This window comes from Miscanthus floridulus, chromosome 9, assembly GCF_019320115.1.
Source record: "Miscanthus floridulus cultivar M001 chromosome 9, ASM1932011v1, whole genome shotgun sequence".
NCBI lineage: Eukaryota > Viridiplantae > Streptophyta > Magnoliopsida > Poales > Poaceae > Miscanthus > Miscanthus floridulus.
The window spans coordinates 95,113,305-95,185,393 of NC_089588.1; the positions used below are offsets into that span (position 1 = coordinate 95,113,305).

Consider the following 72,089-nt stretch of genomic DNA (forward strand, 5'->3'; position numbering starts at 1 on the left):
TTTTAGAATTGATTTTGAATAATTGAAATCTATTTATGGACATCCCACAAATTGGAAAAATAATTCCAATTTTCAACAGCTCCAAACCTGTTTCATAAATCTCCACTATCAACTCTCTATATCTGAAGGCTTGATAATGTTACTGGGATTGTTCGAATCTGTATAATCATCTTGCTTACATCAGCCAAAGTAATAGATCTGTTTGCTTTCTTCCAAGTGGAGTCGCTAAAAAGAGTGTTGACACTAAATACTAGTCGACAAAGTACATTGCTCGAAGTCATGGACCACAGTCGGCGTAGAATGATATACACAGTGCAATCTCGCAAACGTCCACCACAAAGAACGCTGCTACTGGTCACCGGGAAGAAGATATCGTCGTCGATCATCGGTAAGTAGCCATTGCAGATCAGATCAGTCCCCTGTAGACGCTCACCGAAAACCAGATCACCTGGCACACCAGAGCAGGTGTCATAGATGCGGGCACAGTTCTGGAGGCCTACTCTTCCAATCCTCTGTGAGCGCAGCAGACTGGAATGACAAAACTTTGGAGCAACCTCGGTAGAGAGAAGAGGTGCGGTGTTATGTGTCTCATATGTGCAGCGCTAGCTAAGACAGAGTCCTTATGCTGCGGAGAGAACGCGGAGCGTCAGGGAATGAATTGACGACCATCGATCAGCCCGAGCGGCTAAACAAAGCCCAGCCCGTACCACATCATGCCATGGAGCCATGTGGCCTGAGCCCGTACACATCACGATCATGCCACGACTCGGCTCGGCGGCAGTGGAGGCGGCGTGCGTGTAGCATACCCTTAGCCAATAGGAACACACAAAGTCTACCTATTTAAGTTGAGTCAACTATAATCAAAATCTCATTTGGGACTAAAACTTTATTGCACCATAGAGCATTAATTATGGGCCTAGGATTTATTTCAACTAAATAAAATATGGGCCAGGCCGACATTAAATCCAACAGAGAGAAGTGCAGACCAGTAGGGTGCTTGGAAGAGCTTGAGGCAGAAGAAAAGCGTATAAATTTTAGTAAACTGACAGTTGATCATTAGATAGATGGATCCCTACATCAGTTGTGGTCCTCTTGTATAAATATAGGAGGTTGGTCTTATCCCGGCAGGAAATAACCTATTCCATATGCAATTTTCTAGTTTTCCATGAGATCGGAGGAGTTTCCAAAAAGAAAATCTTGAGACGACCTCGAACTGCCAAAACCCCCTAAATCCGGTTCAAAAAGCAGCTAGGGCCTTTTGCCCTAAATTTATCAAAATCAAAGGCATTTTATTTTTCAGTCCACCTTCGACTGTCCTGTTCATATTTTCACTGTCAACAACTGCTTTACTTTATGCTACTATTCAGAGGTATTGGGTTCTCTACTCACATTACTAATCATGTTATTTTCACTAAAACTTGACGACTAAAATTGCTTATTACAGTAAACTGTTGTCAGCTTTTTACCTTGTTATTCCGCCCTATGTGATCGAAATAGAGCCTTAGGCCAGTCGCAGTGGGAGTTTCATCTAAGTTTCATCCGCATTTAATAAGGTCCCACGTAGGCATCGAGAAGAATGAGTTTCATGAGGATGAAACTCTCCTGGCACAGTTACCAACTCGCAATGAGTCATGAAATTAAATGTTTATGAAACTACAAAATGAAACTATACATTGAGAGTGCATGTTTCATTCAAGTTTCATTGCATTATATTTGATGTGGCATTCTTGGAAACAACGCTACAAAACTCCCACTGAGATTGGTCTTAGACATCGCACACTTAGATTCCTCAACAAAACAATACAAAAGGCACATCCTACGATAGATTCCTTGTAATAAACAAGAACGGACCATGAGTTCTGGATCTGAGTTAGTCTTTACTTGAAATTCTGTTATTGTAAACATTGGGTCTTGAGAGAAGCTGAGATTCGCCCATGTCACCTTTTCTAAAAATAAATTAGGGGAACGTTTTAGTTGGCACACCCGTAAGCTACTGCAGTTTTTGTGCCGACCGTTTAAGTTTGAGGGATCGCGATCCACAAAGCCACGGTTGGGGTATGGTTTTTTGGAGCAACCAAGCGAAATCTAATTTTTAGATGCTGTAAAAAAAATCGTTTTCATGAGCTCCAAAATTTTTTTTGGGTTCCTCGTATTTGAATATATCTCTGTGAATTTAATTTTTCCTAATTTTTTGGAGTTTTAAAATATTTTTTAGGGATTTAGAATGATTTAAGCAATTTCTGGAATTTATTATTAACTGAAATATATTTATGGACATTTTGAAAACTGACCGAGGCCGATTGTTACTAAATGTTATCTATTTGCCCCCCAATTTCACAAAATCAAATGCATTTGATTTTTCAGTCCAACTTCGACTCTCCTGAATGTACTTTGACGGTCAACAACTGCTTTACTTTATGCTTTAGTTCAAGCAACTAATTGGAGGTTTTGGGTTCTCTACAGGCATCAGTAATCTGGCTCTTTTTTATTAAAACTTGACAACTAAAACTTCTTATTGCAGTAAACTGTTGTCAGCTTTTACCTTGTAATTAAGCCTTGCATTTCATTTATTTTATGCAGCTGTTGAGTATGGCATATGCTGACCCTTGCTAATCCCAAACAAACAATAATGCTCAGAAAGACAAGCTTGGAAGGAGCAGCAAGAAGAACTTCCTGGAGTGCTTGGCATACGCATTCTACCATTGACCTTCCTTTGGAGATGGGGATGCTGCCGTGTTGCTTCTTATTACGTTGTTATACGTTTCCATTATGCTTTATGACTTTGAGTCTTTAATAGACTATTTCCAATATATACCAATAATGATGTCGCTATATGCAAGGGTGGAGAGGGTGGGGCAGGCAGGGGCCTTGCCCCCCTAAGGTTGCATAGCCTCTACTAATACTAGTCATTAGTTCTACTATTCGAGAGATTATAGGTAGAAATTATTCTCAACATAGATAATAAAATTTTAATTAGAAATAAAATACATATCCCTATTGTGTTTTTCTCAAGTTATATCTCCCGATTATATAGTTGTATGTGGCTACATAAAATAAATATGAAGTGAATAATTGGCTTTATGAACAGTGCCCTTTTTTTATCTTCAATTTAGACGAATAGCACTTGTCCGAGATAATAAAAGATGGAGATTAAAGATGATTTACAGTACCAGATTTTTTTATCTTCAATGTACCTGATTTTTTTTACTGTCTTTTGAGTTGTCTCTTATGACTATAGAAAAAAATGTGAATTGTCTCTTATGAGTTGTCCTTTTAATAGTATTTCATTGTATAAGATTATTGTCTAAAATCATCTGAAAACTCAACACCAGAATTATAGCAACTCCCAAATTTTTTCCGACTCTTGGCGGACTGGCCTTCCCTATATCTGAATCTTGGCTCAGCCCACGGAATTGATAGTGGCGCGCATGTAATATGCATATGATGGTATTGTTTTGAAAACCATTTGTGACACTGTAAACTGGGACGGAGTGAATAATCTCTTGTAAGACACTTGGTCTGATTAAGACAATTAAAAACCTCGATCAAGTTGTGCAAGTGGCCAAGAAATGTCAATTGATCGTAAGTTCTTGTGTGGTTCACATATTGGATAGCATCTTGATGTGCAGTCAGCCCTAGGAAATATGTAAATTAACGTATGGCAATGTCTTGGATCCAATCTCCATTATTTATAGATTGAATTATGTGTATGGCTAGCACATCTTGATGCAAGTGAAGTCTTCCTCGGCAAAGCCTTGTCCTTGATTATCAATACATCGGCCATGGGAGCATGTGTCTACTGGCGCATCTCAACGCAAGTGAAGTATTCCTCGGCAAAGCCTAGTCATTGGTTGTTATCAGTATATCCGCCAAGTGGGCATGTGCCTGGCACATCTTTGAGGCAAGTCAAGTCTTCCTCGGCAAAGCCTATTCCTTAATTCATTATCAACATATGGGACATGCTGGCATGAGCAGCAGTACAGGCATGCTGTTTATGGGCGGCATTATTTCTTAGGGGATGTTATTTGATGCTTAAGGCTAATTGTTAGCCATTAAAAATTAGTTCGAATTGATCGTAACAAGCGGAGTAAGATATAGGTGTGCTAATTGGCCGACCATCTGACTTGTTGTTCGCTATTTATATTAGCTAGTTAAAATAAATGAAAGGAGCTAATTGATCGATAAAAGAAAATGAGGCTTTTACCATGAGTCATACCATGGGTTTGGGTTACGACACAGGAAGCCGGTGTGGCAATACGACACCGAATAACCAGCAGCAGCAGCTATAGAGCTTGCGATCTAGTGAGTGAGTGCCTTTGGTGGGTGGTCCGAGGAGGAGGAGCTGCTAGAGCTCGCTCCACTGGATTCGAGTGAGTAAGAGGTCAACGTCGTCCCATCCTTGGATTCCTCGCTCGGAAATGGTTAAACCAGGTTAATTAATTTTTATTACTAGCTAGTGTATACCTATCAATGCCGTCCGTTTGGTTCTTTTTGCTCACCAGTATGTAATGTATGGTGTGATAGTAGTGTGTGCTTTATTATCTATTAATTAATAAATCTGTCTCGATATATTGATCAGTGATCTCGGTTAAGCCCGAGTGGTCGAGAATCCAGAATGGAAACACAGCGCCGCTAGAAGGGAGCCAAGAGACGATGGTTCTGACTGTCACTACGGACAAACAACTTGAAGAGGGCGAGAGGGCGTTTATGGACCAGGTGCTTGTCGTGGATACCAGCGGGAGCATGGGCTGGGAGGGCAAGCTTGACAAGGTGAAGCAAACCTTGAAGGGGATCATCAAAGGAGAGTGGCAACCCAAGGTGGGGACGACCCACACAGCAACAAATGAGTGGCTCCGCACCGATGACCGCCTCTGCATCATCACCTTCGACACCAAGGCCCAAGTCGTGTTCAAGATGAACCGTATGAGTGAGGATAAGAGGAATGAAGCGCTGGACAGAGTCAGCGACATGCGAGCAAGCGGCGACACGAATATGAAAGAGGGCCTCGAGGTGGCCCTCAAAGAGATAAAAGAACGTACCGACCGCAACGATTACGCCCCCGCTATCATTCTCCTGTCCGACGGCTTCGAAAACACTGGTGGATCAGCTAGAGAGGTCGACATCACACGTGTCCGCGTCGATACGATTGGTTTTGGCACTAAGCATGATAGAAAGGTAACGCTGCTGCATTATATATTAGTTATCATTATCTATTATTCTACGTGGATCCTAATCTGTCTTAGTTGCATAATTAAGCAATTGTTAATTAATTATTATATATTCACATGCAGATCCTCGAAGACATCTCACAAAAAAGTGACGAAGGTGGGTACAGTAATTCTTGGGACCACAACAAACTCATGCAGGCGATGTCCTCGCTGCTGGATTTCAGCAAGCACATCGTCGCCAGGAACCTGGAGGTGACAGTGGAGCTGCCGCGGGGCGTGAGGGTGTCTGTGGACTCGGGTACCAACCGCCAAGAGACGTATCAACGTGACATTCAAAAACACTACAAGAGCTCTCTGCAGGGGGGGAGGACATACTATTTCTTGGTAGCCTTCTACCTCCCTCCAGCACAGAGAGAGGGCATCATGGAGACCGTCATGACATACCACTGGAAATGCAGGTATGTGTACTACGCTACTACTATATATCGCTATATAGTATGCATGTTTGTTTGAAGACTACTTGCTTTATTTATTTATCTTTTCCATGTATATATGGCGGTGTAGTATCTAATGTTATTATTGCTAAACAGGGGACCGCATTAGTTCTCACCAGATGCGCTAGAAAAAAAGAATCCCATAAATTATCACGGTAATTTGGTAGACTCTAAACACCATCTCCAATAATAACCATTGGCTCTATTTTTTCTCTTATATACAAAGTTACCCGTCACCATCATTACAAAAAGAACAAATAAAGAGTAACCCCCACTAAATTTGCATCAAAAATAACCATGCACCACTGCCAATATGAAAATTATTTTAAAAATAACCTTCTATATTTGTATCATAATTACCTATTTTTGCCATTATGAAAGACAGTTCAAAGTAACCCCCCTAAATTTGCATCTAAATTACCCACACCTATCATTGTCAAATATAATTAAAAAATAACCCCTTGAATTCAGATCTAAACTGGCATTATGAAATATAATGTAAATGATCCCAAAATTTGCATTCAATTAACTATATATGCAATTATGAAATATAATATAAAGTAATATCTTATATATAATTTTTGTCTATATTGTATTCACATCGCTCGTTAAAAAAAACAAATAAAAGTATCTGTCAAATCCACATAAAAATATAAAAACCAATTTCATATGCATAACCACGTACATTATATATATTTCTAAACTTCACACTAAACTGTTTTGACATATCCATATTGATAATGTAACCATACCTACACATATAGTTCCTGATAATAAATATTCAAACATCTTGAGAAGTGGGGGGAGGTTAGTGCATATGAAATTAAAAGGTGGTTATATCTTCAAGGTCTTTGAGATTTCTTTAGAGTAAATAATCATCATAAGACTTCAATATTGATGTCGTCCCCTTCAGGGTAGCCTGGCTGCCCCATCCTAAATAATCTCATTTTAAGCTCTACCATCGATCTCAATTGAGGGACGTGGTGTGGGATTTGAAAAGACTATTTATGCCATTTAACATAGTAACCATTACCTTTCAGCACGGGCAAGTTCTCATGTCTCCTAAAATTATGTGGCCCGTGCGAGAGCACCGGGTTGATGGAACAGTAATAAACTAAACCGAATACGTCTGCTTCCACTGTACTATGAACTAATTTATTCACCAATATACTAGTGTACTGTGCACCGGCAAACTGTAGTAATAATGTGCTATACATGTACTACTGCGTGTAGGCGCTTGATTCGAGGTAAGGCCGACGAGGCTAGCCAACCGGGCGGTGTTCCAATTATAATAAAGCGCACCACCCAGGGAGCAGGTCTTCGCAACCACGCATTAGTTGTGAATGATGTGGTGCCGAAGGTGGTACGCACCGAGGAGACCCGCCGCAATCACCTCGCAATGATAAAAGAGGTGAGAAAGCATGCAGATGCGGGGAATTTCTATAAGGCTCGAGACACGTTGGCAGTCGGCATGGGCAAGCTGGATGACCTCCAGGACTTGACCAACTCCGATATCTCCATAAAAGCCATCAATTTCATGTACGCTGAGGGGGAGGAACTCTTCAGAGTGCTGGAGTCAGAGCACACGTACAATAACGGTGGTGGCCAGTCCTACGTGGCGGCGTGCATCTCATCACATGAACTCCAGCGCTACGTGGCAAGGGGCGACGAGGGCTGCCAGGTCAGGCTCTTCACCACGAAGCGCATGAGGCGCTACCTCGACGACGCCATCCAGTTGGACAGTAACATGGCCGCCTGAGCTGGCCATTCATTCCAGCTATTATCAGGAGTGTACCGCTTATTTTATTATTGTACTTTTATTACTTGCAGTGTCGTCCGTCCACTTGTGTGCACCTGGCTACCTCCAGGACTCCCATTTCATCTAATTTCCTCGTATCTACTAGTAACTACTCTTTTATATATTTATTTACAGTTATATTTATGTAAGTCGTCAAACCGTGTGGATGCACGGGCCAATAAATTGTATGGTCATTTTCTTGATTAATAATAATAATTCAGTCCTGCTGTGTCACCGTCACGCACATGTGTTTACCATTTCATCGTGTCGACTAGTAACAATTATATGTATAATAATAACAGTTATCATTATTGTGGGGGGTTTCACTATGCCTCCGCACCCTCGACGTGGAGCTGGGGTGGAGGCCGACGGTGTCCCATAGGGAACAGGGAGGAAGAAGGGAAGATGGTGCGGCGGCTTAATGAATCCAGGAGTAAATGGCCATCAACTCATTATCTCTGTAATTGCGCCCGGCTGGTATTTCTAGCCCATAGCGGGGAGTGTAGCGAAATTACATCCACATCGGCGTTACTAGGGAACTTTCCCAAAACAATCAATGGCAACATGGACATTTGACGTCCTGTCCTCAACCACCCGCCTGACGTCGTTAGGGCTTCCGTCTCGGGGGAACACTTTCAAACGGCCTCCTAAGGTGTTAACATCTGTGCACGGCCCTGAAGCAGCGAGGGTGTCCACAGAGGTGACCCTTGACATGTTACGTTCGCTGATAGTCTTCTGCCCTGCAAAACAAACTCTGCAATACCTTTTTAGGGAAAACTCAGGGACGGCGTCGGCGAGGGTGGTTGTAGGACCAGCCTTGCCGGGGTCATATCGTTGGCAAGAGTGCAAGTGAGGCCATGTTACTGAGGTTAGGATCGGGGACTACGGGCACCTCTATCGATAATGGTGCTTCAGTCGAGCAAACTTTGCCGATGCGGCCTCATGACAGAAGTTTTGTGACACCGAGCCCCCGTGAAGGTTCGGGTCGAGGGTACGAAGGAAGGAGGGGGTGTCATAGAGAGGGTGTCCCCCCAACAGTAGCCCATCGAGGCTTTGTGCCAGCTCGATGGAACGAGACAGCGAAACGATGAAACAAGCGAGGATTGAACACGACCATCTTGGAGCTACGGAGCCTTGGGTCCGTGGAGCTGGGTTTGAGTGGTGACGAGTTTAGTAGCTATGGCCGATGGGTGGCGTGTGGGAGCAAAAAAAATGGGATACGTGTCCTCGAAGCATGCGCGCACACGGCGCGCATGAAAAATTGGATGGCATGTGGGCGCACTCTATAAATATAGGGTTGGTGAAGACTCCTTCTCAACTAGCTTGCTATGAATGCTGAAGTATTGCTACCATTTTTGCTAGAGCAGGGGTTTCTGCCTGAGCATGGCTTTTGTTTGTGAGCAGTGATTTCTTCTAGGGGAGAGGGTCCATTCTGCTTTGCTCGGACTTACTTGCTGGTGAGTTGGATCGCCCTGCGAGAGGGTTTGATGTTGCCGCTCAGTTGCTGGGGGTGGTTTATTGTGTTTGTGACATGAATTTCGTTTATATTGTCTGGTAGGGGACTCCTGCACACCTGCTACATGGATGGCTCTAGGCCTGCGTGGAGGCCTCCTCCGTCTATGTACGGGCAAGATCCTAGCGTGTGATGTAAGACACAAGAAGGCGGACTCGAAAAAGCTAGTTGGGAAATTGTTGGCCATCCGTTACAAGACGAAGGATGGTGCCCGACGCTGCCAAAGAAGTGAAGCTTAGGATTCCAAACCCTAGAGCACCCATGAACTTGTACTCTCAAGGCCCCCTGTTATATAAGCTGCGCCAAGGGCTCCTGTAGAAGGGATGGAATAGTGAAACATTCAACTGTGATCGAACCCACCGAAACCTTGATCCAACCTCCAGCCTTTGATCGGATCCCCGCCGGAGTGATCAAAGGCATGGAGAACAGTAGCATATCGCTCCCCCTTTCATCTCCCTCTCTCTTTGTTGTAAAAACTCGATTGAGCATTCCTAACACGAAGAACACCACTGCTAGAGCATTAAATATGGGCCTAGGTTTTATTTCAACTAAATAAAATATGGGCCAGGCCCACATTAAATCCAACAGAGACAAGTGCAGACCAGTAGGGTGTTTGGAAGAGCTTGAGGCAGAAGAAAAGCGTATAAATTTTAGTAGACTGACATTTGATCATTAGATAGATGGATCCCTACATCAGTTGTGGTCCTCTTGTATAAATATAGGAGGTTGGTCTTATCCTAGCAGGAAATAACCTATTCCATATGCAATTTCCTAGTTTCCCACGAGATCAGAGGAGTTTCCAACAAGAAAATCTCAAGACGACCTCGAACTGCCAAAACCCCCTAAATCCGGTTCAAAAAGAAGCTAGGGCCTTTTGCCCTAAATTTATCAAAATCAAAGGCATTTTATTTTTCAGTCCACCTTTGACTGTCCTGTTCATGTTTTCACTGTCAACAACTGCTTTACTTTATGCTTTAATTTATGCAACTATTCGGAGGTGTTGGGTTCTCTACTCACATTAGTAATCATGTTATTTTAACTAAAACTTGATGACTAATATTGCTTATTACAGTAAACTGTTGTCAGCTTTTACCTTGTTATTCAGCCTTGCATTTCATGTATTTCTTGCTGAATATGCCATATGCGCGCCCTTGATATTCCCAAACAAACAATGCTGCTTACGAACACAAGCATGGAAGGAGTAGCACGAAGTATTTTCTACAGTGCTTCACATAGGTGTTGTACCCTCGATATTCTTGTGGACTTTGGGACGCTGTTGAGTCGTTTCTGTTATTAGGTTATACATTTCCATTATGCTTTTTGTCTTTAATATTTTGTAATTCACTGTTCCTGGGATACCAAAAATGATGTCACTATATGTGTAAAATTGATAGTGTCGCACATCACTACTGGAAACATGAATTGCCCTATGGGTGACGAATTGTTCTGTGCATTTTTGGAACAGCCAAGCGAAATCTAATTTTTAGATGCTGTAAAAAAATCGTTTTGATGAGCTCCAAATTTTTTTTGGGTTCCTCGTATTTGAATATATCTCTGTGAATTTAATTTTTCCTAATTTTTTGGAGTTTCAAGATATTTTTTAGGGATTTAGAATGATTTAAGCAATTTCTGGAATTTATTATTAACTGAAATATATTTATGGACATTATGAAAACTGACCGAGGCCGACATTTACTAAATGTTATCTATTTGCCCCCATTTTCACAAAATCAAATGCATTTGATTTTTCAGTCCAACTTCGACTCTCCTGATTGTACTTTGACTGTCAACAACTGCTTTACTTTATGCTTTAGTTCAAGCAACTAATGGGAGGTTTTGGGTTCTCTACAGGCATCAGTAATCTGGCTCTTTTTTATTAAAACATGACAACTAAAACTTCTTATTGCAGTAAACCGTTGTCAGATTTTATCTTGTAATTAAGCTTTGCGTTTCATTTATTTTATGCAGCTGTTGAGTATGGCATATGCTGACCCTTGCTAAGCCCAAACAAACAATAATGCTCAGAAAGACAAGCTTGGAAGGAGCAGCAAGAAGAACTTCCAGGGGTGCCTGGCATACGCATTCTACCATTGACCTTCCTTTGGAGATGGGGATGCTGCCATGTTGCTTCTTATTACATTGTTATACGTTTCCATTATGCTTTATGACTTTGAGTCTTTAATAGACTATTTCCAATATATACCAATAATGATGTCGCTATATGCAAGGGTGGAGAGGGTGGGGCGGGCTGGGGCCTTGCCCCCCTAAGGTTGCATAGCCTCTACTAATACTAGTCATTAGTTCTAATATTCGAGAGATTATAGGTAGACATTATCCTCAACATAGATAATAAAAGTTTAATTAGAAATAAAATACATATCCCTATTGTGTTTTTCTCAAGTTATATCTCCAGATTATATAATTGTATGTGGCTACATAAATAAATATGAAGTGAATCATTGGCTTTATGAACAGTATCCTTTTTTTAGCTTCAATTTAGACGAATAGCACTTGTCCAAGATAATAAAAGATGGAGATTAAAGATGATTTACAGTACCTGATTTTTTTATCTTCAATGTACCTAATCTTTTTTTTTACTGTCGATCAGACAATAGGTAATTTGGTCCTTGTAACTGTAGAAAAAATGTGAATTGTCTGTTATGAGTTGTCCTTTTAATTGTATTTGATTGTATAAGATTATTGTCTAAAATCATCTGAAAACTCAACACCAGAATTATAGCAACTCCCAATTTTTTTCCGACTCTTGGCGGACTGGCCTTCCCTATATCCGAATCTTGGCTCCGCCCATGGCTATACGTGTGGGGAATTGATAGTGGCGCGCATGTAATATGCATATGATGGTATTGTTTTGAAAACCATTTGTGACACTGTAAACTGGCACGGAGTGAATAATCTCTTGTAAGACACTTGGTCTGATTAAGACACTTAAAAACCTCGATCAAGTTGTGCAAGTGGCCAAGAAATGTCAATTGATCGTAAGTTCTTGTGTGTTTCAAATATTGGATAGCATCATAATGTGCAGTCAGCCCTAGGAAATATGTAAATTAAGGTATGGCAATGTCTTGGATCCAATCTCCATTATTTATAGATTTAATTAAGTGTATGCCCAGCACATCTTGATGCAAGTGAAGTCTTCCTCGGCAAAGCCTTGTCCTTGATTATCAATACATCGGGCATGGGAGCATGTGTCTGCTGGCGCATCTCAACGCAAGTGAAGTATTCCTCGGCAAAGCCTAGTCATTGGTTGTTATCAGTATATCCACCAAGTGGGCATGTGCCTGGCACATCTTTGAGGCAAGTCAAGTCTTCCTCGGCAAAGCCTATTCCTTAATTCATTATCAACATATGGGCCATGTTGGCATGAGCAGCAGTACAGGCATGCTGTTTATGGGCGGCATTATTTCTTAGGGGATGTTATTTGATGCTTAAGGCTAATTGTTACCCATTAAAAATTAGTTCGAATTGATCCAAACAAGCCGAGAAAGATATAGGTGTGCTAATTAGCCGACTATCTGACTTGTGGTTCGCTATTTATATTAGCTAGTTAAAATAAATAAAAGGAGCTAATTGATCGATAAAAGAAAATGAGGCTTTTACCATGAATCGTACCATTAATTAATTATCTATATATGAACACCTCACGTTGTTGCCAAACAGACTAAGTCCGCTAGATGATTTTAGGCAACTGAGTTTTAATTTTTTTTTTTGGAGAAACTGGGTATTAATTAGGCAGCTTCAATTAGCTCTAACCGTTAGCCCTACGTCATCTAAGGAGACACTTAGACGTCACATGCATGATGGTAGCCACATGGGTTAGATTGGCCGGCCGGTCAGCAAAACACACCCTCCAAAAAAAATGTCACAACCTCTACGAAACAGTGGGTCCTTATAATAAACAAAAGCTGCTAGGCAGCATGCATGTATCCATGCTGCTGTGCATGTCAGTATGTGTATATATATATAGGAGTGGATGGGTTTGGTTTACGACACAGGAAGCCGGTGTGGCAATACGACACCGAACAACCAGCAGCAGCAGCTATAGAGCTTGCGATCGAGAGAGTGAGTGCCTTTGGTGGGTGGTCGGAGGAGTAGGAGCTGCTAGAGCTCGCTCCACTGGATTCGAGTGAGTAAGAGGTCAACGTCGTCCCATCCTTGGATTCCTCGCTCGGAAATGGTTAAACCAGGTTAATTAATTTTTATTACTAGCTAGTGTATACCTATCAATGCCGTCCGTTTGGTTCTTTTTGCTCACCAGTATGTAATGTATGGTGTGATAGTAGTGTGTGCTTCATTATCTATTAATTATTAAATCTGTCTCGATATATTGATCAGTGATCTCGGTTAAGCCCGAGTGGTCGAGAATCCAGAATGGAAACACAGCGGCGCTAAATTTGCATCTAAATTACCCACGCCTGTCATTGTCAAATATAATTAAAAAATAACCCCTTGAATTCAGATCTAAACTGGCATTATGAAATATAATGTAAATGATCCCAAAATTTGCATTCAATTAACTATATATGCAATTATGAAATATAATATAAAGTAATATCTTATATATAATTTCTGTCTAAATTGTATTCACATCGCTCGTTAGAAAAACAAATAAAAGTATCAGTCAAATCCACATAAAAATATAAAAACCAATTCATATGCATAACCACGTACATTATATATATTTCTAAACTTGACACTAAACTGTTTTGACATATCCACATTGATAATGTAACCATACCTACACATACAGTTCCTGATAATAAAAATTCAAACATCTTGAGAAGTGGGGGGAGGTTAGTGCATATCAAATTAAATGGTGGTTATATCTTCAAGGTCTTTGAGATTTCTTTAGAGTAAATAATCATCATAAGACTTCAATATTGATGTCGTCCCCTTCAGGGTAGCCTGGCTGCCCCATCCTAAATCTCACTTTAAGCTCTACCATCGATCTTAATTGCGCGACGTGGTGTGGGATTTGAAAAGACTATTCATGCCATTTAACATAGTAACAATTACCTGTCAGCACAGGCAAGTTCTCATGTCTCCTAAGATTATGTGGCCCGTGCGAGAGCACAGGGTTGATGGAACAGTTATACTATGAACTAATTTATTCACCAATATACTAGTGCACTGTGCACCGGCAAACTGTAGTAATAATGTGCTGTACATGTACTACTGCGTGCTGGCGCTTGATTCGAGGTAAGGCCGACGAGGCTAGCCAATAGGGCGGTGTTCCAATTATAATTAAAGCGCACCACCCAGGGAGCAGGTCTTCGCAACCGCGCGTTAGTTGTGAACGATGTGGTGCCGAAGGTGGTACGCACCGAGGAGACCGGCCACAATCACCTCGCAATGACAAAGCGGTGAGAAAGCATGCAGATGCGGGGAATTTCTATAAGGCTCGAGACACGTTGGCAGTCGGCATGGGCAAGCTGGATGACCTCCAGGACTTGACCAACTCCAATATCTCCATAAAAGCCATCAATTTCATGTACGCTGAGGGGAGGAACTCTTCAGAGTGCTGGAGTCAGAGCACACGTACAATAACGGTGGTGGCCAGTCCTACGTGGCGGCGTGCATCTCATCACATGAACTCCAGCGCTACGTGGCAAGGGGCGACGAGGGCTGCCAGGTCAGGCTCATCACCACGAAGCGCATGAGGCGCTACCTCGACGACGCCATCGAGTTGGACAATAACATGGCCGCCTGAGCAGGCCATTCATTCCATAATCAGGAGTGTACCGCTTATTTTATTATTATACTTTTATTACTTGCAGTGTCGTCCGTCCACTCGTGTGCACCTGGCAAACTCCAGGACGTACTCCCATTACCATCTAATTTCCTCGCATCTACTAGTAACTACTCTTTTATATATTTATTTACTGTTATATTTATGTAAGTCGTCAAACCTCGTGGATGCACGGGCCAATAATTTGTATGCTCAGTTTCTTGATTAATAATAATAATTCAGTCCTGCTGCGTCACCGTCACGCACATGTGTTTACCATATATTTCGTCGTGTCGACTAGTAACAATTATATGTATAATAATAACAGTTGTCATTATTGTGGGGGTTTTCACTATGCCTCCGCACCCTCGACGCGGAGTTGGCAAGGGAGGAGCCGACGGTGTCCCACAGGATAGAGGGAGGAAGAAGGGAAGATGGTGTGGCGGATTAATGAATCCAGGAGTAAATGGCCATCAACTCATTATCTCTGTAATCGCGCCCGTCTAGTACTGGGGAACATTCCCAGAACAATCAATGGCAACATGGACATTTCACGTCCTGTCCACTTGTAGAGAACAGAGCTTTACTCCCGGTGGGGAACCCCCTCTAGTCCAAGTTCCCCACCCGGGAGCAAGCATCCGGGACTAAAGTGGGTCCTTTAGTCCCGGGTCAGGAACCGGGACTAAAGGAGGACCTTCAGTCCCGGTGGGTAACACCAACCGGGACTAAAGGTGCCTCCTGACATGCCACGATGGCCGGCACCTTTAGTCCCGGTTGGTAATATGAACCGGGACTAAAGTTTTTTTTTCCTTTTTTCTTTTATTTCATTTTTTTGTTTTCTTTTCAAAATAGGTTTTCGAAGTCGTATTGTACGCTGCTAATTATACATTTATACGCGCGTATAGTATGTTTGGGTTCAAGCACAATGAACGTATTAAATCACACAATTCAAGCATAGAAATATATATATATATATATATATATATGCATGCATGCATCGTATATATATTTACATGCATGCATGCACATGTGTATTTTACATTATATTATTTCATGTGCATATATTACAAAAAGATTGCATTACAGTTGTTGTGATATAACAAGTTTCCTCTCATCCTCTATCTTGGCTTCTATGGCAGTGTTAGGTCGAAATAGAACTTGCCCTTAGAATCGATGACCTGCTCATTAAAAAATCCGGCTATAGACTCTTGAATTGCTTTGATTTGGTCTTGCCGTATGACCTTTTCCTCCAACCATCGAGTCTACAGGTTTGAATTAAAGGAAAATAAATTAATATATGTACATATATATATATAAAGACATAGTAACACAATCAATAATAATAATTAAATAAATATATAGTGTATTTTTAACGTACTTTGAGTCTCTCTGTAGGAGTTCTTTGGTAGACCACCTTGATAAACTTGCAAACATAGTAACCACAGTAGTTGTTCCCCTCTTCCTGCCTCAGACACCACTTTACGAGAAAAAGATTTGTCATCCAATCTGGTGATCTGGTGAAAGCTATATGTTTAATTAATAAAGATGATGCGATTTAGGGGACTTACTTTCAAAGGGATTACATTCAGTGGCGCTTTGCATTTTTCCATGTGTTGTTTCTCAATAAAGGTTTTCCAAACACTGCCCAATAAAAAAATTGTCACGTCATCAGATATAGTTAATCATCATGTTTGTGTGTATATATAGTTGCTAGAGATACTGAAATTACCTTTGGATAATATCTATCATATCTTGGTAGTCTTGTTGTGGTTTTCTCATCGAGTCATAGATTATCAAGTGACTTTTCACCAAATCGATGTCCATCAATATCTAGTGATTGCTGCATGTGTTTATAGGATATAACGCATAACACTCATTAATTAACTAGAATCAACATATGAGCCATTAAGGATGATCGACATTATTAACACTCACTTGAAGTTGTAGGGAAAGAGTATATCCTTCTTGTGGCGTTGGTTCACTAAGAAGTTCATGAGGTTACTCTCTGACTCAGACTTCCAATTAGTCTTTGGAGTAACTGGGTCTTTGAATACTATATGGGGATCAACAAAACCAATTTCATTGCATCCTTTCTTTCTGAGCTCTGTCATTGTAAATCTGCATATACATAGTACTTGTTAGGATAATTTATATGCATATACACACATATGATGAGTTTAATAATAGTTCGAAAGAATTATTACTTACAGGCAATAGCAGCTAATGATAACTTTGTCTGGAGAGGTCAGGTGGCATAGTTGATGAAATTGTGCAAAGTCAACATACATAACATCGTTGCCACAGAACCAATGTTCGTCTCTAATTCTGACACCAACGCAGAAGTCTCCACCGGTAGACGCCTGCATGTACTACTTGTTTAGCAGGTACATTTGCGTCCCTAGATCAGATAAGGCTTGAGGGTTGTATAGACTCTGGCCTAGTACAAATTTTTTCTTCCAAATATCAACCTCCGCCTTACTTTCAATGTTTCCATCACCAAACATCTGGTAAAGGTCGAGACCAGTCTCATCAATAAATTCACCAAGGTGATCCAAATCGACATCCGGAGGTATGTTTGCCTGATGCATTAATCCTAAATTCGAACCATATTCATTACCAACAACTAGCGGGGGGACTGATTGGTGCGCTTGTTGTCCGAGTTGGGCAACTCCTTTCCCTGTCCGCTTCTTTTTCTGTGCCGCCTCAATTGACTTGGTGAGAGTGCGGTCATAGTCCGATAACGTTGATTTGGACGGCTTACGAGATTCCCGCTGTTGTTGCTGGTAAGAAGCCACCCATTTTCTTAGAATATCTGGAGCTACAAAGAATTACGGTTTCTCCAGGTTTCTACTTGCTTCTTGATTCTTTTTAAGTTTGTCATAGAATCTAGACATATCTTTTTTATATGCATCAGTTCCTTCTTCCTTCTCTTCAGATATTATTTTGGGAATAGCCCTTGGTTTCACGGTGGCTTTCTTTGCCGGCAGGGACTGGTTCTTCGTTTGCGGGGCTGGCCTCTTGCTAGGCTTCTTGGTAGGCGGGGGCGGGGGAGGCGTTGGAGACCTCCTTGGAGGTGTTGGCAGCGGCGTTGGAGACCTCCTTGGAGGCGGCGGCTGCGGCATTGGAGACCTCCTTGGAGATGGTGTGGATGCAGCCTCGCCTTCCAACACAATGTCATCGTACAAAGCACTATGATGATCTGGCGATTGAACATTTGGATTTAGGTTGGGGGAGGATCTGCTACAAAAAAAGGAATGACATATTATTATGAGCAGATTGTTAATTATTTAAGCCAATACAAATTAATGATGTAGTGTTTTCATCCGCACGTACCTATGGTGAGGTAGTTCAGGAGGAGGTGGAGCCGACATCCCGAGAATGATGATATAGCGCTTGCGCCATAGAATGAATGTCTTCTCTGCTTCTCCTAGAGTCTTCTCGCCATCACCTCCAGGAATGTCAAGAGGCAAATCACTAAAACCTTTTTCAGCTTTATCTACCGAGATGGTAGCATATCCTTCTTGGATTATATTCCCATGAATCCTTGGTGTCTTGGTTTGGTCGATAGGATTAACAAGACCGATAGCCACCTTGATTGTGGAATTCCCCTTCGGAATGTGTAGCTCACACGATGTACAAGGTTCAGTGACGTCATCCACAGGGAAGCGCAGTCCTGTGTCCCCTTGATTTGGTATCTCTGTGGAAACGTAGCTGCTTTTCAACTGAATAGATTGGCTAATGTTGATTCCTGACTCTGATGCCTGCTTGCTTGCACTCACTACTATTTGCACTTGCCTTCTGATTTCCTCCTGCATTCTCGCTTCAAGGTTTTTTTCCCGCTCCTGTGCTTCACGCACCGCTTCCTCCAACCTCTGGAGCCGCTGTGCCTCTTCTTCCTTCTTTCTCTGGCGGCTTCTGTACGAAGGTCTATCCTGAGGGAATCCATGCTCCCACGAGACACTTCCTTTGCCTCTAGTTCGGCCACCATGTTTAATAGTCCCGATGGCGTATGTCAGCTCATCCTTCTCTCTGTTAGGCCTGAACGCACCACTAGCACTAGCTCTCTAAGCATAAAACAATCTTTCTGCTGCTTCTTGCAGTCTTGTGCCATAAACGCACTTCCCTGTCTCCTAGTCCAGTGTTCCCCATGAGCGAAAAACCAATTCTTTGCACGTTCTCCCCACTCGAGTGATTCTGGTTTGATACCCTTGGCAAGAAGGTCTGCTTCCATTTTGTTCCACTTCTTAATGGCAGTCGAGTAGCCACCTGATCCCAAGTTATGGTGGTATGTCTTCTGTTGGGCATTACGTTGGTTCTTTATCACCCGACTCACACCCTCTTCCGAAGTCTTGTACTGTACAAACTCATCCCAATAGGGCCTCTACTTTGAGATCGGGCCTGGGACAGTAAAATCTGGTGCTATGTTCTTCTTGACATACGTCGTGTATAGGTGTTTCTTCCAAGTCTGAAACTGGCGCCGTGAGGTCATCGGCGCGTGGGGTGGTGTGGGGACCGCGGACGCGCGCGAGGCCTTGGCGACGATCGACGTCGGGCGGGGTGGCGGCGCGGCGTCCTCGGTGTGGCGGGCCGAGTGGCGTGGGCATAGGGGGAGAGGAATCGGCGAAGAACGCAAGGAAGAAGATGACAGTGGTATATATATGCCATATCCCTTTACTCCCGGTGCCATCACCCCACCGGGAGTAAAGGTCCTTTACTCCTGGTGCGTGTTACCAACCGGGAGTACGCACCGGGAGTAAAGGACCAGGAGTAAAGGTTTTTTTGGCGGGCCACGAAACTGCAGGCCACCTTTACTCCCGGGTGGGCTTCCAATCCGGGAGTAAAGGTGTGCTGCAGTTTCGTTTCCCGCGTGTTTTAAGCAATAGTCTTGTTAAATACAATAGAAATGCAATAGTTTTTGTTAAATACATAGTAAATTGAATAAAAGGCATAAAATTATTTTGTTAAAAATATGGATTTTCTTTTTCTTTATTGCACATAGGAAAAATCTATAACCTAACTTTTTTATTTTTTGTTACAATTATAAAACATAATGTAACTAATATTTATTATTTCGTTAATGCAAAAATGTAGTGTTTACTTAAAATTATTAAAACTATTGGTTTTGGACACGAAATTTGTTTTCACATCAATATCCTAATTTACCTTTTTGAGAGAGAAATCCCACCAAATCAAACATTGATTTAATTTGAAACATGACATAATAAACATCTGAATTTACAATTATTACATAATATCTCAAACTACAATTATTACATAATATCTCAAACACACACTACATTAAATCACTATATCATCAAGTGGGCACAGACATTAAATCACTATATCATCAAGTGGGCACAGCAGTGAACTTCTTCTTTACGTATGTCCCTTGGTTATGATCGCGTCGTAACCATGGAGTGTCCTCATCATTTACCAAGATGCTAGGGTCTTTGTTCACTTTGAATGGCGGAATTCGGTCATCCTTTTCATAATCTTCTGACATGTCCGACTTATCCTCAATTCCCACAATGACTCTTTTCCCTAAAAGAACTATGTGGCGCTTTGGCTCTTTGGTTGAGTCATTATCGTTTTTCCCTCTTTTTGGTTTGGTAGACATATCATTGACATAGAACACCTGATTCATATCCTTGGCAAGGACGAATGGTTCGTCTTTGTACCCAATATTACTAAGGTCTACTGTTGTCATTCCATACTCGTTGTCTACTGTTACCCCGCCTCCGGTCACCTTGACCCATTGGCACTTGAACAATGGGATCTTCAAAGTAGGTGCATATTCTAGTTCCCATATTTTATCTATGCATCCATAATATGTCTACTTATTCCCATTCGGGTCTGTGGCATCTATGCTGACACCACTGTTTTGGTTGGTACTCCTTTTATCTTGGGCTACTATGTAGAATATGTTCCCATTTATCTTATACCCTTTGTATGTGATGATATGCCATGATGGTTGCATAGCCAATAAATACAGTTGCTCATGGATGCTCTCATCACCTTGACATTTTTTTCGCAACCAACCGCCGAAAGATTCCATGTGCTTACGCATAATCCAAGCTTCAGTGTTCCCTGGAAACTCGGATCGTAAGAGATCCTTGTGTGTCTCAATATACGGATCTACCAAAGAGGAGTTCTGTAGAACTGTGTAGTGCGCTTTATTGAAATAATCATCATCCGTACCAATATATGTTTTCCTCCCTAGTGTCCCCTTTCCGCTTAGTCTCCCCTCATGTCTCGATTCAGGAACACCAATCGAGTCAAGGTCGGGAATAAAGTCAACATAGAACTCAATGACCTCTTCTGTTCCATAGCCCTTGGCGATGCTTCCTTCTAGGCGAGCACGGTTGTGAACATATTTCTTCAGGACTCCCATGAATCTCTCTAAGGGGAATATGTTGTGTAGGAACACAGGACCGAGAATGAAAATCTCCTTGACTAGGTGAACTAGGAGGTGTGTCATGATATCAAAGAAGGAAGGAGGGAACACCAACTCAAAGCTGACGAGACATTAAACCACATCATTCTGTAGTTTAGCTAGATCAGTTGGATCAATTGCCTTCTGAGAAATTGCATTGAGAAATGCACATAGCTTCACGGTGGCTAGACGTACATTTGGAGGTAGAATTCCTCTTAATGCAACTCGAAGTAATTGCGTCATGAGAACGTGATAGTCATGGGACTTTAAGTTACAGAATTTCTTCTCTGGCACATTTATAATACCCTTTATATTCGAGGAGAATCTAGATGGTACCTTGATGTTGTTTAAGCATTCAAACATGATTTCCTTCTCCTCTTTGCTTAGAGTGTAGCTAGCAGGACGTAAGTAATGGTGTCCATCATCTGTCTTCTCTGGATGCAGGTTGTCTCTTTCTGTCAAACAACGCAGGTCCTGTCGTGCTTCAAATGTGTCCTTAGGCTTTCCATACACACCCATGAAGCCTAGCAGTTCACACAAAGATTCTTTGTCAGGTGCATCACGTCGATCGAGCTGCAGACCTCTAGGACTTGCCAATAGGGTAGGTCCCAAAATATGGACTTCTTCCACATGGGTGCGTGACCGTTAGCGTCGTTCGGAACAGGTTGGCTTCCATGTCCTTTTCCAAAGACGACTTTCACATCATTGACCATATCGAGTACATCCTCACCGGTTCGGTTGCGAGGCTTGGTCAGGTGGTCTGCCTTCCCTTTAAAATGCTTGCCTTTCTTTCTTACGGGGTGATTTGCAGGAAGAAATCGACGATGTCCAAGGTACACGACCTTTCGACATTTTTTCAAGAATACACCTATAATATCACCGAAGTAGTGTGTGCATGCATTATATCCCTTGTTTGACTGTCCTGAAAGATTACTTAGAGCAGGCCAATCATTGATTGTTATGAACAACAATGCTCGCAGATCAAAGTGTTCCTGTTTGTACTCATCCCACACACATACACCTTCTTTATTCCACAAAATGAGAAGTTCGTCAATAAGTGGTCTCAGGTACACATCGATGTCATTGCCAGGTTGCTTCGGGCCTTGGATGAGCACAGGCATCATAATGAACTTCCGCTTCATGCATAACCAAGGAGGAATGTTGTAGATACTTAGAGAAACAGGCCAAGTGCTATGACTACTATTCTGCTCTCTAAAAGGATTGATACCATCTGTACTTAAAGCAAACCTTAAGTTTCTTGTGTCATTTGCAAACTCTGGGAATTCTCTGTCGATTGCTCTCCACTGGGAGCCATCAGCAGGGTGTCTCAACATATTGTCTACCTTACGGTCTTCTTTGTGCCATCGCAACAATTTTGCATGTTCTTTGTTTCTGAACAGACGTTTCAAGCATGGTATTATAGGAGCATACCACATAACCTTGGCAGGGATTTTCTTCCACGGACATTCGCCCTCAACATCACTAGGGTCATCTCGCCTGATCTTATACCGTGATGCATGGCATACCGGGCATGCATCCAATTTCTCGTACTCTTTGCCACGGTATAGGATGCAGTCATTAGGACATGCATGTATCTTCTCGATTTTTAGCCCCATAGGATAGACAACTTGTTTTGCTTCGTAGGTAGTGGCGGGCAATTCATTATCCTTCGGAAGCATCTTCTTTTGGATTTTTAGTAACTCTCCAAATCCCTTGTCAGATACACCATTCTTTGCCTTCCATTGCAGCAATTCTAGTGTGGTTCCCAACTTTTTCTGCCCTGCATCACAAGTTGGGTACAACAATTCCTTGTGATCTTCTAGCATCCGCTCGAACTTGATCTTCTCCTTTTCACTTTCACTTTCTCTTTGTGCGTCACGAATGACCCGAGAAAGATCATCAGCTGGCTCATCTTCTGCGGCTACCACTTCTTCAGCTTCTCCCATTGCAGTATCATTGAAGCACGCACCATCGGGAATAATATAATTGTCGTCCCATTGTTCTTCTTCTTCACCTTCTTCTATTACAACACCAGTTTCTCCGTGCTTCGTCCAACAAATATAGTTTGGCATGAAACCCGACTTGAACAAGTATGAATGAAGAGTCCTTGAGCAAGGATATTCCACCATATTCTTACATATGGCACATGGGCAGCACATGAAACCGTCGCGTTTGTTTGCCACGGCACGTAACAAAGAATGCACGCCGTCAATGAACTCTTGGGAGCAGCGATCAGCATTATACATCCAATGCCGGCTCATCTGCATTACATGACATAAATACCATATTAAAACCTAGATCATAATTAATTATTTATACAACATGCGTGCCAACACAAAAGATACAAATTTATGAAAGCATCGCTACAATGTAGACAATCCCAACTACCACTAAAAGAACTAAAGCTAAAATACATTACAGGAGCACAAAGATTTTGCGACCAATCTCAACTAAAACAGACAGATCCCCCGATTGTGCAACATCTTTGGGCTTCTTCGGCTGGATCACTGCCTCATTAGCCGTCGTATTTGTCTGTTGTGCAAGATATTTTTGCACGAGTTCAACATACTCTTCCTCCCAGTAGAAGCCTGAACATCGTCCACTGCCATCCCACTGAAATTAAAACAAAAAATTAGAACTTTAATCACAACCATCATGAAAATTGGTATAGACTAACCATAATCATTAAATACGATAAAATAACTCACATTGCGATCCGGACACTTGTAGAAGATATGATCCTTGTTGGGACCCTCCTTCTTCACTCGGTACTCCATCACAATCTTCGTCTCATCATGACACTTGCCACATGGAATGAGAGGGAGGCCCGGCCTAAGTCGCTTTGGAAACCCATGAGAGGCCGAGGACCCAGAAGCAGTTGCCATCTACTCTATATACTCATTTTTTAATACACTATAAATTTCTCCTTTTATAAACAAATAAAATTAAGAAACTATAAAATTATCTATATCTCTATACTCATTTTTTAATACATTATAGCTCAAAAACATGTTTTAATAAATAACCATCCGTGCTAGTTGACCTTGCTTACGTGATCATCTCGGCGAGCATTTCTCCACCGGACGGCACCGTACTTGGTCAAGGAAGAGCTCCGATTCTACGAGGAAGGAAACATGGTCTTCCACGACCGTTGTCGCTCTCCCTCGTAGAATCAAAGCTCCTCCTAGATATCCGTTACCGCTCGGCAGAGAACATGCTCGCCGACCTGAACACGGTCCGCAAGTTCAACTAGTATGGATTTTCTATAATTTTCTAACTATTTTCTAAGTTTTTATTTATATATATACTATGTTTGGGTACGGTGATTGACAGACTACTGCGACGATATCGGGACATGTGAACAAATAATCATCCGTACTAGTTGAACTTGCTTACGTGATCATCTCGACGAGCATTTCTCCACCGGACAGCACCGTACTTGGCCACGGAAGAGCTCCGATTCTACAAGGAAGGGAACACGGTCATCCACGACCGTTGCCGCTCTCCCTCGTAGAATCAAAGCTCCTCCTTGTCGTCCGTTACCGCTCGGCAGAGAACATGCTCGCCGAGCTGAACACGGTCCGCAAGTTCAACTAGTATGGATTTTCTATAATTTTCTAACTATTTTCTATGTTTATATTTATATATACTACGTTTGGGTACGGTGATTGATAGACTACTGCGACGATATTGGGACATGTGAATAAATAACCATCCGTACTAGTTGAGCTTGCTTACGTGATCATCGCGGCGAGCATTTCTCCACCGGACGGCACCGTACTTGGTCAAGGAAGAGCTCCGATTCTACGAGGAAGGGAACACGGTCTTCCACGACCATTGCCGCTCTCCCTCGTAGAATCAAACTCCTCCTTGACATCCGTTACCGCTCGGCAGAGAACATGCTCGCCGAGATGAACACGGTCCGCATGTTCAACTAGTACGGATTTTCTATAATTTTCTAACTATTTTCTAAGTTTATATTTATATATATACTACGTTTGGGTACGGTGATTGACAGATTACTGCGACGATATCGGGACATGTGAATAAATAATCATCCGTACTAGTTGAACTTGCTTACGTGATCATCTCGACGAGCATTTCTCCACCGGACGGCACCGTACTTGGCCACGGAAGAGCTCCGATTCTACGAGGAAGGGAACACGGTCTTCCACGACCGTTGCCGCTCTCCCGCGTAGAATCAAAGCTCCTCCTTGACGTCCGTTACCGCTCTGTAGATAACATGCTCGCTGAGATGAACACGGTCCGTAAATTCAACTAGTACGGATTTTCTATAATTTTCTAACTATTTTCTAAGTTTATATTTATATATACTTTAACCTTCTTTCATGTAAATATGCAAGCTTGAAGTGATTTTGAGCTCAAATTGCTTACAAATGAAAAAAACCACAATAAAGAACCATATATATATAGTGAACAAAATGAGATAAGACAATGGTGAAAACGAGAGTATGAGATTGGTAACCTTTACAACTGAAGAATCGACGGAGGAATCGAAGAAATCGACGGAGGAATCAAAGAATGGATGGAGGAACAATGGAGGGAGGGAGGAAGCAAGAACACTAGTGCAGTGAGCTTCAAAATGTGCTAAGCTCGGGCTCGGGGAGGAAGAAGGAGACGACCGGGATATAAAGGGGGGACCTTTAGTCCCGGTTGGTGGCAACAACCGGGACTAAAGGTAACTTTCCAACCCCAGGCGCAGCCACGGCCCGGGAGTAGACCTTTACTCCCGGTTGGAGCCACCAACCAGGAGTAAAAGTATACCTTTAGTCCCGGTTGGTGGCTCCAACCGGGACTAAAGGTCCCAGCCACCTCTGTCTGGCGCAGTAGCCGTTGGGCAAGGACCTTTAGTCCCAGTTGGAGCCACCAACCGAGACTAAAGGTATCTCTAGTCCCGGGCACAAAAAATTCCGGGACTAGAGCCCGTTTTGGCCGAGGATCAAAGGTCTGTTCTCTACTAGTGGTCCTCAACCACCCGCCTAACGTCGTTAGGGCTTCCGTCTCGGGGGAACACTTTCAAACGGCCTCCTAAGGTGTTAACGTCCGGGCACGGCCCTAGAGCAGCGAGGGTGTGCACAGAGGTGATCCTTGACTTGTTACCTTCGCTGATAGTCTTCTGCCCTACAAAACAAACTCTGCAATACCTTTTTAGGGAAAACTCAGGGACGGCGTCGGCGAGGGTGCCTATAGGAACAGCCTTGCCGGGGTCATATCATTGGCAAGAGTGCAAGTGAGGCCACATTACTGAGGTTAGGATGGGGGACTACGGGCACCTCTATCGGCAAAGGTGGTTCAGTCGAGCAAACTTTGCCGACGCGGCCTCATGATAGGAGTTTTGTGACACCGAGTCCCCGCGAAGGTTCGGGTCGAGGGTACGAAGGAAGGAGGATCACATGCACTCAGTAGAGTGAGGCGCAGGATCTGGATTTTGAGTTCTGGAGTTTAGAAGCATAATCCATGTGAAGGGCACCAGCCAAGCTGTGCATGTGGGGAGAAGTAGCAGAAGGCAGGAGTCACAACGAGTCGATGTTGGAAGTCAACGGCGGACGATATGGGACGTGCAGTTGTCTGCGATTTATGCATGAACTGAGTTGTAGGAACACTTACATGCAGTAAATATCTACTACAAAATTGATATTTCCACAACATTCGTCCGTATAAAATTTTAAAATACATTGATCTGCACATACTAGACTACCGCAGAATGATCAGAGAAATTGGATTTTCAGGGGTTACTAAATAAGAAAATTTATCAAATGAAACGAAATTCAGAGCTATGAATAATCATCTTTGGCTACAAGAGCCAAACCCTCCCTCCTTCTATCACTGTTATAATACACACAATGCAGAGCACAAACACCTTAGAATTCCAAATAAACATTTGGTTCCAAGTATTAAAGCCATATTCAAAGTTTCTAGTGTCCTAGATGCCTGCACAAACTGCATCAAATTTGTAAAAAATGAATCATAAATGCAGATTAAGCTCCTGGAAAGGGAGAACAGGAATCAGGCACAACAAATTAGGACAAAAACCTAAATCCAATCACCACTTGCACTAGCAACGGACTAACGGAGCAACATCATAATAATCGAAAGAACATGAGGGTGGAGAGGCACCTTAAGTGTGAGAGGAGCTCACAGAAAATGATTTATGCAATTTTTAGAATTGATTTTGAATAATTGAAATCTATTTATGGACGTCCCACAAATTGGAAAAATAATTCCAATTTTCAACAGCTCCAAACCCGTTTCATAAATCTCCACTATCAACTCTCTATATCTGAAGGCTTGATAATGTTACTGGGATTGTTCGAATCTGTATAATCATCTTGCTTACATCAGCCAAAGTAATAGATCTGTTTGCTTTCTTCCAAGTGGAGTCGCTAAAAAGAGTGTTGACACTAAATACTAGTCGACAAAGTACATTGCTCGAAGTCATGGACCACAGTCGGCGTAGAATGATATACACAGTGCAGTCTCGCAAACGTCCACCACAAAGAACGCTGCTACTGGTCACCGGGAAGAAGATATCGTCGTCGATCATCGGTAAGTAGCCATAGCAGATCAGATCAGTCCCCTGTAGACGCTCCCCGAAAACCAGATCACCCGGCGCACCAGAGCAGGTGTCATAGATGCGGGCACAGTTCTGGAGGCCTACTCTTCCAATCCTCTGTGAGCGCAGCAGACTGGAATGACAAAACTTTGGAGCAACCTCAGCAGAGAGAAGAGGTGCGGTGTTATGTGTCTCATATGTGCAGCGCTAGCTAAGACAGAGTCCTTATGCTGTGGAGAGAACGCGGAGCGTCAGGGAATGAATTGACGACCATCGATCAGCCCGAGCGGCTAAACAAAGCCCAGCCCGTACCACATCATGCCATGGAGCCATGTGGCCTGAGCCCGTACACATCACGATCATGCCACGACTCGGCTCGGCGGCAGTGGAGGCGGCGCGCGTGTAGCATAGCCTTAGCCAATAGGAACACACGAAGTCTACCTATTTAAGTTGAGTCAACTATAATCAAAATCTCATTTGGGACTAAAACTTTATTGCACCATAGAGCATTAATTATGGGCCTAGGATTTATTTCAACTAAATAAAATATGGGTCAGGCCGACATTAAATCCAACAGAGAGAAGTGCCGACCAGTAGGGTGCTTGGAAGAGCTTGAGGCAGAAGAAAAGCGTATAAATTTTAGTAAACTGACAGTTGATCATTAGATAGATGGATCCCTACATCAGTTGTGGTCCTCTTGTATAAATATAGGAGGTTGGTCTTATCCCGGCAGGAAATAACCTATTCCATATGCAATTTTCTATTTTTCCATGAGATCGGAGGAGTTTCCAAAAAGAAAATCTCGAGACGACCTCGAACTGCCAAAACCCCCTAAATCCGGTTCAAAAAGCAGCTAGGGCCTTTTGCCCTAAATTTATCAAAATCAAAGGCATTTTATTTTTCAGTCCACCTTCGACTGTCCTGTTCATATTTTCATTGTCAACAACTGCTTTACTTTATGCAACTATTCAGAGGTATTGGGTTCTCTACTCACATTAGTAATCATGTTATTTTCACTAAAACTTGACGACTAAAATTGCTTATTACAGTAAACTGTTGTCAGCTTTTTACCTTGTTATGCAGCCTTGCATTTCATTTATTTCTTGCTGAATATGGCATATGCGCACCCTTGATATTCCCAAACAAACAATGTAATATGCATATGATGGTTTTGTTTTTAAAACCATTTCTTACAATGTAAAATGGAACAAATCAAGTAATTTCTTGTAAGACACTTCGTCTGATAAGACACTTACAACCTCAATCAAGTTGTGCAAGTGGCTAACAAATGGCAATTAATTGTAAGTTGTTGTGGTTGACATATTGGATACCACCTCCATGCGCAATGAGCCCAAAAAAAATGTGTAAATTAACGTATGCCAAGGTTTTGGATCCAATCTCCATTATTTATAAATTAAATTATGTATGCCTGGCACATCAAGATACAAGTCAAGTCTTCCTTGACGAGTCTAGTCCTTTATTACCAAAATATGGGCCCTGTGGGCATGTGCAGGCTTCTTTATTGGCAGCATTATTTCTCAGGACATGTTATTTGATGCTTATGTCTATTGTTAGCCATTAAACATTACTCCTAAGTGATCCAAATAAGTGGACTAATAGGTGTGCTAACTAGCCGACCACCTGACTTGTTGTTCAGAATTTATATTAGCTAGTTAAAAAGAAACAAACGGAGCTAATGGATCGATATAAAAGACCAAACTGCCTCACTTACCTACATCTTCTATGGCTCGTGAGCACAGAAAAATGAGGCTTTTACCATGAATCCTACCATTAATTATTATATTAACACACACGTAGTGAAACAGACTAGCTAATTTTAGCCAACTTTAATAACTTTAACCATCCGCCCTATGTGATCGAAATAGAGCCTTAGGCCAGTCTCAGTGGGAGTTTCATCTAAGTTTCATCCGCATTTAATAAGGTCCCACGTAGGCATCGAGAAGAATGAGTTTCATGAGGATGAAACTCTCCTGGCACAGTTACCAACTCGCAATGAGTCATGAAATTAAATGTTTATGAAACTACAAAATGAAACTATACATTGAGAGTGCATGTTTCATTCAAGTTTCATTGCATTATATTTGATGTGGCATTCTTGGAAACAACGCTACAAAACTCCCACTGAGATTGGTCTTAGACATCGCACACTTAGATTCCTCAACAAAACAATACAAAAGGCACATCCTACGATAGATTCCTTGTAATAAACAAGAACGGACCATGAGTTCTGGATCTGAGTTAGTCTTTACTTGAAATTCTGTTATTGTAAACATTGGGTCTTGAGAGAAGCTGAGATTCGCCCATGTCACCTTTTCTAAAAATAAATTAGGGGAACGTTTTAGTTGGCACACCCGTAAGTACTGCAGTTTTTGTGCCGACCGTTTAAGTTTGAGGGATCGCGATCCACAAAGCCACGATTGGGGTATGGTTTTTTGGAGCAACCAAGCGAAATCTAATTTTTAGATGCTGTAAAAAAAATCGTTTTCATGAGCTCCAAAATTTTTTTTGGGTTCCTCGTATTTGAATATATCTGTGTGAATTTAATTTTTCCTAATTTTTTGGAGTTTTAAAATATTTTTTAGGGATTTAGAATGATTTAAGCAATTTCTGGAATTTATTATTAACTGAAAAATATTTATGGACATTTTGAAAACTGACCGAGGCCGATTGTTACTAAATGTTATCTATTTGCCCCCCAATTTCACAAAATCAAATGCATTTGATTTTTCAGTCCAACTTCGACTCTCCTGAATGTACTTTGACGGTCAACAACTGCTTTACTTTATGCTTTAGTTCAAGCAACTAATGGGAGGTTTTGGGTTCTCTACAGGCATCAGTAATCTGGCTCTTTTTATTAAAACTTGACAACTAAAACTTCTTATTGCAGTAAACCGTTGTCAGCTTTTACCTTGTAATTAAGCCTTGCATTTCATTTATTTTATGCAGCTGTTGAGTATGGCATATGCTGACCCTTGCTAATCCCAAACAAACAATAATGCTCAGAAAGACAAGCTTGGAAGGAGCAGCAAGAAGAACTTCCTGGAGTGCTTGGCATACCCATTCTACCATTGACCTTCCTTTGGAGATGGGGATGCTGCCATGTTGCTTCTTATTACGTTGTTATACGTTTCCATTATGCTTTATGACTTTGAGTCTTTAATAGACTATTTCCAATATATACCAATAATGATGTCGCTATATGCAAGGGTGGAGAGGGTGGGGCAGGCAGGGGCCTTGCCCCCCTAAGGTTGCATAGCCTCTACTAATACTAGTCATTAGTTCTACTATTCGAGAGATTATAGGTAGAAATTATTCTCAACATAGATAATAAAAGTTTAATTAGAAATAAAATACATATCCCTATTGTGTTTTTCTCAAGTTATATCTCCCGATTATATAGTTGTATGTGGCTACATAAAATAAATATGAAGTGAATAATTGGCTTTATGAACAGTGCCCTTTTTTTATCTTCAATTTAGACGAATAGCACTTGTCCGAGATAATAAAAGATGGAGATTAAAGATGATTTACAGTACCAGATTTTTTTATCTGCAATGTACCTGATTTTTTTACTGTCTTTTGAGTTGTCTCTTATGACTATAGAAAAAAATGTGAATTGTCTCTTATGAGTTGTCCTTTTAATAGTATTTCATTGTATAAGATTATTGTCTAAAATCATCTGAAAACTCAACACCAGAATTATAGCAACTCCCAAATTTTTTCCGACTCTTGGCGGACTGGCCTTCCCTATATCCGAATCTTGGCTCAGCCCATGGAATTGATAGTGGCGCGCATGTAATATGCATATGATGGTATTGTTTTGAAAACCATTTGTGACACTGTAAACTGGGACGGAGTGAATAATCTCTTGTAAGACACTTGGTCTGATTAAGACAATTAAAAACCTCGATCAAGTTGTGCAAGTGGCCAAGAAATGTCAATTGATCGTAAGTTCTTGTGTGGTTCACATATTGGATAGCATCTTGATGTGCAGTCAGCCCTAGGAAATATGTAAATTAACGTATGGCAATGTCTTGGATCCAATCTCCATTATTTATAGATTGAATTATGTGTATGGCTAGCACATCTTGATGCAAGTGAAGTCTTCCTCGGCAAAGCCTTGTCCTTGATTATCAATACATCGGCCATGGGAGCATGTGTCTGCTGGCGCATCTCAACGCAAGTGAAGTATTCCTCGGCAAAGCCTAGTCATTGGTTGTTATCAGTATATCCGCCAAGTGGGCATGTGCCTGGCACATCTTTGAGGCAAGTCAAGTCTTCCTCGGCAAAGCCTATTCCTTAATTCATTATCAACATATGGGCCATGCTGGCATGAGCAGCAGTACAGGCATGCTGTTTATGGGCGGCATTATTTCTTAGGGGATGTTATTTGATGCTTAAGGCTAATTGTTAGCCATTAAAAATTAGTTCGAATTGATCGTAGCAAGCGGAGTAAGATATAGGTGTGCTAATTGGCCGACCATCTGACTTGATGTTCGCTATTTATATTAGCTAGTTAAAATAAATGAAAGGAGCTAATTGATTGATAAAAGAAAATGAGGCTTTTACCATGAGTCGTACCATTAATTAATTATCTATATATGAACACCTCACGTTGTTGCCAAACAGACTAAGTCCGCTAGATGATTTTAGGCAACTGAGTTTTAATTTTTTTTTTGGGAGAAACTGAGTATAAATTAGGCAGCTTGAATTAGCTCTAACCGTTAGCCCTACGTCATCTAAGGAGACACTTAGACGTCACATGCATGATGGTAGCCACATGGGTTAGATTGGCCGGCCGGTCAGCAAAACACACCCGCCCCCCCCCCCCCCCCCCCCCCCCCCAAAAAAAAAAGTCACAACCTCTACGAAACAGTGGGCCCTTATAATAAACAAAAGCAGCTAGGCAGCATGCATGTATCCGTGCTGCTGTGCATGTCAGTATGTGTATATATATATAGGAGTGGATGGGTTTGGGTTACGACACAGGAAGCCGGTGTGGCAATACGACACCGAATAACCAGCAGCAGCAGCTATAGAGCTTGCGATCGAGTGAGTGAGTGCCTTTGGTGGGTGGTCCGAGGAGGAGGAGCTGCTAGAGCTCGCTCCACTGGATTCGTGTGAGTAAGAGGTCAACGTCGTCCCATCCTTGGATTCCTCGCTCGGAAATGGTTAAACCAGGTTAATTAATTTTTATTACTAGCTAGTGTATACCTATCAATGCCGTCCGTTTGGTTCTTTTTGCTCACCAGTATGTAATGTATGGTGTGATAGTAGTGTGTGCTTTATTATCTATTAATTAATAAATCTGTCTCGATATATTGGTCAGTGATCTCGGTTAAGCCCGAGTGGTCGAGAATCCAGAATGGAAACACTGCGCCGCTAGAAGGGAGCCAAGAGACGATGGTTCTGACTGTCACTACGGACAAACAACTTGAAGAGGGCGAGAGGGCGTTTATGGACCTGGTGCTTGTCGTGGATACCAGCGGGAGCATGGGCTGGGAGGGCAAGCTTGACAAGGTGAAGCAAACCTTGAAGGGGATCATCAAAGGAGAGTGGCAACCCAAGGTGGGGACGACCCACACAGCAACAAATGAGTGGCTCCGCACCGATGACCGCCTCTGCATCATCACCTTCGACACCAAGGCCCAAGTCGTGTTCAAGATGAACCGTATGAGTGAGGATAAGAGGAATGAAGCGCTGGACAGAGTCAGCGACATGCGAGCAAGCGGCGACACGAATATGAAAGAGGGCCTCGAGGTGGCCCTCAAAGAGATAAAAGAACGTACCGACCGCAACGATTACGCCCCTGCTATCATTCTCCTGTCCGACGGCTTCGAAAACACTGGTGGATCAGCTAGAGAGGTCGACATCACACGTGTCCGCGTCGATACGATTGGTTTTGGCACTAAGCATGATAGAAAGGTAACGCTGCTGCATTATATATTAGTTATCATTATCTATTATTCTACGTGGATCCTAATCTGTCTTAGTTGCATAATTAAGCAATTGTTAATTAATTATTATATATTCACATGCAGATCCTCGAAGACATCTCACAAAAAAGTGACGAAGGTGGGTACAGTAATTCTTGGGACCACAACAAACTCATGCAGGCGATGTCCTCGCTGCTGGATTTCAGCAAGCACATCGTCGCCAGGAACCTGGAGGTGACAGTGGAGCTGCCGCGGGGCGTGAGGGTGTCTGTGGACTCGGGTACCAACCGCCAAGAGACGTATCAACGTGACATTCAAAAACACTACAAGAGCTCTCTGCAGGGGGGGAGGACATACTATTTCTTGGTAGCCTTCTACCTCCCTCCAGCACAGAGAGAGGGCATCATGGAGACCGTCATGACATACCACTGGAAATGCAGGTATGTGTACTACGCTACTACTATATATCGTTATATAGTATGCATGTTTGTTTGAAGACTACTTGCTTTATTTATTTATCTTTTCCATGTATATATGGCGGTGTAGTATCTAATGTTATTATTGCTAAACAGGGGACCGCATTAGTTCTCACCAGATGCGCTAGAAAAAAAGAATCCCATAAATTATCACGGTAATTTGGTAGACTCTAAACACCATCTCCAATAATAACCATTGGCTCTATTTTTTCTCTTATATACAAAGTTACCCGTCACCATCATTACAAAAAGAACAAATAAAGAGTAACCCCCACTAAATTTGCATAAAAAATAACCATGCACCACTGCCAATATGAAAATTATTTTAAAAATAACCTTCTATATTTGTATCATAATTACCTATTTTTGCCATTATGAAAGACAGTTCAAAGTAACCCCCTAAATTTGCATCTAAATTACCCACGCCTATCATTGTCAAATATAATTAAAAAATAACCCCTTGAATTCAGATCTAAACTGGCATTATGAAATATAATGTAAATGATCCCAAAATTTGCATTCAATTAACTATATATGTAATTATGAAATATAATATAAAGTAATATCTTATATATAATTTTTGTCTATATTGTATTCACATCGCTCGTTAAAAAAAACAAATAAAAGTATTTGTCAAATCCACATAAAAATATAAAAACCAATTCCATATGCATAACCACGTACATTATATATATTTCTAAACTTCACACTAAACTGTTTTGACATATCCATATTGATAATGTAACCATACCTACACATATAGTTCCTGATAATAAAAATTCAAACATCTTGAGAAGTGGGAGGAGGTTAGTGCATATGAAATTAAAAGGTGGTTATATCTTCAAGGTCTTTGAGATTTCTTTAGAGTAAATAATCATCATAAGACTTCAATATTGATGTCGTCCCCTTCAGGGTAGCCTGGCTGCCCCATCCTAAATAATCTCACTTTAAGCTCTACCATCGATCTCAATTGAGGGACGTGGTGTGGGATTTGAAAAGACTATTTATGCCATTTAACATAGTAACCATTACCTTTCAGCACGGGCAAGTTCTCATGTCTCCTAAGATTATGTGGCCCGTGCGAGAGCACCGGGTTGATGGAACAGTAATAAACTAAACCGAATACGTCTGCTTCCACTGTACTATGAACTAATTTATTCACCAATATACCAGTGTACTGTGCACCGGCAAACTGTAGTAATAATGTGCTGTACATGTACTACTGCGTGCAGGCGCTTGATTCGAGGTAAGGCCGACGAGGCTAGCCAACCGGCCGGTGTTCCAATTATAATAAAGCGCACCACCCAGGGAGTAGGTCTTCGCAACCGCGCGTTAGTTGTGAATGATGTGGTGCCGAAGGTGGTACGCACCGAGGAGACCCGCCGCAATCACCTCGCAATGATAAAAGAGGTGAGAAAGCATGCAGATGCGGGGAATTTCTATAAGGCTCGAGACACGTTGGCAGTCGGCATGGGCAAGCTGGATGGCCTCCAGGACTTGACCAACTCCGATATCTCCATAAAAGCCATCAATTTCATGTACGCTGAGGGGGAGGAACTCTTCAGAGTGCTGGAGTCAGAGCACACGTACAATAACGGTGGTGGCCAGTCCTACGTGGCGGCGTGCATCTCATCACATGAACTCCAGCGCTACGTGGCAAGGGGCGACGAGGGCTGCCAGGTCAGGCTCTTCACCACGAAGCGCATGAGGCGCTACCTCGACGACGCCATCCAGTTGGACAATAACATGGCCGCCTGAGCTGGCCATTCATTCCAGCTATTATCAGGAGTGTACCGCTTATTTTATTATTGTACTTTTATTACTTGCAGTGTCGTCCGTCCACTTGTGTGCACCTGGCTACCTCCAGGACTCCCATTACCATCTAATTTCCTCGTATCTACTAGTAACTACTCTTTTATATATTTATTTACAGTTATATTTATGTAAGTCGTCAAACCGTGTGGATGCACGGGCCAATAAATTGTATGGTCATTTTCTTGATTAATAATAATAATTCAGTCCTGCTGTGTCACCGTCACGCACATGTGTTTACCATTTCATCGTGTCGACTAGTAACAATTATACGTATAATAATAACAGTTATCATTATTGTGGGGGGTTTCACTATGCCTCCCCACCCTCGATGTGGAGCTGGCAAGGGTGGAGGCCGACGGTGTCCCACAGGGAACAGGGAGGAAGAAGGGAAGATGGTGCGGCGGCTTAATGAATCCAGGAGTAAATGGCCATCAACTCATTATCTCTGTAATTGCGCCCGGCTGGTATTTCTAGCCCATAGCGGGGAGTGTTGCAAAATTACATCCACATCGGCATTACTAGGGAACATTCCTAGAACAATCAATGGCAACATGGACATTTGACGTCCTGTCCTCAACCACCCGCCTGACGTCATTAGGGCTTCCGTCTCGGGGGAACACTTTCAAACGGCCTCCTAAGGTGTTAACGTCTGTGCACGGCCTTGAAGCAGCGAGGGTGTCCATAGAGGTGACCCTTGACATGTTACGTTCGCTGATAGTCTTCTGCCCTGCAAAACAAACTCTGCAATACCTTTTTAGGGAAAACTCAGGGACGGCGTCGGCGAGGGTGGTTGTAGGACCAGCCTTGCCGGGGTCATATCGTTGGCAAGAGTGCAAGTGAGGCCATGTTACTGAGGTTACACTACTAGAGAACAGACTTTAGAATGATGTCCCAATTTAGCATTAGCCTCGGCATTTTTTGCCCCCGGGACTAAAGGACCCTTTAGTCCCGGTTGGTAATACCAACCGGGACTAAAGGTCCCTGCCCAACGGTCGTCCGCGGGGCAGGGATCTTTAGTCCCGGCTGGTATTACCAACCAGGACTAAAGGTTTACCTTTAGTCCCGGTTGGTAATATCAGCCGGGACTAAAGCTTTTAGTCCCGGTTTGGGTGATGCCCCGGGAATAAAGATTAATCTTTAGTCCCGGTTTGGACCCCTAACCGGGACTAATTATCCCGGCCTATAATTCTGCTCAATTCTTCCTCCCCGAGCCCGAGCCATTCCATTATTCAAACTCACTGCCTCTGTTCTTCAGCTTGCTGTTGTTCTTGCACTCTCCCCCTCCATTGGTGTTGCTCTTCGATTTTGGAGGTAACAAACTTAATCCTCTTATGTTTTATCAGTAGCTTATCTCATTTTGCGATGTAGATGCATGTGTAACTTTATATGTTGGACTTTATTATGATTTTATATGTCATTTTTAGCTCAAAATCACACGATGATTTGCATATATGTTTGGATAAACAAAAGTTAAATTAGTTCATGAAAATCACACCTCGCTCGTCCTCGCTGGAGCACGCGCCATCCTCGTCCCCGGTGGCTTACGTGATCTTAGAATTAATTTTTCCATGAAATGAAAAACTTAGAAAATTGTTAGAAAATTGTAGAAAATCCGTACTAGTTGAACTTGCGGACCGTGTTCATCTCGGCGACCATATTCTCTGCCGAGCGGTAACGGACATCAAGGAGGAGCTTTGATTCTACGAGGGAGAGCGGCAACGGTCGTGGAAGACCGTGTTCCCTTTCTCGTAGAATCGGAGCTCTTCCTTGGCCATGTACGGTGCCGTCCGGTGGAGAAATGCTCGCCGAGATGATCACGTAAGCAAGGTCAACTAGTACGGATGGTTATTTATTGAAACATGTTTTTGAGCTATAATTTGATGGATATTTGATAACTTCAGACCTACAAATGTCATCTACAAATGTTACTATCCTCGGCAACCTAAACGCCCACGAGCTCGCCGATATCGAGCAGGTCACTTAGAATTATTTTTTCCATGAAATGAAATACTTAGAAATCATGCCTTTTATTTTTTAGAATTAAATTTTCCATGAAATGAAAAACTTAGAAAATGGTTAGAAAAATGTAGAAAATCCGTACTAGTTGAACTTGCGGATTGTGTTCAGGTCGGCGAGCATGTTCTCTGCCGAGCGGTAACGGACGTCAAGGAGGAGCTTTGATTCTATGAGGGAGAGCGGCAACGGTCGTGGAAGACCGTGTTCCCTTTCTCGTAGAATCGGAGCTCTTCCTTGGCCAAGTACGGTGCCGTCCGGTGGAGAAATGCTCGCCAAGTTGATCACGTAAGCAAGGTCAACTAGTACGGATGGTTATTTATTGAAACATGTGAAATCCGTACTAGTTTTGTTTAAATATATCATTTTAGAAAATATGAAATTTACACTAGTTTGCAAAAATAAGTATAGAAAGTAGATGACAACTGTTACCGGATCCTCGGCCTCTCGTTCGGTTGCGAAACGACTAAGGCCAGAACTCCCTCTCATTATCTGCGACAAGTGTAAGCAGAAGATTGTGATGGAGTACCGAGTCAAGAGACAGGGACCCAACAAGGGTCGTGTTTTCTACAAGTGCCCGGATCACGATGTGAGTTTCTTACGCATTTTATAATTATGGCTAATTGACCTGTTTTTCTTGAATATTTTTGACTAAATATTTTTTGGCTTTAATTTCAGTGGGAGGGCAATGGATGCGATGGTTGGTACTGGGAGGAAGATTATGCTACATACGTGCAGAATTTGGGTGCGCTTGAGGTAGCGGCTGCTGCTGATGAGGCAGTGAGCCAGCAGGAGAAGCTTATTGATATTCAACAGAAGAATGATTTGTCTGTTTTAGTTGCGTACGATCACAAAATAATTATGTTACTGAAGTGCATTGTAGTTTTAGTTTGTTTAGTGATAGTTGGGATTGCTTACGTTGTAGCCAGGCTTAGTTAATTAATCAACCGTGTGTGTGTCATTTATGTTGTGTAATAAAATACTTAATTATGTTCAAGGTTTTCATAATTTGTCGTGTAATACAGATTATGTCACGCCATTGGATGTACAATATCGATCGCCGCTCCCAAGACTTTATAGAGGGCTTGCACTATTTCTTAGGTGTGGCCAAGGCAAATAAGCGGGATGGTTTCATATGCTGTCCATGTGCCCTATGTAAGAATTTAAAGGAATATTCAAGCTCAATGAGTCTTCATTCACATTTGCTTAAGTCAGGTTTCATGTCAAACTATATATGTTGGACTAAGCATGGAGAAAGCGGGGTCATGATGGAAGAAGGTGAAGGAGAAGATTTAGACATTGATGACATTATTGCTCAGTATGGTGCCTTTGATGATACTACAATGGGGGGAGATGAAGAAGAGGTAGCGGTAGAAGATGATCTCGGTGATGCTCTTGGCGATGCCATTCGTGATGCACAACAAGAATGGGAAAGTGAAAAAGAGAAAGTTAAGTTGGAGCGCATGCTTGAGGATCATAGGAAGTTGCTATACCCGACGGCCGAAGAGGGGCAAAAAAAGCTGGGTACAACACTGGAATTGCTACAGTGGAAGGCAAAGAATGGTGTATCCGATAAGGCATTTGGGAATTTATTAAACCTTATAAAGAAGATGCTTCCGAAGCCAAATGAATTGCCCACCACTATGTACGAAGCAAAAAAGGTTGTATGCCCTTTGGGATTAAAAATCTAGAAGATACATGCATGTCCTAATGACTATATCCTCTACCATGGCAATGAATACGAGAATTTGGATGAATGCCCGGTATGTAAAGCATCGCGGTATAAGATCAGGCGTGATGATCCCGGTGACATCGAGGGTGAACAACGTCCTAGAAAGAAAATCCCTGCCAAGGTTATGTGGTATGCTCCTATAATACCACGCTTAAAATGTTTGTTCAGAAATAAAGACCACGCAAAGTTGTTGCGGTGGTATAAAGAAGACCGTAAGGTAGACAATATGCTGAGACACCCAGCTGATGGGTCCCAGTGGAGAGCGATAGACAGAGAATTTTCAGAGTTTGCAAATGAGGCTAGAAACTTAAGGTTCGCCTTAAGTACAGATGGTATGAATCCTTTTGGACAGCAGAGCACTAGTCATAGCACTTGGCCAGTTACTCTATGTATCTACAACCTTCCTCCATGGTTATGCATGAAGCGGAAGTTCATTATGATGCCGATCCTCATCCAAGGTCCGAGGCAACCTGGCAACGATATTGATGTATATCTGAAGCCATTAGTTGAAGAACTTCTAGTTTTATGGATCAAACCAGGTGTACGTGTCTGGGATGAGTACAAACAAGAACACTTTGACCTACGAGCAATGTTGTTCGTAACCATCAATGATTGGCCTGCTTTAAGTAATCTTTCAGGTCAGACAAACAAAGGATATAATGCATGCACACATTGTTTTGATGACCTTGACAGTATATATTTGAAAAGATGTCAAAAGGTCGTGTACCTTGGCCATCGTCGATTCCTTCCTTTGAATCACCAAGTAAGAAAGAAAAGGAAGCATTTTAAAGGTAAGCCAGACCACCGGAAGAAGCCTCATAACCGAACCGGGGAAGATGTACTCGCAATGGTCAAGGATGTGAAAGTAGTATTTGGAAAGGGACAAGGCAGTGAATCTGTTCCCAAAGATGCTAATGGACATGCACCCATATGGAAGAAGAAGAAGAAGTCCATCTTTTGGGAGCTACCCTATTGGCAAGTCCTAGAGGTCCGCAACGCAATCGACGTGATGCACCTGACAAAGAATCTTTGTGTGAACCTGTTAGGATTCATGGGTGTGTATGGGAAGCCAAAGGATTCACTTGAAGCACGCCAGGACTTGCAGTGCATGAAAGAACGAGACAACCTTCATCCAGAGAAGACAGGTGATGGACGTCATTACTTAAGTCCTGCTAGCTACACGCTTAGCAAAGAAGAGAGGGACATCATGTTCGAATGTCTAAGCAGCATCAAGGTCCCATCGGGATTCTCCTCCAATATAAAGGGTATAATAAATGTGCCAGATAAAAAATTCCTAAACTTAAAGTCCCACGACTGCCACGTGCTTATGACGCAATTGCTTCCAGTTGCTTTAAGAGGAATTCTACCTCCACATGTACGTCTAGCCACCGTGAAGCTATGTGCATTTCTCAATGCAATTTCTCAGAAGGCAATCAATCCAGTGGAACTAGCTACTCTACAGAATGATGTGGTTCAATGTCTTGTCAGCTTTGAGTTGGTGTTCCCTCCATCCTTCTTTAATATCATGACACACATCCTAGTTCATTTGGTGAAGGAGATTAGTATTCTTGGACCTGTGTTCTTACATAACATGTTCCCCTTCGAGAGGTTTATGGGAGTCTTGAAGAAATATGTGAAAGTCCGTTCTAAGCCTGAAGGAAGCATCGCCCAGGGCTATGGAACAGAGGAGGTCATTGAGTTCTGTGTTGACTTTATTCCTGACATTGCCCCGATTGGCGTTCCCGAATCACGACATGAGGGGAGACTCAGTGGTAAAGGAACTTTAGGGAAGAAAACATATATCAGCATGGAAGACGATTATTTCAATAAAGCACACTACATAGTTCTTCAGAACTCGTCATTGGTGCATCCGTACATCGAGATACATAAGGAGTTCTTACGATCCAAGTTTCCAGGGAAGACTGAAGCTTGGATTAGGCATCAGCACATGGAAAGTTTCAGTGGTTGGTTGTGAAAAGAATGTCAAGGCGATGACAATATTGATGAGCAACTGTATTTGTTGGCTAGGCAGCCATCGTGGCATATCCTCACGTACCAAGGGTACGAGATAAATGGGAATACATTTTACACAGTTGCCCAAGATAAAAGGAGCACCAATCAAAATAGTGGTGTTCGCATAGATGGCACAGATCCAAATGGGAATATACAAACATATTATGGCCGCATAGAAGAGATATGGGAACTAGACTACGCACCTAATTTTAAAGTCCCTTTGTTCCGGTGCCAATGGGTGAAGCTGACCAGAGGAGGGGTAACAGTCGACAAAGAGTATGGAATGACAACAGTGGACCTCAACAATATTGGATACAAAGAGAAACCATTCGTCCTTGCTGCCGATGTGAGTCAGGTGTTCTATGTGAAAGACATGTCTACAAAATCAAAGAGAGGAAAAAACGAAGACATCAACTCAATGATCAATGAGCCAAAGCGCCACATAATTCTTTCTGGGAAAATAAATATAGTAGGAATTGAAGACAAGTCAAACATGTCAGAAGATTATGAAAGAAATGTCCGAATTCCACCCTTCATAGTGAAGAAAGATCCAAGCATCATGTTAAATGATGAAGACACTCCATGGTTACGACAAGATCATAACCAAGGGTCATACGTCAAGAAGAAATTCACTGTTGTGCCCGCATGATACAACGATGCATGTTTAATATATTATGTTTTAGAGACGGATATTATGTAATATGTTATGACTTCACAATCCTTATATAGGCCATTTTTTCATTTGACATCTACAATTGTTGTTTTGGTCAACTTTCCATTTGAGAAAGTTTGGACGGTTCAAATTTGTGATTTTTAAATTTCGACGCCTACAAACTAGTTTTCGGAACCCTAGATTGTCTAAAATTGAAAAGTTTTAAATACCAAGTTTGTTCATATCATCAATATCTACAATCCTTATATAGGCCATTTTTTCATTTAAGAAAGCTTGAACAAAATGTAGTTCAATTTTCACAAGTGTGTGACATAGTTTTAGAAAGTCTATATGAGATTCAAGAAGTTCTGACTAGTGTTTGATAAAAATTTCTCAAATGGGAAAATGAGCTATGTAACAATTGTAGATCTTGCTAAGACGATCAAACTTGGTATTCAGAGTTTTTTCATCTGGGGTCATTTAGTGTCTCATTTGAGCAAGTTTGACCAAGTCAAATTTGGTCAAATGAAAAAACAACACTTTGACTCTAGTATTATGGACTCTAAATGACTTCGAATTGAAAAGTTTTGAATACCAAGTTTGTTAAACTCAAAAACATCTACAATTGTTGTTTTGGTCAACTTTCCATTTGAGAAAGTTTGGACGGTTCAAATTTGTGATTTTTAAATTTCGACGCCTATAAACTAGTTTTCGGAACCCTAGATTGTCTAAAATTGAAAAGTTTTGAATACCAAGTTTGTTCGTATCATCAATATCTACAATCCTTATATAGGCCATTTTTTCATTTGAGAAAGTTTGAACAAAATGTAGTTCAATTTTTACAAGTGTGTGACATAGTTTTAGAAAGTCTATGAGATTCAAGAAGTTGTGACTAGTGTTTGATAAAAATTTCTCAAATGGGAAAATGAGCTATGTAACAATTGTAGATCTTGCTGAGATGATCAAACTTGGTGTTCAGAGTTTTTTCATCTGAGGTCATGTAGTGTCTTATTTGAGCAAGTTTGACCAAGTCAAATTTGGTCAAATAAAAAAACAACACTTTGACTCTAGTATTATAGACTCTAAATGACTTCGAATTGAAAAGTTTTGAATACCAAGTTTGTTAAACTCAAAAAGATCTACAATTGTTGTTTTGGTCAACTTTCCATTTGAGAAAGTTTGGACGGTTCAAATTTGTGATTTTTAAATTTCGACGCATACAAACTAGTTTTCGGAACCCTAGATTGTCTAAAATTGAAAAGTTTTGAATACCAAGTTTGTTCATATCATCAATATATACAATCCTTATATAGGCCTTTTTTCATTTGAGAAAGCTTGAACAAAATGTAGTTCAATTTTCACAAGTGTGTGACATAGTTTTAGAAAGTCTATATGAGATTCAAGAAGTTGTGACTAGTGTTTGATAAAAATTTCTTAAATGGGAAAATGAGCTATGTAACAATTGTAGATCTTGCTGAGATGATCAAACTTAGTATTCAAAGTTTTTTCATCTGAGGTCATTTAGTGTCTCATTTGAGCAAGTTTGACCAAGTCAAATTTGGTCAAATGAAAAAACAACACTTTGACTCTAGTATTATGGACTCTAAATGACTTCGAATTGAAAAGTTTTGAATACCAAGTTTGTTAAAATCAAAAAGATCTACAATTGTTGTTTTGGTCAACTTTCCATTTGAGAAAGTTTGGATGGTTCAAATTTGTGATTTTTTAATTTCGACGCCTACAAACTAGTTTTCGGAACCCTAGATTGTCTAAAATTGAAAAGTTTTGAATACCAAGTTTGTTTATATCATCAATATCTACAATACTTATATAAGCCATTTTTTCATTTGAGAAAGCTTGAACAAAATGTAGCTCAATTTTCACAAGTGTGTGACATAGTTTTAGAAAGTCTATATGAGATTCAAGAAGTTCTAACTAGTGTTTGATAAAAATTTCTCAAATGGGAAAATGAGCTATATAACAATTGTAGATCTTGCTGAGATGATCAAACTTGGTATTCAGAGTTTTTTCATCTGAGGTCATTTAGTGTCTCATTTGAGCAAGTTTGACCAAGTCAAATTTGGTCAAATGAAAAAACAACACTTTGACTCTAGTATTATGGACTCTAAATTACTTCGAATTGAAAAGTTTTGAATACCAAGTTTGTTAAGCTCAAAAAGATCTACAATTGTTGTTTTGGTCAACTTTCCATTTGAGAAAGTTTGGATGGTTCAAATTTGTGATTTTTAAATTTCGACGCCTACAAACTAGTTTTCGGAACCCTAGATTGTCTAAAATTGAAAAGTTTTGAATACCAAGTTTGTTCATATCATCAATATCTACAATCCTTATATAGACCATTTTTTCATTTGAAAAAGTTGTAGAACAAAAAATACTACATTTTCTTTATTTTTATAGGTTCAACAAAAATTTCCTGTCAATTTTGGTCAAAAACCGAGAAAAAATTGAAACATTGACGTTACAATAATGTGATAATAAATTTCCTATCGAATAATATTAGTTTTATTAATTTTAAGTTACAAATATATTTTTGCATTAACAAAATACATAGTATTAGTAACATTTATATTCTATATTCATAAAAGAAATTAAAAACTTTAGGTTACAAAATTTTCCTATTTACAATAAATAATTAGTTAATCAATAGCATTTTTTAAAATAAATATTGCAAAGTATTGAAGTTGCTATGGAATTAATTGATTAACCTAGTATTAAACAAAATCAAAATCCCAGGTCTTTCCAAGTACGATGGCGGGTTGCCAAAATTTTCAGGCCTTCAGTCCCGACCGAGACCAAGAACCGGGACTAAAGGGTGGGCGGCAATTTCGGTGCCCGTCCAAAATACTTTTAGTCCCGGCTAGTAACACCAACCGGGACTAAAAACCCTTTAGTCCCGGCTTGTAAGGCGAGCCGGGACTAAAGGGTTGGGCCTTTAGTCCCGGTTGAGATTACCAGCCGGGACTAAATGACCTTTAGTCCCGGCTGGTGTTACCAGCCGGGACTAAAGGGTACCGGCCTATATATATCGACTTGATCTGTTCATCTTCGATCTCGCGCGTCGTCTCTCCGATCCCATCTCCGCCGCCGCACCCGAGCTCGTCCTCGTCGTCGCCGAGCCCCACCTCGTCGTCGATCCTGGCCTCGTCTGCCGTCGTCGAGCCCCGCCCGGCGGCCGTCGAGCTCGCCCGCACGCCCGGCCTCGTCTGCTGTGTCGTCGAGCCCCGCCCGCCCCGCCTCCGTCGAGCTCTCGCCCGCCCGCCCGGCCTCGTGATCTCAGCTGCCGTCGTCGAGCCCCGCCCGCCCGGCCTCGTCTGCCGTCGTCGAGCCCCGCCCGCCCGGCCTCGTCGTCGAACTCGCCCGCCCGCCCGGCCTCGCTGCCGTCGTCGATTATAATGTTGGATTTTTAATTGTTTTTTAGATAATACTAATAAATAATATTTAGTAGTTTAGTTAGTTTTTTAGATAGTTTTTGATATATGTTAGTTAGATTTTTTAGTTAGTTAGATTTATTAGATAATTGATATATGTTACTTAGATTTTTTAGTTAGTTAGATTTATTAGATAATTGATATATGTTAGTTAGATTGTTAGTTGATATATGTTAGTTTTTTAGATAATTTTTTAGTTAGTTAGAATTTTTAAAATGTATTATCTATTACTAGTTTATCTAATTTCATGTTAGATTTATTTAATTGGATTTAGTAATTATATATTCTATCTCTCTCTATATATATATATTTAGAGAGAGATTCTATATGTGTATACATATGTACTTAATTATTTCTATATGTATATATACATGTACTTATTTCCATAAGTTGAGAGAGAGAGAAAATTGCATCTAGAGAGACATTCTATGTGTTATCACATGCATATCTAGAGATATAGACATATGCACTTATTTCTATGTGTTGAGAGAGAGAGAAAATATATTGTATCATTCTATGTGTATATATATACATGTACTTATTTCCATGTTTTTGGATCGAAAGTGTTTTTGATTCGATTCCAAAGCCTATACCTTATTATTGTTTATCCTTATGAAATATTATGTGTTATTATATTTAATTGGATTTAGTAATTCTATATGTGTTATCACATGTACTTATGTTATGTACCATAATAATTCTATCTATGTGTTATCTTGAAGATACAAATGGCTGCTCCGGATGATAACTTGAGTGATGACATAATGGCGGATATTATCAACGCCGGCACCAATGTGGATGTAGATGACACGAGTCAGTACTTTGCTGATTATGAGGATATCCTGAATATGCCGGTGGTTGAAGATCAACAAATTGTCGCGCAAGAAAATACTGGCGAGGTATATTCGATTATCTATCATCTCTTATAGATGCATGTGTACGTATATTTGTTGTTAATCGTTGTGTTTCTACTCATGTAGCCGGTCTCTGGATCTACATCAACCACCGACAAAAGTAGGAAAGTCCGAGGGCCAAAAAAGCCATTAGAGGGCCGTTTCATAATACCAGAATTCGACACCGATACCGGCAAACCATTGGGACCACATGCTCAGACATATGTCAATCAATGTGAGTTCATTGTAAGGGATAGGATCCCAGTTAGTGCTCGTGAATGGAAGCAGAAGATATCCACTCCTAATGTTAGTTTTGTATCTGATCGTGATAAGAACCTAGCTTGGAGAGATATCACTCAGCATTTCACATTACAAGCAGATGATGCTTTGAAGGAGCTAGTGAGGGATTGGACAATGAAGAAGATGGCAACATTGTTCCAGAGTTGGAAGAAGACATTGTATAAAAAGTTTATCTTGAAGAATGCTACGCCGAATTTCAATGCTAAGGCGTTTGTCAAGTTGGAGTCCCATTGGGATGCCTTCGTAGAATACAAGACATCTCAAGACAGTGAGGAACGTGTGATGAGGAATCGGCAGAATACCCGACAGAAGCAATACCATCATCGCATGGGATCAGGTGGTTATAGGAGTGCTATTCCCAAGTGGCAGAACCTAGAAGCAGAGATTACTGCCAAGGGAATCATACCTGAAACAATAGAAAAGAACTGGCCTCAACGCGCGAAGAATTGGTTCTACGCTCATGGGGGAAGCCTAGACCCAGACACTGGCAAGCTAATTTTTGGCCAAAAAATTGAGAGAGCAACACAGAGACTAGCTCGTGCTAGGGAAGAAGCTGATAGTGGTGTTTTCAAGCCAACAGAGAGAAGGATGAATTGACATATGCCCTAGAGAATCCCAAACACGGTGGTCGAACAAGAGGCTATGGGGCGGTTCCGTGGCTACACGCATTCCCAACAGACAAGGATACCTACAGAAGCCGCCAGAGAAAGAAGGATGAGGAGGCAGAACGAATTCGTGCATTGGAGCAATTTGTTGATGAGTCACGACAAGCATTGCTTGAATCACGTGAACGAGAAAAATCTCTTGAGGCAAGAATGCAGGAGGAGATCAAGAGGCAAGTGCAGCTAGTAATGAGTCAAATGCAATCGCAATCAACGCCGGGAGTCACCATTAGCCCCGTTGGTCAGATGAAAAGCAGTTGTGCTTCTACGGAGCTGCCAGTTATTCAAGACGACGCTGGGTTGCGCTTCCCTGTTGATGACATTACCGAGCCTCTAACAAAATGTGAGCTGCACATTCCAGATGGTAATGCATCAATCATGGTGGCTATCGGGGTTGTATCTCCAATAGACCGAACGAAGACACCAAGAATCCATGGGTCAGTTATTCAACCTGGATATGCTAGCGTCTCGGTCGATAGAGTGCTCAAAGGTTACAGCAATGTTCCTCTTGACATTGAAGGCGGTGATGGGGAGAAGACACTAGGAGAAACAGAGAAGACATTTATTCAATGGCGCAAACGCTTCATCATCATTCCTGGGGCGCCACCGCTTCCCCTACCTCACCCTAGGTACGAATGAAAGTGAATGAAATAATATTTTCCATTAATTTTCTATTGGCTTCAAAAATAATTGACACACAAATTGTTTTTATAGCAGGGTCTCTCCCCAGCCTAGCCTAATCATTCATTCCCCATCTCATCACAGCGTCGCGGGGGGCGAGACGACTTCATCCCCACGGCGATCGCCAACTCCTACATCGGCCCCATCGCCTCCACAACGATCTCCAACTCCTACACCGGCCCCACCGCCTCCACAACGATCTCCAACATCTCCACGCCGGTCTCCACCAACACCGGCCTCATCGCCTCCACGCCGATCTCCAACACCGCCCCCACCCCCTCCACAGCGACGCACTACAAAGACGTCTAAGGTCCCGGCGGCAAAGAAGACCCCGAGAAAAAGAGTTATTTCTCAAGAAATACTTCCTAAAAAGAGTAATGAGCAAATAGTAGCTGAAGAAGACAAAAAAGTAAAAGATTTTTTTATAGATATCAAAAACAAGAGTCAAGCAAAGCTTAAGGAGAAGCCGTACTTTTACATACCACGAGATGTGCTGAGGCAGAAGGTCGATGCTCACAAGAAAAAGATGATTGAACTTCATAAGCCTTCGCCACTATCAGACTATGATCGCTCCCTCGTGAAGTCACATGATGCAGATAAGAAAAGGAAAAGAGCATCAGGGAAGGATGTCCCACAGCTCGGACAACAGAAGCAACCAATGCAAAATCTTGTTGTTGCTAATGAATATGGTTCCAACATAGAAGTCTATCGACCAGACAACTCTGGAGAAGTGTCGGTTCAAGCCCTTAATGCTTTTTTTAAAGATACTGGTTTAACCTTGGATCAATTGACGGGCAAAGCTCCAATCCAGAACCTGGAAGTTGATACCTGGAAGACTTATAAATATGGCAAAAGTCTGTACAACCCTGCGGCTCTGAATGAATTGGGTACACAAATGTACTTGCTCAACAAGTGGTACATGCAGGCGTGTGGCAGGGGTGAGCAGTAGATCTTTGTCAGACTTAGAGACCATCATTACTTCCGTGGCGATGACATCTTACATATTAGTTTCGAAGAATTGCATCAACTATTCCACTTGGACGCTCTGGACAAATCAATCATTAGCTCCTTTTGTTTGTAAGTGATTCTTACTTTTATTTAATAAACTCACTTCCATGCGTATGTGTATATAATTATCCTCACATGTAACTTATATTTATATACAGATTCCAGATGTCAGAGCTCCAAAGAATACAAGACACCAGTGTTGGCTTCATTGATCCTTATATCGTATTCAAAACCGGTATTATTGTCAAGGAGCGATGGGTATCTGAAGCACAGGAGAATATCATGATGTTCTTCATGAAGCAGCACGACAAGACAACAATACTTTTCCCGTACAACTTTGAGTAAGTGTTAATAATGATGTAGTCTACACATTTTATGTAATATCAATACAACTTATATGCATGTACGTGTGTGTATAAACCAATGCAGTTTTCACTGGATACTCATTGTCATTGAGTTAAACTCAAGGCGGTTACTAATCTTTGACTCGTTGAGAAAAGAACGGGCACTATACCAAGATATGATAGACATTATCCAGGGGTAATTTCGATCTCTCGCGCACAACTATTATTGAATAGACTTTGCCATATTTTATTAACGATCGTACATTATTGGTCGCACAGGGTTTGGAAAGAGTTTATTCGGCAACATCGCAAGGATTGCAAGGCACCACTTAATGTAGTTGAAATACCAGTAAGTTGTACTATATACACTTCCCCACGTGTTTAATTACTATATCGTACTTCAATTTACGTGTGAGATGATGAGAATAATCTTCTTCTCGTACAGTGGTGTTTGCAGCAGGAACCAGGTAATAACTTGTGTGGATACTACGTTTGTGAATTTATCACTGCGCACATAAGAAGAACTCCTGAAGATGTCCTCAGAGTACGTATATATCAATTTTTATTTATTTTTAAATGAATATATATACATATATGTGTATTAATACTTTTCCTTTTATTTCAAATGCAAGACTGAATGGTTGAAACGAAGGGTCATGCAAAAAGACCATCTGAAAGCAGTTCAAGAGTCAATAGCAGGATATCTTCTAGAAAAAGTGCTAAATCCCAACGGCGAGTTCTACTTTGATCTTAAGGAATAAATGATGTAAATTAAATGTTTATTGATATCGTTATTTTCGAGAACAAGATTATGAAAGTGTTGTATATATACATATATATATATATATCTATAATATATATAGTTTCATAATAATTTTGCCAAACTTTATTTTTTCTTTCTTTCGAATATAATAATGCTCAAGATGAGAATTAGATGTAATTATATGCATGCGTGTATTTATATTAGCAACATAGAATACGTACATAAAAACATATTATATATTAAACAAATACGTGTAACTGAACTGAAAACAAATTAAACAAAAAAAAAGAAAAAGAAAAGGAACCTTTAGTCCCGGTTGGGGTTACCAACCGGGACTAAAGGGTGAACCGTTAGTCCCGGTTGGTGTTACCAACCGGGACTAAAGGGTGCGCCAGGTTCGCTCGGCTGGAGGGCCTTTAGTCCCGGTTGATGTTACCAACCGGGACTAAAGGTCCCTCTTTAATCCCGGCTCGATGACCCGGGACTGAAGTTTCCACCTTTAGTCCCGGGATCGTTGTCCAGGCGCGGTAACCGGGACTAAAGGCTGTTACCGCCCGGGACAACAAGTCCATTCTGTAGTAGTGTTAGGATCGGGAACTACGGGCACCTCTATCGACAAAGGTGCTTCAGTCGAGCAAACTTTGCCGATGCGGCCTCATGACAGAAGTTTTGTGACACCGAGTCCCCGTGAAGGTTCGGGTCAAGGGTACGAAGGAAGGAGGGGGTGTCATAGAGAGGGTGTCCCCCCAACAGTAGCCCCTCGAGGCTTTGTGCCAGCTCGATGGAACGAGACAGCGAAACGATGAAACAAGCGAGGATTGAACACGACCATCTTGGAGCTACGGAGCCTTGGGTCCGTGGAGCTGGGTTTGAGTGGTGACGAGTTTAGTAGCTATGGCCGATGGGTGGCGTGTGGGAGCAAAAAAAATGGGATACGTGTCCTCGAAGCATGCGCACACACAGCGGCCATGAAAAATTGGATGGTATGTGGGCGCACTCTATAAGTAGAGGGTTGGTGAAGACTCCTTCTCAACTAGCTTGCTATGAATGCTGAAGTATTGCTACCATTTTTGCTAGAGCAGGGGTTTCTGCCTGAGCATGGCTTTTGTTTGTGAGCAGTGATTTCTTCTAGGGGAGAGGGTCCGTTCCGCTTTGCTCGGACTTACTTGCTGGTGAGTTGGATCGCCCTGCGAGAGGGTTTGATGTTGCCGCTCAGTTGCTGGGGGTGGTTTATTGTGTTTGTGACATGAATTTCGTTTATATTGTCTAGTAGGGGACTCCTGCACACCCGCTACATGGATGGCTCTGGGCCTGCGTGGAGGCCTCCTCCGTCTATGTACGGGCAAGATCCTAGCGTGTGATGTAAGACACAAGAAGGCGGACCCGAAAAAGCTAGTTGGGAAATTGTTGGCCATCCGTTACAAGATGAAGGATGGTGCCCGACGCTGCCAAAGAAGTGAAGCTTAGGATTCCAAACCCTAGAGCACCCATGAACTTGTACTCTCAAGGCCCCCTGTTATATAAGCCGCACCAAGGGCTCCTGTAGAAGGGATGGAACAGTGAAACATTCAACTGTGATCGAACCCTCCGAAACCTTGATCCAACCTCCAGCCTTTGATCGGATCCCCGCTGGAGTGATCAAAGGCATGGAGAACAGTAGCATATCGCTCCCCCTTTCATCTCCCTCTCTCTTTGTTGTAAAAACTCGATTGAGCATTCCTAACACGAAGAACACCACTGCTGGAGCATTAAATATGGGCCTAGGTTTTATTTCAACTAAATAAAATATGGGCCAGGCCCACATTAAATCCAACAGAGAGAAGTGCAGACCAGTAGGGTGTTTGGAAGAGCTTGAGGCAGAAGAAAAGCATATAAATTTTAGTAGACTGACATTTGATCATTAGATAGATGGATCCCTACATCAGTTGTGGTCCTCTTGTATAAATATAGGAGGTTGGTCTTATCCCAGCAGGAAATAACCTATTCCATATGCAATTTCCTAGTTTCCCACGAGATTGGAGGAGTTTCCAACAAGAAAATCTCAAGACGACCTCGAACTGCCAAAACCCCCTAAATCCGGTTCAAAAAGCAGCTAGGGCCTTTTGCCCTAAATTTATCAAACTCAAAGGCATTTTATTTTTCAGTCCACCTTTGACTGTCCTGTTCATGTTTTCACTGTCAACAACTGCTTTACTTTATGCTTTAATTTATGCAACTATTCGGAGGTATTGGGTTCTCTACTCACGTTAGTAATCAGGTTATTTTAACTAAAACTTGATGACTAATATTGCTTATTACAGTAAACTGTTGTCAGCTTTTACCTTGTTATTCAGCCTTGCATTTCATGTATTTCTTGCTGAATATGCCATATGCGCGCCCTTGATATTCCCAAACAAACAATGCTGCTTACGAACACAAGCTTGGAAGGAGTAGCACGAAGTATTTTCTACAGTGCTTCACATAGGTGTTGTACCCTCGATATTCTTGTGGACTTTGGGACGCTGTTGAGTCGTTTCTGTTATTAGGTTATACATTTCCATTATGCTTTTTGTCTTTAATATTTTGTAATTCATTGTTCCTGGGATTCCAAAAATGATGTCACTATATGTGTAAAATTGATAGTGTCGCACATCACTACTGGAAACATGAATTGCCCTATGGGTGACGAATTGTTCTGTGCATTTTTTTTGGTACACACAGGGAAATTAGTCATTAACGTGTTGGTTCCAAAAACCCCGACAGAAAAATACAAAAACCCACAGGGAAATTCAACGATTTTTCTATGCGTGACAATATACACAGGGAAATAATAATTACCCTGTCGGTTTTGTTAAAACGCACAGGAAACTATAATTTTCCTGTCGAGCTAGCCCTGTCAGTTATTTTCTATCGGTACACCCCGAGATAAATATTTTCCTATCAGGATTCGAATTTTTCTATCGGTTTTTGCACCGACACGGCAACTCACGTTTCTAGTAGTGCATGTAATAGGCATATGATGGTTTTGTTTTTAAAACCATTTCTTACAATGTAAAATGGAACAAATCAAGTAATTTCTTGTAAGACACTTCGTCTGATAAGACACTTACAACCTCGATCAAGTTGTGCAAGTGGCTAACAAATGGCAATTAATAGTAAGTTGTTGTGGTTGACATATTGGATACCACCTTCAAGCGCAATGAGCCCAAAAAAATGTGTAAATTAACGTATGCCAAGGTTTTGGATCCAATCTCCATTATTTATAAATTAAATTATGTATGCCCGGCACATCAAGATGAAAGTCAAGTCTTCCTTGACGAGTCTAGTCATTTATTACCAAAATATGGGCCCTGTGGGCATGTGCAGGCTTCTTTATTGGCAGCATTATTTCTCAGGACATGTTATTTGATGCTTAAGCCTATTGTTAGCAATTAAACATTACTCCTAAGTGATCGAAACAGAGTCTTAGGCCAGTCTCAGTGGGAGTTTCATCGAAGTTTCATCCGCATTTAATAAGGTCCCACGTAGGAATCGAGAAGAATGAGTTTCATATGGATGAAACTCTCCTGGCACAGTTACCAACTTGCAATGAGTCACGAAATTAAATGTTTATGAAACTACAAAATGAAACTATACATTGAGAGTGCATGTTTCATTCAAGTTTCATTGCATTATATTTGATGTGACATTCTTGGAAACAACGCAACAAAACTCCCACTGAGACTGGCCTTACACAACGCACACTTAGATTCGTCAACAAAACACTACAAAAGGCACATCCTACGATAGATTCCTTGTAATAAACAAGAACGGACCATGAGTTCTGGATCTGAGTTAGTCTTTACTTGAAATTCTATTATTGTAAACGTTGGGTCTTGAGAGAAGCTGTGATTCGCCCATGTCACCTTTTCTAAAAATAAATTAGGGGAACGTTTTAGTTGGCACTCCGGTAAGCTACTGCAGTTTTTGTGCCGACCATTTAAGTTTGAAGGATCGCGATCCGCAAAGCCACGGTTCGGGTATGGTTTTTTGGAACAGCCAAGCGAAATCTAATTTTTAGATGCTGTAAAAAAATCGTTTTGATGAGCTCCAATTTTTTTTGGGGTTCCTCGTATTTGAATATATCTCTGTGAATTTAATTTTTCCTAATTTTTTGGAGTTTCAAGATATTTTTTAGGGATTTAGAATGATTTAAGCAATTTCTGGAATTTATTATTAACTGAAATATATTTATGGACATTATGAAAACTGACCGAGGCCGACTTTTACTAAATGTTATCTATTTGCCCCCATTTTCACAAAATCAAATGCATTTGATTTTTCAGTCCAACTTCGACTCTCCTGATTGTACTTTGACTGTCAACAACTGCTTTACTTTATGCTTTAGATCAAGCAACTAATGGGAGGTTTTGGGTTCTCTACAGGCATCAGTAATCTGGCTCTTTTTTATTAAAACATGACAACTAAAACTTCTTATTGCAGTAAACCGTTGTCAGATTTTATCTTGTAATTAAGCCTTGCGTTTCATTTATTTTATGCAGCTGTTGAGTATGGCATATGCTGACCCTTGCTAATCCCAAACAAACAATAATGCTCAGAAAGACAAGCTTGGAAGGAGCAGCAAGAAGAACTTCCAGGGGTGCCTGGCATACGCATTCTACCATTGACCTTCCTTTGGAGATTGGGATGCTGCCATGTTGCTTCTTATTACATTGTTATACGTTTCCATTATGCTTTATGACTTTGAGTCTTTAATAGACTATTTCCAATATATACCAATAATGATGTCGCTATATGCAAGGGTGGAGAGGGTGGGGCCGGCTGGGGCCCTGCCCCCCTAAGGTTGCATAGCCTCTACTAATACTAGTCATTAGTTCTACTATTCGAGAGATTATAGGTAGACATTATCCTCAACATAGATAATAAAAGTTTAATTAGAAATAAAATACATATCCCTATTGTGTTTTTCTCAAGTTATATCTCCAGATTATATAGTTGTATGTGGCTGCATAAATAAATATGAAGTGAATCATTGGCTTTATGACCAGCGTCCTTTTTTTAGCTTCAATTTAGACGAATAGCACTTGTCCGAGATAATAAAAGATGGAGATTAAAGATGATTTACAGTACCTGATTTTTTTATCTTCAATGTACCTGATCTTTTTTTTACTGTCGTTCAGACAATAGGTAATTTGGTCCTTGTAACTGTAGAAAAAATGTGAATTGTCTCTTATGAGTTGTCCTTTTAATTGTATTTGATTGTATAATATTATTGTCTAAAATCATCTGAAAACTCAACACCAGAATTATAGCAACTCCCAATTTTTTTCCGACTCTTGGCGGACTGGCCATCCCTATATCCGAATCTTGGCTCCGCCCATGGCTATATGTGTGTGGGGAATTGATAGTGGCGCGCATGTAATATGCATATGATGGTATTGTTTTGAAAACCATTTGTGACACTGTAAACTGGGACGGAGTGAATAATCTCTTGTAAGACACTTGGTCTGATTAAGACACTTAAAAACCTCGATCAAGTTGTGCAAGTGGCCAAGAAATGTCAATTGATCGTAAGTTCTTGTGTGGTTCAAATATTGGATAGCATCTTAATGTGCAGTCAGCCCTAGGAAATATGTAAATTAAGGTATGGCAATGTCTTGGATCCAATCTCCATTATTTATAGATTGAATTAAGTGTATGCCTAGCACATCTTGATGCAAGTAAAGTCTTCCTCGGCAAAGCCTTGTCCTTGATTATCAATACATCGGCCATGGGAGCATGTGTCTGCTGGCGCATCTCAACGCAAGTGAAGGATTCCTCGGCAAAGCCTAGTCATTGGTTGTTATCAGTATATCCACCAAGTGGGCATGTGCCTGGCACATCTCGAGGCAAGTCAAGTCTTCCTCGGCAAAGCCTATTCCTTAATTCATTATCAACATATGGGCCATGTTGGCATGAGCAGCAGTACAGGCATGCTGTTTATGAGCGGCATTATTTCTTAGGGGATGTTATTTGATGCTTAAGGCTAATTGTTAGCCATTAAAAATTAGTTCGAATTGATCCAAACAAGCCGAGAAAGATATAGGTGTGCTAATTAGCCGACTATCTGACTTGTGGTTCGCTATTTATATTAGCTAGTTAAAATAAATAAAAGGAGCTAATTGATCGATAAAAGAAAATGAGGCTTTTACCATGAATCGCACCATTAATTAATTATCTATATATGAACACCTCACGTTGTTGCCAAACAGACTAAGTCCGCTAGATGATTTTAGGCAACTGAGTTTTAATTTTTTTTTTTTGGAGAAACTGGGTATGACTTAGGCAGCTTCAATTAGCTCTAACCGTTAGCCCTACGTCATCTAAGGAGACACTTAGACGTCACATGCATGATGGTAGCCACATGGGTTAGATTGGCCGGCCGGTCAGCAAAACACACCCTCCAAAAAAAAAATGTCACAACATCTACGAAACTGTGGGTCCTTATAATAAACAAAAGCAGCTAGGCATGTCAGTATGTGTATATATATATAGGAGTGGATGGGTTTGGGTTACGACACGGGAAGCCGGTGTGGCAATACGACACCGAACAACCAGCAGCAGCAGCTATAGAGCTTGCGATCGAGAGAGTGAGTGCCTTTGGTGGGTGGTCGGAGGAGGAGGAGCTGCTAGAGCTCGCTCCACTGGATTCGAGTGAGTAAGAGGTCAACGTCGTCCCATCCTTGGATTCCTCGCTCGGAAATGGTTAAACCAGGTTAATTAATTTTTATTACTAGCTAGTGTATACCTATCAATGCCGTCCGTTTGGTTCTTTTTGCTCACCAGTATGTAATGTATGGTGTGATAGTAGTGTGTGCTTCATTATCTATTAATTATTAAATCTGTCTCGATATATTGATCAGTGATCTCGGTTAAGCCCGAGTGGTCGAGAATCCAGAATGGAAACACAGCGCCGCTAAATTTGCATCTAAATTACCCACGCCTGTCATTGTCAAATATAATTAAAAAATAACCCCTTGAATTCAGATCTAAACTGGCATTATGAAATATAATGTAAATGATCCCAAAATTTGCATTCAATTAACTATATATGCAATTATGAAATATAATATAAAGTAATATCTTATATATAATTTTTGTCTAAATTGTATTCACATCGCTCATTAAAAAAACAAATCAAAGTATCTGTCAAATCCACATAAAAATATAAAAACCAATTCATATGCATAACCACGTACATTATATATATTTCTAAACTTCACACTAAACTGTTTTGACATATCCACATTGATAATGTAACCATACCTACACATATAGTTCCTGATAATAAAAATTCAAACATCTTGAGAAGTGGGGGGAGGTTAGTGCATATGAAATTAAAAGGTGGTTATATCTTCAAGGTCTTTGACATTAGCGGAGCCAAGATGAGCACCTCGGGGGGGGGGGGGGGGGGCTAATCAATAGAGATTTAGAACAAATGTCGAAGATTAACGGTGAAATCACGTTTTTTCTACAGTAAATACAACAGAAAATCACTCTCACGGGGGGCTGCTGCCCCCCTAGCCCCCCCTGGATCCGCCACTGGTCTTTGAGATTTCTTTAGAGTAAATAATCATCATAAGACTTCAATATTGATGTCGTCCCCTTCAGGGTAGCCTGGCTGCCCCATCCTAAATCTCACTTTAAGCTCTACCATCGATCTTAATTGCGCGACGTGGTGTGGGATTTGAAAAGACTATTCATGCCATTTAACATAGTAACAATTACCTGTCAGCACAGGCAAGTTCTCATGTCTCCTAAGATTATGGGGGTGTTTGGTTCCAGGGACTAATTTTTAGTCCCTGTCACATCGGATGATTGGACACTAATTTGGAGTACTAAATATATTCTAATTACAAAACTAATTACACAGATGGAGACTAATTTACGAGACGAATCTATTAAGCCTAATTAATCCATCATTAGAGCATATTTACCGTAGCACCACATTGTCAAATCATGCACTAATTAGGCTTAATAGATTCGTCTCGCAAATTAGTCTCCATCTATGTAATTAGTTTTGTAATTAAAATATATTTAATACTCCAAATTAGTGTCCAAACATCCGATGTGACAGGGACTAAAAAATAGTCCCTGGAACCAAACACCCCCTATGTGGCCCGTGCGAGAGCACCGGGTTGATGGAACAGTTATACTATGAACTAATTTATTCACCAATATACTAGTGTACTGTGCACCGGCAAACTGTAGTAATAATGTGCTGTACATGTACTACTGCGTGCAGGCGCTTGATTCGAGGTAAGGCTGACGAGGCTAGCCAACAGGGCGGTGTTCCAATTATAATTAAAGCGCACCACCCAGGGAGCAAGTCTTCGCAACCGCACGTTAGTTGTGAACGATGTGGTGCCGAAGGTGGTACGCACCGAGGAGACCGGCCACAATCACCTCGCAATGATAAAAGAGGTGAGAAAGCATGCAGATGCGGGGAATTTCTATAAGGCTCGAGACACGTTGGCAGTCGGCATGGGCAAGCTGGATGACCTCCAGGACTTGACCAACTCCAATATCTCCATAAAAGCCATCAATTTCATGTACGCTGAGGGGGAGGAACTCTTCAGAGTGCTGGAGTCAGAGCACACGTACAATAACGGTGGTGGCCAGTCCTACGTGGCGGCGTGCATCTCATCACATGAACTCCAGCGCTACGTGGCAAGGGGCGACGAGGGCTGCCAGGTCAGGCTCATCACCACGAAGTGCATGAGGCGCTACCTCCACGACGCCATCGAGTTGGACAATAACATGGCCGCCTGAGCAGGCCATTCATTCCATAATCAGGAGTGTACCGCTTATTTTATTATTATACTTTTATTACTTGCAGTGTCGTCCGTCCACTCGTGTGCACCTGGCAACCTCCAGGACGTACTCCCATTACCATCTAATTTCCTCGTATCTACTAGTAACTACTCTTTTATATATTTATTTACTGTTATATTTATGTAAGTCGTCAAACCTCGTGGATGCACGGGCCAATAATTTGTTTGCTCAGTTTGTTGATTAATAATAATAATTCAGTCCTGCTGCGTCACCGTCACGCACATGTGTTTACCATATATTTCGTCGTGTCGACTAGTAACAATTATATGTATAATAATAACAGTTGTCATTATTGTGGGGGTTTTCACTATGCCTCCGCACCCTCGACGCGGAGCTGGCAAGGGAGGAGCCGACGGTGTCCCACAGGATAGAGGGAGGAAGAAGGGAAGATGGTGTGGCGGATTAATGAATCCAGGAGTAAATGGCCATCAACTCATTATCTCTGTTATCGCGCCCGGCTGGTACTGGGGAACATTCCCAGAACAATCAATGGCAACATGGACATTTGACGTCCTCTCCACTGGTAGAGAACAGAGTTTTACTCCCGGTGGGGAACTCCCTCTAGTCCTGGTTCCCCAACCGGGAGCAAGCATTCGGGACTAAAGGGGGTCCTTTAGTCCCGGGTCAGGAACCAGGACTAAAGGAGGACCTTTAGTCCCGGTGGGTAACATCAACCGGGACTAAAGGTGCCTCCTGACATGCCACGATGGCCGGCACCTTTAGTCCCGGTTGGTAATACGAACCGGGACTAAAGGTTTTTTTCCTTTTTTCTTTTATTTCATTTTTTTGTTTTCTTTTCAAAATAGGTTTTCGAAGTCGTATTGTACGCTGCTAATTATACATTTATACGCGCGTATAGTATGTTTGGGTTCAAGCACAATGAACGTATTAAATCACACAATTCAAGCATAAATATATATATATATATATATATATATGCATGCATGCATCATATATATATTTACATGCATGCATGCATATGTGTATTTTACATTATATTATTTCATGTGCATATATTACAAAAAGATTGCATTACAGTTGTTGTGATATAACAAGTTTCTTCTCATTCTCTAGCTTAGCTTCCATGGCAGTGTTGGGCCGAAGTAGAACTCGCCCTTGGAATCGATGACCTGCTCATTAAAAAATCCGGCAATAGACTCTTGAATTGCTTTGATTTGGTCTTGCCGTATGACCTTTTCCTCCAACCATCGAGTCTACAGGTTTGAATTAAAGGAAAATAAATTAATATATGTACATATATATATATAAAGATATAGTAACACAATCAATAATAATAATTAAATGAATATATAGTGTATTTTTAACGTACTTTGAGTCTCTCTGTAGGAGTTCTTTGGGAGACCACCTTGAGAAACTTGCAAATATAGTAACCACAGTAGTTGTTCCCCTGTTCCTGCCTCAAACACCACTTTACGAGAAAAAGATTTGTCATCCAATCTGGTGATCCGGTGAAAGCTATATGTTTAATTAATAAAGATGATGCGACTTAGGGGACTTACTTTCAAAGGGATTACATTCAGTGGCGCTTTGCATTTTTCCATGTGTTGTTTCTCAATAAAGGTTTTCCAAACACTGCCCAATAAAAAATTTGCCACGTCATCAGATATAGTTAATCATCATGTTTGTGTGTATATATAGTTGCTAGAGATACCGAAATTACCTCTGGATAATATCTATCATATCTTGGTAGTCTTGTTGTGGTTTTCTCATCGAGTCATAGATTATCAAGTGACTTGTCACCAGATCGATGTCCATCAATATCCAGTGATTGCTTCATGTGTTTATAGGATATAACGCATAACACTCATTAATTAACTAGAATCAACATATGAGCCATTAAGGATGATCGACATTATTAAACTCACTTGAAGTTGTAGGGAAAGAGTATATCCTTCTTGTGGCGTTGGTTCACTAAGAAGTTCATGAGGTTACTCTCTGACTCAGACTTCCAATTAGTCTTTGGAGTAACTGGGTCTTTGAATACTATATGGGGATCAACAAAACCAATTTCATTGCAGCCTTCCTTTCTGAGCTCTGTCATTGTAAATCTGCATATATATAGTACTTGTTAGGATAATTTATATGCATATACACACATATGATGAGTTTAATAATAGATCGAAAGAATTATTACTTACAGGCAATAGTAGCTAATGATAACTTTGTACAGAGAGGTCAGGTGGCATAGTTGATGAAATTCTGCAAAGTCAACATACATAACATCATCGTCACGGAACCAATGTTCGTCTCTAATTCTGACACCAACACAGAAGTCTCCACCAGTAGACGCCTGCATGTACCACTTGTTTAGCAGGTACATTTGCGTCCCCAGATCAGATAAGGCTTGAGGGTTGTATAGACTCTGGCCTAGTACAAATTTTTTCTTCCAAATATCAACCTCCGCCGCACTTTCAATGTTTCCATCACCAAACATCTGGTAAAGGTCGAGACCAGTCTCATCAATAAATTCACCAAGGTGATCCAAATCGACATCCGGAGGTATGTTTGCCTGATGCATTAATCCTAAATTTGAACCATATTTATTACCAACAACTAGCGGGAGGACTGATTGGTGCGCTTGTTGTCCGAGTTGGGCAACTCCTTTCCCTGCCCGCTTCTTTTTCTATGCCGCCTCAATTGACTTGGTGAGAGTGCGGTCATAGTCCGATAACGTTGATTTGGACAGCTTACGAGACTCCCACTGTTGTTGCTGGTAAGAAGCCACCCTTTTTCTTAGAATATCTGGAGCTACGAAGAAGTACGGTTTCTCCGGGTTTCTCCTTGCTTCTTGATTCTTTTTAAGTTTGTCATAGAATCTAGACATATCTTTTTTATATGCATCAGTTCCTTCTTCCTTCTCTTCAGATATTATTTTGGGAATAGCCCTTGGTTTCACGGTGGCTTTCTTTGCTGGTGGGGACTGGTTCTTTGTTTGTGGGGCTGGCCTCTTGCTAGGCTTCTTGGTAGGCGGGGGCGGGGGAGGCGTTGGAGACCTCCTTGGAGGTGTTGGCAGCGGCGTTGGAGACCTCCTTAGAGGTGGCGGCTGCGGCGTTGGAGACCTCCTTGGAGATGGTGTGGATGCAACCTCGCCTTCCAACACAATGTCATCGTACAGAGCACTATGATGATCTGGCGATTGAACAATTGGATTTAGGTTGGGGGAGGATCTACTACAAAAAAAGGAATGACATATTATTATGAGCAGATTGTTAATTATTTAAGCCAATACAAATTAATGATGTAGTGTTTTCATCCGCACGTACCTATGGTGAGGTAGTTCAGGAGGAGGTGGAGCCGACATCCCGGGAATGATGATGTAGCGCTTGCGCCATAGAATGAATGTCTTCTCTGCTTCTCCTAGAGTCTTCTCGCCATCACCTCCAGGAATGTCAAGAGGCAAATCACTAAAACCCTTTTCAGCTTTATCTACCGAGATGGTAGCATATCCTTCTTGGATTATATTCCCATGAATCCTTGGTGTCTTGGTTCGGTCGATAGGATTAACAAGACCGATAGCCACCTTGATTATGGAATTCCCCTTCGGAATGTGTAGCTCACACGATGTACAAGGTTCAGTGACGTCATCCATAGGGAAGCGCAGTCCTATGTCCCCTTGATTTGGTATCTCTGTGGAAGCGTAGCTACTTTTCAACTGAACAGATTAGCTAATGTTGATTCCTGGCTCTGATGCCTGCTTGCTTGCACTCACTGCTATTTGCACTTGCCTTCTGATTTCCTCCTGCATTCTCGCTTCAAGGTTTTTTTCCCGCTCCTGTGTTTCACGCACCGCTTCCTCCAACCTCTGGAGCCGCTGTGCCTCTTCTTCCTTCTTTCTCTGGCGGCTTCTGTAGGAAGGTCTGTCCTGAGGGAATCCATGCTCCCACGAGACACTTCCTTTGCCTCTAGTTCGGCCACCATGTTCAATAGTCCCTATGGCGTATGTCAGCTCATCCTTCTCTCTGTTGGGCCTGAACGCACCACTAGCAGTAGCTCTTTGAGCATAAAACAATCTTTCTGCTTCTTCTTGCAGTCTTGCACCATAAACGCACTTCCCTGTCTCCTGGTCCAGTGTTCCCCCATGAGCGAAAAACCAATTCTTTGCACGTTCTCCCCACTCGAGTGATTCTGGTCTGATACCCTTGGCAAGAAGGTCTGGTTCCATTTTGTTCCAATTCTTAATGGCAGTCGGGTAGTCACCTGATCCCAAGTTATGGTGGTATGTCTTCTGTTGGACATTACATTGGTTCTTTATCATCCGACTCACACCCTCTTCCGAAGTCTTGTACTATAAAAACTCATCCCAATAGGGCCTCTGCTTTGAGATCGGGCCTGGGACAATAAAATCTGGTGCTATGTTCTTCTTGACATACGTCGTGTATAGGTGTTTCTTCCAAGTCTGAAACTGGGTGGCCATCTTCTTCATTGCCCAATCCCTAACCCGCTCCTTCAATTCATCACCATCTATTATATCATCATAACCATCTGTTTGGAGCGTGAAATGTACCAAGACATCTTTCTAAATTAACGTCTTGTCACGATCGGAGACAAAACTGATATGAGGAGCATTGGTCTTCTTCTTCCATTCACGGGTGATGATCGGGAGCCGGTCCCGTACAAGGTAACCACAGTGGTGCATGAATTTTATTTTATTTGGCCCCCCCGGTTCTCCTATATCCATATTGAACTCCGAGATGATGAAGCGGCCCTCCAATGGCTTTTTGGGACCTCGAACATTTTTACTCTTTGTTGTAGTGGTTGATGTCGATCCAGAGGGCTACAAAACATAAACATTATTTTTAATGTCATGAGCACACATAAGACATATGATAATATATATAGCTAATAATAAAAAATATATACTTGGCCAATATGTTGTTGCTCATTTTGTTCAAGAGCTAAGTACTAACTCCCGTCATCTGCATCCTCTTGTACGTTATTTTTAGCACCATCATAACCGGCAACTTGAGTGCCAGTGTTGATCAAATTCATCATCAACTCCTCCTCATCCATGTTTCTCGGGTTGGCCATCTAGCTTCAAAAAACAAAACCAATATATAGTACGTCAAATCTTTGCTTACATGCGTAAAATCTTTCGCCGTATAAACCCTAAACCCTAAACGCCGTATAAACTGCATCCTGACTCGTCGAGTAAACAGCTCCAAATAATGTTTAAAATGATTGGAACCCTCGAAGAGGTTCACAACAACATGCCAAATTTACAACAAATACAACAACACACGTTACAACAAATACAACAACACACAAGGGCGGTGGTGCTCCGCCGTATAAACCCTAAACCCTAGGGCGAACGAGGGTGGCGGTGCTCCGCCGTATAAACCCTAGGGCGAACGAGGGCGGCGGTGCTCCGCTGTATAAACCCTAGGGCGAACGAGGGTGGCGGTGCTCCGCCGTATACATAGAAACGCATGGCGCTTATACATAGAAACGCATGGCGCTTATAGATGGCGCGTATACACTGGAATTTTTTTTGATTTGTTCCTTTGGCGCTTTATTTCTTATAATAGTTAGCGCGACAGAGAATAATGCCCGTCTGAACGCCGTGTGCGACATGCCATGAAAATTAGCTAAGTATACATTTGGATTTGTGATCGATACACACATTTGTTGACATATGTACGTATGCAAGTGACAACCAACAAAGTTTCGCTACTGTATCAAAGCATGCACGTAGGAATAAAAGAAAACGTGAACAACATGGTACGTACGGTTACCATGATCGTTGCCTAAAACATATGTACATAGTGTTTCATGCATGGAGATCGATGGAATAGGATCGGAGCAAGCACATAGCATGCCTCGGGGCGGACGGCGGTGTGGCGCGTGTCTGGCCAGGGCGAGGGTACCGGCGGTGTGGCCGCGCGTTTGGCCGGGGCGAGGGTACCGGTGTGGTGTGGCCGCGCACGCGCGTCTGGCCAGGGCGACAAGAGTACCGGCGGTGTGGCGCGCGCCTTGCGTTTGGCCGGGGCGGCCAGGTAGCAGCTGGCGCCGCGAGGTCGTCGGCGCGCGGGGTGGTGTGGGGACCGCGGACGCGCGCGAGGCAGTGGCGATGATCGACGTCGGGCGGGGTGGCGGCGCGGCGTCCTCGATGTGGCGGGCCGAGTCGCATGGGCGCAGGGGGAGAGGAATCAGCGAAGAACGCAAGGAAGAAGATGGCAGTGCTATATATATGCCATATCCCTTTACTCCCGGTGCCATCCCCCCACCGGGAGTAAAGGTCCTTTACTCCCGATGCGTGTTACCAACCGGGAGTAAATTACTCCCGGTTGGTAACACGCACCGGGAGTAAAGGTTTACCTTTACTCCCGGTTGGTAATAAGCACCGGGAGTAAAGGTTTTTTTGGCGGGCCACGAAACTACAGGCCACCTTTACTCCCGGGTGGGCTTCCAACCCGGGAGTAAAGGTGGGCTGCAGTTTCGTTTCCCGCATGTTTTAAGCAATAGTCTTGTTAAATACAATAGAAATGCAATAGTTTTTGTTAAATACATAGTAAATTAAATAAAAGGCATAAAATTATTTTGTTAAAAATATGGATTTTCTTTTTCTTTATTGCACATAGGAAAAATCTATAACCTAACTTTTTTATTTTTTGTTACAATTATAAAACATAATGTAACTAATATTTATTATTTCGTTAATGCAAAAATGTAGTGTTTACTTAAAATTATTAAAACTATTGGTTTTAGACAGGAAATTTGTTTTCACATCATTTTAACGTTAATATTTTAATTTTTCATCACTCAATATCCTAATTTACCTTTTTGAGAGAGAAATCCCACCAAATCAAACATTGATTTAATTTGAAACATGACATAATAAACATCTGAATTCACAATTATTACATAATATCTCAAACACACACTACATTAAATCACTATATCATCAAGTGGGCACAGCAGTGAACTTCTTCTTTACGTATGTCCCTTGGTTATGATCGCGTCGTAACCATGGAGTGTCCTCATCATTTACCAAGATGCTAGGGTCTTTGTTCACTTGGAATGGCGGAATTCGGTCATCCTTTTCATAATCTTCTGACATGTCCGACTTGTCCTCAATTCCCACGATGACTCTTTTCCCTGAAAGAACTATGTGGCGCTTTGGCTCTTTGGTTGAGTCATTATCGTTTTTTCCTCTTTTTGGTTTGGTAGACATATCATTGACATAGAACACCTGATTCACATCCTTGGCAAGGACGAATGGTTCATCTTTGTACCCAATATTACTAAGGTCTACTATTGTCATTCCATACTCGTTGTCTACTGTTACCCCGCCTCCGGTCACCTTGACCCATTGGCACTTGAACAATGGGATCTTCAAAGTAGGTGCATATTATAGTTCCCATATTTCATCTATGCGTCCATAATATGTCTGCTTATTCCCATTCGGGTCTGTGGCATCTATGCGAACACCACTGTTTTGGTTGGTACTCCTTTTATCTTGGGCTACTATGTAGAATATGTTCCCATTTATCTCGTACCCTTTGTATGTGACGATATGCCATGATGGTTGCCTAGCCAATAAATACAGTTGCTCATGGATGCTCTCATCACCTTGACATTTTTTTCGCAACCAACCGCCGAAAGTTTCCATGTGCTTACGCGTAATCCAAGCTTCAGTCTTCCCTGGAAACTCGGATCGTAAGAGATCCTTGTGTGTCTCAATATACGGATCTACCAAAGAGGAGTTCTGTAGAACTGTGTAGTGTGCTTTATTGAAATAATCATCATTCGTACCAATATATGTTTTCCTCCCTAGTGTCCCCTTTCCGCTTAGTCTCCCCTCATGTCTCGATTCAGGAACACCAATCGAGTCATGGTCGGGAATAAAGTCAACACAGAACTCAATGACCTCTTCTGTTCCATAGCCCTTGGCGATGCTTCCTTCTGGGCGAGCACGGTTGTGAACATATTTCTTCAGGACTCCCATGAATCTCTCTAAGGGGAACATGTTGTGTAGGAACACAGGACTGAGAATGAAAATCTCCTTGACTAGGTGAACTAGGAGGTGTGTCATGATATCAAAGAAGGAAGGAGGGAACACCAACTCAAAGCTGACGAGACATTGAACCACATCATTCTGTAGTTTAGTTAGATCAGTTGGATCAATTGCCTTCTGAGAAATTGCATTAAGGAATGCACATAGCTTCACGGTGGCTAGACGTACATTTGGAGGTAGAATTCCTCTTAATGCAACTCGAAGTAATTGCGTCATGAGAAGGTGACAGTCATGGGACTTTAAGTTACAGAATTTCTTCTCTGGCACATTTATAATACCCTTTATATTCGAGGAGAATCCAGAGGGTACCTTGATGTTGTTTAAGCATTCAAACATGATTTCCTTCTCCTCTTTGCTTAGAGTGTAGCTAGCAGGACGTAAGTAATGGCATCCATCATCTGTCTTCTCTGGATGCAGGTTGTCTCTTTCTCTCAAACAACGCAGGTCCTGTCGTGCTTCAAATGTGTCCTTAGGCTTTACATACACACCCATGAAGCCTAGCAGGTTCACACAAAGATTCTTCGTCAGGTGCATCACATCGATCGAGCTGCGGACCTCTAGGACTTGCCAATAGGGTAGGTCCCAAAATATGGACTTCTTCTTCCACATGGGTGCGTGACCGTTAGCGTCGTTCGGAACAGGTTGGCTTCCATGTCCTTTTTCCAAAGACGACTTTCACATCATTGACCATATTGAGTACATCCTCACCGGTTCGGTTGCGAGGCTTGGTCAGGTGGTCTGCCTTCCCTTTAAAATGCTTGCCTTTCTTTCTTACGGGGTGATTTGCAGGAAGAAATCGATGATGGCCAAGGTACACGACCTTTCGACATTTTTTCAAGAATACACCTCTAATATCACCGAAGCAGTGTGTGCATGCATTATATCCCTTGTATGACTGTCCTGAAAGATTACTTAGAGCAGGCCAATCATTGATTGTTACGGACAACAATGCTCGCAGATCAAAGTGTTCCTGTTTGTACTCATCCCACACACATACACCTTCTTTATTCCACAAAATGAGAAGTTCGTCAATAAGTGGTCTTAGGTACACATCGATGTCATTGCTAGGTTGCTTCGGGCCTTGGATGAGCACAGGCATCATAATGAACTTCCGCTTCATGCATAACCAAGGAGGAATATTGTAGATACTTAGAGTAACAGGCCAAGTTCTATGACTACTATTCTGCTCTCCAAAAGGATTGATACCATCTGTACTTAAAGCAACCTTAAGTTTCTTATGTCATTTGCAAACTCCGGAAATTCTCTGTCGATTACTCTCCACTGGGACCCATCAGCAGGGTGTCTCAACATATTGTCTACCTTACGGTCTTCTTTGTGCCATCGCAACAATTTTGCATGTTCTTTGTTTCTGAACAGACGTTTCAAGCGTGGTATTATAGGAGCATACCACATAACCTTGGTAGGGATTTTCTTCCGCGGACGTTCGCCCTCAACATCACCAGGGTCATCTCGCCTGATCTTATACCGTGATGCATGGCATACCGGGCATGCATCCAATTTCTCGTACTCTTTGCCACGGTACAGGATGCAATCATTAGGACATGCATGTATCTTCTCAATTTCTAGCCCCATAGGACAGACAACTTGTTTTGCTTCGTAGGTAGTGGCGGCAATTCATTGTCCTTCGGAAGCATCTTCTTTTGGATTTTTAGTAACTCTCCAAATCCCTTGTCAGATACACCATTCTTTGCCTTCCATTGCAGCAATTCTAGTGTGGTTCCCAACTTTTTCTGCCCTGCATCACAAGTTGGGTACAACAATTTCTTGTGATCTTCTAGCATCCGCTCGAACTTGATCTTCTCCTTTTCACTTTCACATTCTGTTTGTGCATCACGAATGACCTGAGAAAGATCATCAGCCGGCTCATCTTCTATGGCTACCTCTTCTTCAGCTTCTCCCATTGTAGTATCATTGAAGCACACACCATCGGGAATAATATCATTGTCGTCCCATTGTTCTTCTTCAGCTTCTTCCATTACAACACAATATTCTTACATATAGTTTGGCATGAAACCCGACTTGAACAAGTGTGAATGAAGAGTCCTTGAGCAAGGATATTCCACCATATTCTTACATATGGCACATGGGCAGCACATGAAACCGTCGCATTTGTTTTCCTCGGCCGCACGTAACAAAGAATGCACGCCGTCAATGAACTCTTCGGAGCGGCGATCAGCATTACACATCCAATGCCGACTCATCTGCATTACATGACATAAATACCATATTAAAACCTAGATCATAATTAATTATTTATACAACTTGTGTGCCACCACAAAAGATACAAATTTATGAAAGCATCGCTACAATGTAGACAATCCCAACTACCACTAAAAGAACTAAAGCTAAAATACATTTCAGGAGCACAAGGATTTCGCGACCAATCTCAACTAAAACAGACAGATCCCCCGATTGTGCAACATCTTTGGGCTTTTTTGGCTGGATCACTGCCTCATTAGCCACCATATATGCCTGTTGTGCAAAATATTTTTGCACGAGTTCAACATACTCTTCCTCCCAGTAGAAGCCTGAACATCGTCCACTGCCATCCCACTGAAATTAAAACAAAAAATTAGAACTGTAATCACAACCATCATGAAAATGGGTATAGACTAACCATAATCATTAAATACGATAAAATAACTCACATTACAATCCGGACACTTGTAGAAGATACGATTCTTGTTGGGACCCTCCTTCACTCGGTACTCCATCACAATCTTTGTCTCATCATGACACCTGCCACATAGAATGAGAGGGAGGCCCGGCCTAAGTCGCTTTGGAAACCCATGAGAGGCCGAGGACCCGGAAGCAGTTGCCATCTACTCTCTATACTCATTTTTTAATACACTATAAATTTCTCCTTTTATAAACAAATAAAATTTAGAAACTATAAAATTATCTATATCTCTATACTCATTTTTTAATACATTATAGCTCAAAAACATGTTTTAATAAATAACCATCCGTACTAGTTGACCTTGCTTACGTGATCATCTCGGCGAGCATTTCTCCACCGGACGGCACCGTACTTGGTCAAGGAAGAGCTCCGATTCTACGAGTCAGGGAACACGGTCTTCCATGACCGTTGTCGCTCTCCCTCATAGAATCAAAGCTCCTCCTTGATATCCGTTACCGCTCGGTAGAGAACATGCTCGCCGAGCTGAACACGGTCCGCAAGTTCAACTAGTACGGATTTTCTATAATTTTCTAACTATTTTCTAAGTTTATATTTATATATATACTATGTTTGGGTACGGTGATTGACAGACTACTACGACGATATCGGGACATGTGAATAAATAATCATCCGTACTAGTTGAACTTGCTTACGTGATCATCTCGGCGAGCATTTCTCCACCGGACGGCACCGTACTTGGCCACGGAAGAGCTCCGATTCTACGAGGAAGAGAACACGGTCTTCCACGATCGTTGCCGCTCTCCCTCATAGAATCAAAGCTCCTCCTTGACGTCCATTACCGCTCGGCAGAGAACATGCTCGCCGAGCTGAACACGGTCCACAAGTTCAACTAGTACGGAATTTCTATAATTTTCTAACTATTTTCTAAGTTTATATTTATATATACTACGTTTGGGTACGGTGATTGATAGACTACTGCGACGATATCGGGACATGTGAATAAATAACCATCCGTACTAGTTGAACTTGCTTACGTGATCATCTCGGCGAGCATTTCTCCACCGGACGGCACCGTACTTGGTCAAGGAAGAGCTCCGATTCTACGAGGAAGAGAACACGGTCTTCCACGACCATTGCCGCTCTCCCTCGTAGAATCAAAGCTCCTCCTTGACGTCCGTTACCACTCGGCAGAGAACATGCTCGCGGAGATGAACACGGTCCGCAAGTTCAACAAGTACGGATTTTCTATAATTTTCTAACTATTTTCTAAGTTTATATTTATGTATATACTACGTTTGGGTACGGTGATTGACAGACTACTGCGACGATATCGGGACATGTGAATAAATAATCATCCGTGCTAGTTGAACTTGCTTACGTGATCATCTCGGTGAGCATTTCTCCACCGGACGGCACCGTACTTGGCCACGGAAGAGCTCCGATTCTACGAGGAAGGGAACATGGTCTTCCACGACCGTTGCTGCTCTCCCTCGTAGAATCAAAGCTCCTCCTTGACGTTCGTTACCACTCGGCAGAGAACATGCTCGCCGAGATGAACACGGTCTGCATGTTTAACTAGTACGGATTTTCTGTAATTTTCTAAGTATTTTCTAAGTTAATATTTATATATACTTTAACCTTCTTTCATGTAAATATGCAAGCTTGAAGTGATTTTGAGCCCAAATTGCTTACAAATGAAAAAAACCACAATAAAGAACCATATATATATAGTGAACAAAATGAGATAAGACAATGGTGAAAAATGAGAGTATGAGATTGGTAACCTTTACAACCGAAGAATCGACGGAGGAATCGAAGAAATTGACGGAGGAAACGAATAATGGATGGAGGAACAATGGAGGGAGGGAGGAAGCAAGAACACTAGTGCAGTGAGCTTCAAAATGTGCTGAGCTTGGGCTCGGGGAGGAAGAAGGAGACGGCCGGGATATAAAGGGGGGACCTTTAGTCCCGGTTGGTGGCAACAACCGTCACTAAAGGTAACTTTCCAACCCCGGGCGCAGCCACAGCCCGGGAGTAGACCTTTACTCCCGGTTG

The 72,089-nt window shown here is 41.7% G+C and overlaps 2 protein-coding genes across 2 annotated transcripts; both read left to right on the plus strand.

Moving 5' to 3' along the window:
* Positions 1 to 4,653: 4,653 nt before the first annotated feature.
* LOC136480331 (uncharacterized) lies at positions 4,654 to 7,421 on the plus strand. Its single transcript, XM_066477911.1, has 3 exons — positions 4,654 to 5,175; positions 5,292 to 5,626; positions 6,896 to 7,421. Exons 1-3 carry the CDS (start codon positions 4,654 to 4,656, stop codon positions 7,419 to 7,421), a joined length of 1,383 nt encoding a protein of 460 aa, XP_066334008.1.
* Positions 7,422 to 33,150: 25,729 nt separating this feature from the next.
* On the plus strand, positions 33,151 to 35,917 carry LOC136480332 (uncharacterized). Its single transcript, XM_066477913.1, has 3 exons — positions 33,151 to 33,672; positions 33,789 to 34,123; positions 35,392 to 35,917. Exons 1-3 carry the CDS (start codon positions 33,151 to 33,153, stop codon positions 35,915 to 35,917), a joined length of 1,383 nt encoding a protein of 460 aa, XP_066334010.1.
* The last annotated feature ends 36,172 nt before the right edge of the window (positions 35,918 to 72,089 follow it).

Bases quoted from the DNA above. Each gene is read 5' to 3' on its own strand.
- LOC136480331 (XM_066477911.1), top strand. From the start codon at position 4,654: ATGGTTCTGACTGTCACTACGGACAAACAACTTGAAGAGGGCGAGAGG. The intron at 5,176-5,291 runs GTAACGCTGCTG...ATTCACATGCAG, and splicing joins GCACTAAGCATGATAGAAAG to ATCCTCGAAGACATCTCACA. The intron at 5,627-6,895 runs GTATGTGTACTA...TACTGCGTGTAG, and splicing joins ACATACCACTGGAAATGCAG to GCGCTTGATTCGAGGTAAGG.
- LOC136480332 (XM_066477913.1), top strand. From the start codon at position 33,151: ATGGTTCTGACTGTCACTACGGACAAACAACTTGAAGAGGGCGAGAGG. The intron at 33,673-33,788 runs GTAACGCTGCTG...ATTCACATGCAG, and splicing joins GCACTAAGCATGATAGAAAG to ATCCTCGAAGACATCTCACA. The intron at 34,124-35,391 runs GTATGTGTACTA...TACTGCGTGCAG, and splicing joins ACATACCACTGGAAATGCAG to GCGCTTGATTCGAGGTAAGG.